At 43.5% G+C, this 72,089-nt stretch overlaps 1 protein-coding gene across 3 annotated transcripts; it reads left to right on the top strand.

Annotated features, from left to right (window-relative positions):
- Positions 1-19,661: 19,661 nt before the first annotated feature.
- On the top strand, positions 19,662-48,053 carry LOC106610328 (CXXC finger 4). Of its 3 annotated transcripts, none has more exons than XM_014209621.3 (4): positions 19,662-20,519; positions 22,560-23,555; positions 25,920-25,997; positions 46,423-48,053. In XM_014209621.3, exons 2-4 carry the CDS (start codon positions 22,692-22,694, stop codon positions 46,465-46,467), a joined length of 987 nt encoding a protein of 328 aa, XP_014065096.1. In that variant the 5' UTR covers positions 19,662-20,519; positions 22,560-22,691; the 3' UTR covers positions 46,468-48,053. The 3 variants fall into 3 exon arrangements, with proteins under 3 accessions (XP_014065096.1, XP_014065095.1, XP_014065098.1); XM_014209620.3 differs by having other exon boundaries at positions 19,662-20,523; XM_014209623.3 differs by lacking the exon at positions 25,920-25,997 and having other exon boundaries at positions 19,664-20,523.
- Positions 48,054-72,089: the final 24,036 nt, after the last annotated feature.

Raw genomic sequence — 72,089 nt, 5'->3', positions numbered from 1 at the left:
CTAGTAACAACATGCGGTATGTAGTAACACTGGTATTACACTAGTAACAACATGCTGTATGTAATAACACTGGTATTACACTAGTAACAACATGCTGTATGTAGTAACACTGGTATTACACTAGTAACAACATGCTGTATGTAATAACACTGGTATTACACTAACAACATGCTGTATGTAATAACACTGGTATTACACTAGTAACAACATGCTGTATGTAGTAACACTGATTTTACACTAGTAACAACATGCTGTATGTAATAACACTGGTATTACACTAGTAACAACATGCTGTATATACTAACACTGGTATTACACTAGTAACAACATGCTGTATGTAGTAACACTGGTAGTACACTAGTAACAACATGCTGTATGTAATAACACTGGTTTTACACTAGTAACAACATGCTGTATGTAGTAACACTGGTATTACACTAGTAACAACATGCTGTATGTAGTAACACTGGTATTACACTAGTAACAACATGCTGTATGTAATAACACTGGTATTACACTAGTAACAACATGCTGTATGTAATAACACTGGTATTACACTAGTAACAACATGCTGTATATACTAACACTGGTATTACACTAGTAACAACATGCTGTATGTAGTAACACTGGTATTACACTAGTAACAACATGCTGTATGTAGTAACACTGGTTTTACACTAGTAACAACATGCTGTATGTAGTAACACTGGTATTACACTAGTAACAACATGCTGTATGTAATAACACTGGTTTTACACTAGTAACAACATGCTGTATGTAGTAACACTGGTATTACACTAGTAACAACATGCTGTATAAAGTAACACTGGTATTACACTAGTAACAACATGCTGTATATACTAACACTGGTATTGCACTAGTAAGAACATGCGGTATGTAGTAACACTGGTAGTACACTAGTAACAACATGCTGTATGTAGTAACACTGGTATTACACTAGTAACAACATGCTGTATATACTAACACTGGTATTGCACTGGTAAGAACATGCGGTATGTAGTAACACTGGTAGTACACTAGTAACAACATGCTGTATGTAGTAACACTGGTATTACACTAGTAACAACATGCTGTATGTAGTAACACTGGTATTACACTAGTAACAACATGCTGTATGTAATAACACTGGTATTACACTAGTAACAACATGCTGTATGTAGTAACACTGGTATTACACTAGTAACAACATGCTGTATGTAGTAACACTGGTATTACACTAGTAACAACATGCTGTATGTAGTAACACTGGTATTACACTAGTAACAACATGCTGTATGTAGTAACACTGGTATTACACTAGTAACAACATGCTGTATGTAGTAACACTGGTATTACACTAGTAACAACATGCTGTATGTAATAACACTGGTATTACACTAGTAACAACATGCTGTATGTAGTAACACTGGTATTACACTAGTAACAACATGCTGTATGTAATAACACTGGTATTACACTAAACAACATGCTGTATGTAATAACACTGGTATTACACTAGTAACAACATGCTGTATGTAGTAACACTGATTTTACACTAGTAACAACATGCTGTATGTAATAACACTGGTATTACACTAGTAACAACATGCTGTATATACTAACACTGGTATTACACTAGTAACAACATGCTGTATGTAGTAACACTGGTAGTACACTAGTAACAACATGCTGTATGTAGTAACACTGGTTTTACACTAGTAATAACATGCTGTATGTAATAACACTGGTATTACACTAGTAACAACATGCTGTATGTAGTAACACTGGTATTACACTAGTAACAACATGCTGTATATACTAACACTGGTATTACACTAGTAACAACATGCTGTACTTAGTAACACTGGTATTACACTAGTAACAACATGCTGTACGTAGTAACACTGGTAGTACACTAGTAACAACATGCTGTATGTAATAACACTGGTATTACACTAGTAACAACATGCTGTATATAATAACACTGGTTTTACACTAGTAACAACATGCTGTATGTAGTAACACTGGTATTACACTAGTAACAACATGCTGTATGTAATAACACTGGTTTTACACTAGTAACAACATGCTGTATGTAGTAACACTGGTATTACACTAGTAACAACATGCTGTATAAAGTAACACTGGTATTACACTAGTAACAACATGCTGTATATACTAACACTGGTATTGCACTAGTAAGAACATGCGGTATGTAGTAACACTGGTAGTACACTAGTAACAACATGCGGTATGTAGTAACACTGGTATTACACTAGTAACAACATGCTGTATGTAATAACACTGGTATTACACTAGTAACAACATGCTGTATGTAGTAACACTGGTATTACACTAGTAACAACATGCTGTATGTAGTAACACTGGTATTACACTAGTAAGAACATGCGGTATGTAGTAACACTGTTATTACACTAGTAACAACATGCTGTATGTAGTAACACTGGTATTACACTAGTAACAACATGCGGTATGTAGTAACACTGGTATTACACTAGTAACAACATGCTGTATGTAGTAACACTGGTATTACACTAGTAACAACATGCTGTATGTAGTAACACTGGTATTACACTAGTAACAACATGCTGTATGTACTAACACTGGTATTACACTAGACAACATGCTGTATGTAATAACACTGGTATTACACTAGTAACAACATGCTGTATGTAGTAACACTGGTATTACACTAGTAACAACATGCTGTATGTAGTAACACTGGTATTACACTAGTAACAACATGCTGTATGTAGTAACACTGGTATTACACTAGTAACAACATGCTGTATGTAGTAACACTGGTATTACACTAGTAACAACATGCTGTATGTAATAACACTGGTATTACACTAGTAACAACATGCTGTATGTAATAACACTGGTATTACACTAGTAACAACATGCTGTATGTAGTAACACTGATTTTACACTAGTAACAACATGCTGTATGTAATAACACTGGTATTACACTAGTAACAACATGCTGTATATACTAACACTGGTATTACACTAGTAACAACATGCTGTATGTAGTAACACTGGTAGTACACTAGTAACAACATGCTGTATGTAGTAACACTAGTTTTACACTAGTAATAACATGCTGTATGTAATAACACTGGTATTACACTAGTAACAACATGCTGTTTGTAATAACACTGGTATTACACTAGTAACAACATGCTGTATATACTAACACTGGTATTACACTAGTAACAACATGCTGTACGTAGTAACACTGGTAGTACACTAGTAACAACATGCTGTATATACTAACACTGGTTTTACACTAGTAACAACATGCTGTATGTAGTAACACTGGTATTACACTAGTAACAACATGCTGTATGTAATAACACTGGTAGTACACTAGTAACAACATGCTGTATGTAATAACACTGGTATTACACTAGTAACAACATGCTGTATGTAATAACACTGGTATTACACTAGTAACAACATGCTGTACGTAGTAACACTGGTAGTACACTAGTAACAACATGCTGTATATACTAACACTGGTTTTACACTAGTAACAACATGCTGTATGTAGTAACACTGGTATTACACTAGTAACAACATGCTGTATGTAATAACACTGGTTTTACACTAGTAACAACATGCTGTATGTAGTAACACTGGTATTACACTAGTAACAACATGCTGTATAAAGTAACACTGGTATTACACTAGTAACAACATGCTGTATATACTAACACTGGTATTGCACTAGTAAGAACATGCGGTATGTAGTAACACTGGTAGTACACTAGTAACAACATGCTGTATGTAGTAACACTGGTATTACACTAGTAACAACATGCTGTACGTAGTAACACTGGTAGTACACTAGTAACAACATGCTGTATATACTAACACTGGTTTTACACTAGTAACAACATGCTGTATGTAGTAACACTGGTATTACACTAGTAACAACATGCTGTATGTAATAACACTGGTATTACACTAGTAACAACATGCTGTATGTAGTAACACTGGTATTACACTAGTAACAACATGCTGTATATAGTAACACTGGTATTACACTAGTAACAACATGCTGTATATACTAACACTGGTATTACACTAGTAACAACATGCTGTATGTAGTAACACTGGTAGTACACTAGTAACAACATGCTGTATGTAGTAACACTGGTATTACACTAGTAACAACATGCTGTATGTAGTAACACTGGTATTACACTAGTAACAACATGCTGTATGTAATAACACTGGTATTACACTAGTAACAACATGCTGTATGTAGTAACACTGGTATTACACTAGTAACAACATGCTGTATGTAATAACACTGGTATTACACTAGTAACAACATGCTGTATGTAGTAACACTGGTATTACACTAGTAACAACATGCTGTATGTAGTAACACTGGTATTACACTAGTAAGAACATGCGGTATGTAGTAACACTGGTATTACACTAGTAACAACATGCTGTATGTAGTAACACTGGTATTACACTAGTAACAACATGCGGTATGTAGTAACACTGGTATTACACTAGTAACAACATGCTGTATGTAATAACACTAGTATTACACTAGTAACAACATGCTGTATGTAGTAACACTGGTATTACACTAGTAACAACATGCTGTATGTAGTAACACTGGTATTACACTAGTAACAACATGCTGTATGTAATAACACTGGTATTACACTAGTAACAACATGCTGTATGTAGTAACACTGGTATTACACTAGTAACAACATGCTGTATGTAATAACACTGGTATTACACTAGTAACAACATGCTGTATGTAGTAACACTGGTATTACACTAGTAACAACATGCTGTATGTAATAACACTGGTATTACACTAGTAACAACATGCTGTATGTAGGTAACACTGGTATTACACTAGTAACAACATGCTGTATGTAGTAACACTGATTTTACACTAGTAACAACATGCTGTATGTAATAACACTGGTATTACACTAGTAACAACATGCTGTATATACTAACACTGGTATTACACTAGTAACAACATGCTGTATGTAATAACACTGGTATTACACTAGTAACAACATGCTGTATGTAGTAGCACTGGTATTACACTAGTAACAACATGCTGTATGTAGTAACACTGGTATTACATTAGTAACAACATGCTGTATGTAGTAACACTGGTATTACACTAGTAACAACATGCTGTATGTAGTAACACTGGTATTACACTAACATGCTGTATGTAATAACACTGGTATTACACTAGTAACAACATGCTGTATGTAATAACACTGGTATTACACTAGTAACAACATGCTGTATGTAATAACACTGGTAGTACACTAGTAACAACATGCTGTATGTAATAACACTGGTATTACACTAGTAACAACATGCTGTATATACTAACACTGGTATTACACTAGTAACAACATGCTGTATGTAGTAACACTGGTAGTACACTAGTAACAACATGCTGTATGTAGTAACACTGGTTTTACACTAGTAATAACATGCTGTATGTAATAACACTGGTATTACACTAGTAACAACATGCTGTATGTAGTAACCCTGGTATTACACTAGTAACAACATGCTGTATATACTAACACTGGTATTACACTAGTAACAACATGATGTACTTAGTAACACTGGTATTACACTAGTAACAACATGCTGTACGTAGTAACACTGGTAGTACACTAGTAACAACATGCTGTATGTAATAACACTGGTATTACACTAGTAACAACATGCTGTATATACTAACACTGGTATTGCACTAGTAAGAACATGCGGTATGTAGTAACACTGGTAGTACACTAGTAACAACATGCGGTATGTAGTAACACTGGTATTACACTAGTAACAACATGCTGTATGTAATAACACTGGTATTACACTAGTAACAACATGCTGTATGTAGTAACACTGGTATTACACTAGTAACAACATGCTGTATGTAGTAACACTGGTATTACACTAGTAAGAACATGCGGTATGTAGTAACACTGGTATTACACTAGTAACAACATGCTGTATGTAGTAACACTGGTATTACACTAGTAACAACATGCGGTATGTAGTAACACTGGTATTACACTAGTAACAACATGCTGTATGTAATAACACTGGTATTACACTAGTAACAACATGCTGTATGTAGTAACACTGGTATTACACTAGTAACAACATGCTGTATGTAATAACACTGGTATTACACTAGACAACATGCTGTATGTAATAACACTGGTATTACACTAGTAACAACATGCTGTATGTAGTAACACTGATTTTACACTAGTAACAACATGCTGTATGTAATAACACTGGTATTACACTAGTAACAACATGCTGTATATACTAACACTGGTATTACACTAGTAACAACATGCTGTATGTAGTAACACTGGTATTACACTAGTAACAACATGCTGTATATACTAACACTGGTATTACACTAGTAACAACATGCTGTATGTAGTAACACTGGTATTACACTAGTAACAACATGCTGTATGTAATAACACTGGTAGTACACTAGTAACAACATGCTGTATGTAATAACACTGGTATTACACTAGTAACAACATGCTGTATGTAATAACACTGGTATTACACTAGTAACAACATGCTGTATATACTAACACTGGTATTACACTAGTAACAACATGCTGTACGTAGTAACACTGGTAGTACACTAGTAACAACATGCTGTATATACTAACACTGGTTTTACACTAGTAACAACATGCTGTATGTAGTAACACTGGTATTACACTAGTAACAACATGCTGTATGTAATAACACTGGTTTTACACTAGTAACAACATGCTGTATGTAGTAACACTGGTATTACACTAGTAACAACATGCTGTATAAAGTAACACTGGTATTACGCTAGTAACAACATGCTGTATATACTAACACTGGTATTGCACTAGTAAGAACATGCGGTATGTAGTAACACTGGTAGTACACTAGTAACAACATGCTGTATGTAGTAACACTGGTATTACACTAGTAACAACATGCTGTATGTAGTAACACTGGTATTACACTAGTAACAACATGCTGTATGTAATAACGCTGGTATTACACTAGTAACAACATGCTGTATGTAGTAACACTGGTATTACACTAGTAACAACATGCTGTATGTAGTAACACTGGTATTACACTAGTAAGAACATGCGGTATGTAGTAACACTGGTATTACACTAGTAACAACATGCTGTATGTAATAACACTGGTATTACACTAGTAACAACATGCTGTATGTAGTAACACTGGTAGTACACTAGTAACAACATGCTGTATGTAGTAACACTGGTATTACACTAGTAACAGCATGCTGTATGTAATAACACTGGTAGTACACTAGTAACAACATGCTGTATGTAATAACACTGGTATTACACTAACAACATGCTGTATGTAATAACACTGGTATTACACTAGTAACAACATGCTGTATGTAATAACACTGGTATTACACTAGTAACAACATGCTGTATGTAATAACACTGGTATTACACTAGTAACAACATGCTGTATGTAATAACACTGGTATTACACTAGTAACAACATGCTGTATGTAATAACACTGGTATTACACTAGTAACAACATGCTGTATGTAGTAGCACTGGTATTACACTAGTAACAACATGCTGTATGTAGTAACACTGGTATTACATTAGTAACAACATGCTGTATGTAGTAACACTGGTATTACACTAACAACATGCTGTATGTAATATCACTGGTATTACACTAACATGCTGTATGTAATAACACTGGTATTACACTAGTAACAACATGCTGTATGTAATAACACTGGTGTTACACTAGTAACAACATGCTGTATGTAATAACACTGGTAGTACACTAGTAACAACATGCTGTATGTAATAACACTGGTATTACACTAACAACATGCTGTATGTAATAACACTGGTATTACACTAGTAACAACATGCTGTATGTAGTAACACTGGTATTACACTAGTAACAGCATGCTGTATGTAATAACACTGGTAGTACACTAGTAACAACATGCTGTATGTAATAACACTGGTATTACACTAACAACATGCTGTATGTAATAACACTGGTATTACACTAGTAACAACATGCTGTATGTAATAACACTGGTATTACACTAGTAACAACATGCTGTATGTAATAACACTGGTATTACACTAGTAACAACATGCTGTATTGTACATTAGTCAATTGCATTTCCCTTGCATGGGAATCGAGCTGAGTGTTTTTTGCAATTAAAGGAATAGGAACTGCTCCCTAATCCTGTTGTGTAGGTATTAGTAATGTGTCAAAACGCCACCAGAGGGCAATGTGTCCAATGTATTCAACCTGATGTCACGTACCGATAGGTTTTTTAAGGGTCGTCCATGAAACTCAACCACGCAGGAAAAATGTGTGCGTGTGTGTTCCTTAATAGCGTATTACATCTCCATTACAGTGTTCAAATCCAATATCCAGCCTCATATCCACCGTCATCTAATAGTCTGTTCCTGTAGTTTCATAAGCAGCCCAGAACCACTAATACACGACCACCAGGACCTTCTCTCCATGTCCAAAGGAGGGTATAATGACAGGGTGTCCTCATCTCTAATACTGTAGCTCTAGGACCTTCTCTCCATGTCCAAAGGAGGGTATAATGACAGGGTGTCCTCATGTCTAATACTGTAGCTCTAGGACCTTCTCTCCATGTCCAAAGGAGGGTATAATGACAGGGTGTCCTCATGTCTAATACTGTAGCTCTAGGACCTTCTCTCCATGTCCAAAGGAGGGTATAATGACAGGGTGTCCTCATGTCTAATACTGTAGCTCTAGGACCTTCTCTCCATGTCCAAAGGAGGGTATAATGACAGGGTGTCCTCATGTCTAATACTGTAGCTCTAGGACCTTCTCTCCATGTCCAAAGGAGGGTATAATGACAGGGTGTCCTCATGTCTTATACTGTAGCTCTAGGACCTTCTCTCCATGTCCAAAGGAGGGTATAATGACAGGGTGTCCTCATGTCTAATACTGTAGCTCTAGGACCTTCTCTCCATGTCCAAAGGAGGGTATAATGACAGGGTGTCCTCATGTCTAATACTGTAGCTCTAGGACCTTCTCTCCATGTCCAAAGGAGAGTATAATGACAGGGTGTCCTCATGTCTAATACTGTAGCTCTAGGACCTTCTCTCCATGTCCAAAGGAGGGTATAATGACAGGGTGTCCTCATGTCTAATACTGTAGCTCTAGGACCTTCTCTCCATGTCCAAAGGAGGGTATAATGACAGGGTGTCCTCATGTCTAATACTGTAGCTCTAGGACCTTCTCTCCATGTCCAAAGGAGGGTATAATGACAGGGTGTCCTCATGTCTTATACTGTAGCTCTAGGACCTTCTCTCCATGTCCAAAGGAGGGTATAATGACAGGGTGTCCTCATGTCTAATACTGTAGCTCTAGGACCTTCTCTCCTTGTCCAAAGGAGAGTATAATGACAGGGTGACCTCATGTCTAATACTGTAGCTCTAGGACCTTCTCTCCATGTCCAAAGGAGAGTATAATGACAGGGTGTCCTCATGTCTTATACTGTAGCTCTAGGACCTTCTCTCCATGTCCAAAGGAGAGTATAATGACAGGTTGTCCTCATGTCTAATACTGTAGCTCTAGGGGAAGGGGAGTGTGGTTTAACTACTATCTCCATTTCATCAGAAGAAGTATAGCATTAATTTCCCCTCACATAGAGGAGAGAGCTTACCTCCTCGTCTTGCTCGCTCTATCTACACTGAACAAAAATATAAATGCAACAGGTAAAGTGTTGGTCCCATGTTTCATGAGATTAAATAAAAGATCGCAGAAATGTTCCATATGCAACAAAAAAAGCGTATTTCTCTCAAGTGATGTACAAAAATATGTTTAAATCCCTGTTAGTGAACATTACTTCCTTGCCAAGATAACTCATCCACCTGACATGTGTCGTATATCAAGAAGCTGACTAAACAGCATGATCATTACAAAAGTGCACCTTGTGCTGGGGACAATACAATAAAAGGCCATTCTAAAATGTGCAGTTTTGTCCCACAACACAATGCCATAGATGTTTTGAGGGGGTGTGCAATTGGCATGCTGACTGAATGAATGTCCATGAGAGCTGTTGCCAGAGAATTACATTTTAATTTCTCTACCATAAGCCATTTTAGAGAATGTGTCAGTACGTCCAACCTGCCTCACAACCACAGACCAGGTGTAACCACACCAGCCCAGGACCTTCACATCCGGCTTCTTCACCTGTGGGATTGTCTGAGACCTGCCACTCGGACAGCTGATGAAACTGTGGGTTTGCACATCCAAATAATTTCTATACAAAACAAACTGTCAGAAACGTCTCAGGGAAGCTCATCTGCGTTTTTGTTGTCCTCACCAGGGTCTTGACCTGACTGCAGTTCGGCATTGTAACCGACTTCAGTGGGCAAATGCTCACCTTCGATGGCCACTGGCACGCTGGAGAAGTGTTCTCTTCACGGATGAATCCCGGTTTCAACTGTACCGGACAGATATCAGACAGCGTGTATGGTATCGTGTGGGCAAGCGGTTTGCTGATTGTCAACGTTGTGAACAGTGTGCCCCATGGTTGCGATGGGGTTATGGTATGGACAAGCTTAAGCTATGGACAACCAACATAATTGCATCTTATTGATGGAAATTTGAATGCACAGAGATACTGTGACGAGATCCTGAGGCCCATTGTCGTGTCATTCATCCGCTGCCATCCCCTCATGTTTCAGCATGATAATGCACGGCCCCATGTCGCAAGGATCTGTACACAAAGCTGAAAATGGCCTGCATGTCACCCATTGAGCATGTTTGGGATGCTCTTGATCGACATGTACGACAGCGTGTTCCAATTCCCGCCAAAATAACCAGCAACTTCACACAGCTGTTGAAGAGGAGTGGGACAACATTCCACGGGCTACAATCAACAGCCTGATCAACTCTATGTGAAGGAGATGTGTCGCGCTGCATGAGGCAAATGGTGGTCACACCGGATACTGACTGGTTTTCTGATCCACGCCCCTACCTTTTCTTAAAGGTATCTGTGACCAACAAACGCATATCTGTATTCCCAGTCATGTGAAATCCATAGATTAGGGCCTAATTTATTTATTTCAATTGACTGATTTCCTTATATGAATTGTAACTCAGAAAAATCTTTCAAATTGTTGCGTGTTGCTTTTATATTTTTGTTCAGTATATTTCTACATTACATTTACATTTTAGTAGTGAATGCATACATTTCTTTTTTCTTCCCGTACTGGTCCCCCGTGGGAATCAAACCCACAACCCTGGCGTTGCAAACACCATGCTCTACCAACTGAGCCACACGGGACCGTTTCTTTCTCTCTTTCCCTTCTCTCTCCCTCCCCCCCGTCTCTCCCCCTATCCTATCCCTCCTGTAGAATCATGGGAATTGTGCGCCCTGCCCGCGGCGCTCCGGTAGGAGGCGTGTGGTAATGATCTACTCCTCGCTTGCCAGCATCGCCCCTCACAATTAATTCCCGCTTCGCCTCGCACCTCACTTGGCGCTCTCTAAAGAGGGGAAAGGGAGGCCCTCTCATTAGAGAATTGTGACATGCGGCAGTGAGCGTGAGCAGCAAGCAAGTCTCTCCTCCATTTTGCCCATGTTTGTTATATGGGCTGGGCTGCCGACATGTCTGCCTCAGAGATGCTTCATCCATCCATGATTTTGAGGGGAGAAGTGTGTGTGCATGTACTATGACAGGGTGGTGTGTGTATGTGTGTGTGTATCATCAACGCTCACCAATGCAGATGGACTGACTGACACCTCAGAGCCAGAGGTGCAGTTCCCACCCAGCTGGCCTAGTTGAGATGTTTCTACTTAGCTTGTGTTTTTGAACTTTTTGATGCGTGGAGATTATTACTTATTCACTGTTGATAGCTACCTGTTTGATGTTGTTCTTTACTGCTAGCCCCGGGCCAAAACCCCCAATACACACACACACACACACACACTGGTGTTTTTACAATTAGACTAGGCTTCTACACTTTTGCTACAAACTCCATCCAACAATTAGTGCGAAAAAAACTGATAAGACATTGTTCTCGTTTAAATCATTTCAACACTGTCCTCTCTAGTTCTACATGGGATTCTCCAACAACCACAAACCATGAGGTAATGATGTCTGGCTGTGCTCTGGTGTGTAGGCCTACTTGCATTCACTTCCTAAGTAAAACATGGGACAATATCACAAAGTCTCCAACCTCAAGCTCCCAGATGCATCCGAATCCAAATAAAACGGAAGCTGACAACGTGCAGGGATAAACTGCATCTCAGAGAACACTGCTGCTCAGACATGCTATGCAGGTTACAGCGGTGGCAGTAAACTGCGTCTCTCGGAGCCCGCTCATTGTAGGAGCGGTGCTTTTAGACTGTTTTCCTCTATTACATCGATTTTCTTTTCTCTCACCATTGTGCTCGGTACCGATTTACACTGAGTCTGCCATTGTCGACTTTGTCTGTCCGAGACTTCAATGCAGGGATCGAGTCAGATAAATAGAAGCTTGTTATGGTTGGACGTTCTGACGGAGAGGAATCAAAAGTTGTGTTCACGTTGCTTGATGTTGATGTAAGATGATGATTCGTTGTATTTGTGCGTGTGTGTGTGTTTGGGCGTGCAGGTATGCACGTGTGTTCATGCTTGCAGGTGTGCACGTGTTTGTGAAAGTGTGTGTGTTCGTGTGCTACATTTTTCAGCTGATCCAGAATGTTTGTGGCTCGGCTTCTGCAGCCTGTAGAGCACTCATGACGTTTTGTGTGTACATTTCCAACCTTGTCTTTGAACCTCTTCCTGATCTAGCTGGCAGGCTTTTTATGATGATCTGTTTCCTCCATTTTATGGAAGACACCGTTGACCCGCCGTCTAGTGGGACAGCATGATGGAATATTGCCAGCCTGTCCGTCTCTATGACATAAAATGAGGGACAGACACAGATGTATGTCAAATGTGTTGACAGTACTGTCTTTTTACCTAAGTTCAGGTTCAAAACATTGCCAGTTTTGGGACAGAATGAGATGACCTGCTCTTTTCTCTTTTCACTGAACATTTATTTCCCTTTACAGATAGGCCAGTGTTCAGGTAGTGCCTTTCCTGTCTTAAACTACCTATAGCAGCCCTTCAGGTTAAATCAGACATTACACTACACCACAGCCTCTCTATCACTCCACAGCTCTGACAGAGCACAGAAAGACGGTTCTGTACGGATGTGAAACATAACATAATGGTGGATAGTAAGAAAATACCTTCTAAGAGCAAAATCACTGTGTGTAAAGACTTCCTGAGAGCAGAAGGTGTGTAAAATATACACATTTCAAGCTTTGTCCTCCTGAGCCACATTCTGAGTGTGACTGGTTGGCTTAGCATCGCGTCTCCTAAGTCTTTGTATTTGCCAAGGTTGCTTTCGCACCTGCTTCCTCAGATGAGCACGACGTGTTTGCTGATATTGGCACGGAGGCAAAGCGAGAGCACTTTCCCATTCTCCCGCAGTGTGTTCACTAGGAACCAAACAGAACCAAATGGAGCGAAACGGGGAGGGACCTAGAGGAATTTGTCAAATAGAAACTCTCATTTCCATTGCAAAATGTTTCGGACTAATGATTACGCCCCTGTTCTATTGCAAAGAGGGACACTTTGGCCGTTACATGTGGCAGTCACTTATTTAATGGTCCGTGCTAGCCGGGATCCTTGGGACGTCCCTACCCCATTGAAGTTGAAATGTTAAATGGTAAGGTAAGGGTTATGTTTAGGGTAAGGGTTTAGGGTAGGGACGTCCCAAGGAACCCGGATAGCACTGACTCTTGTTTAATGAGGTCAGACGTTGTTGTTTGAGAGAGCGTCTTGGTTTGAGGTGGATGTCTATACAATTCCAAATGCCAACAGCTGGCACTTGTAAGAAAATGATTAGGTAAAATGATAGCTCAACTCCAAGAATGATGACATTGTAATACACTGACGTTAGTAAAGGAGACAGGTAAACTGGTGCGTAATACTAGTTTAGTGATATTTGGATCAGATCAGATGACAGTAAGCACGCAACAGATATTGTCCAAAAATCTAATCTACACAGAGGAAGCACCTACTCAACGGGTAAAACTGGAATTACGACATCTCTTGTGAATGTTAAATCATGGTCAGGTTGTATACTGGTTGTAAAAGGACGTTTTTAGATTCATATTTCACTGATTGTATGACCAGGTAACAACTAAAATATGACTTTCAACAGTGTCTTTATGACATCATCAAGAAATAGGAAGTCTTCACCTGGTTGTAATGTGGTTTACGTCTTTACAATCCCAAAACCAGCTTTGAACCCGATGATGACGTCATTATGACGTCTCATGCCAAATTCTGCCCGCTGTGTAATGTGCCGTGTAGTTTCCAAACCTGGCATTGGTCTGGACTCTCTCACCCTTCTTCATACAAACACATCCAACCCTTTCTACCTCAATAAGCTTCCTGTTTGTTATCTTTGGTCAGGTTAATCACCTTCTGGCGTCTAAGGAAGCTCATCATTGTTGCATTGTCCTATTGTTTACATCTGTGTGGCTGGTAATGTTTTGTTCTTGTTCACACACTAGCCCTCCAACAATGTACTTTCCAACCACTGGCTGCCTTGAGGTTAGATGGAGTCATCGTTTCCATGCAGACTACAGCTGTGTCTCAATACACAAGGATGTTGTCTTTTGAGGCAGTTAAAATAGCCCTTCTAAAGTCCCATTTCCAAGGTATCTTAACATGCTACTTATGGATTGAGACACAGCCTACGTGCCAGGAGTCATAGTTGGTCAGGTCACGGTGTCACTGTCAGCAAAGCTGCATTTAAGATAATTAAGGGTGCTCTACACACTCCAATTAAGCCGGGAAATGGTAGACCGGTGTGTGTGTGTGCACGCACTCGTGCTTGTGCGCCCCAGTATATCAGAGAGAGATAGCCAGGGTGAATACAGGTGATCTGCATCATGTTGCCACAGATGGAGGGATAATGTGCGTGAGGTGAGACAGCGCCATACATTACCTCAGAGGGGAGGGGGAAATGAGGCAGGTTTCTAAATAAACACCAGCCAAGGTCGCTGGCGTGCTGAGGAGGCGCATCACTGCCGACGCTACTGCCGTGCAGTAATCTCCTCACACTGTTTATTCCCTTCCCTGCCTGCAGTCAATCACTCTCTCTCTCTCTCACACACATTCTCTCTTTCTCTCTCACATTCTCTCTATCACTCTCTGTTTTTACTCTACACTTTCTCTGTCTCATCCCTCTTTCTCTCTCACCCCTCTTGCTTTCTTTTTCCCCTTTCTATCTCTCTCCCCCTTTCTCTCTCGCTCTACCTCTGTCTCTCTCTCGCTCTACCTCTCTCTCTCCTCATGCTCTAGGGGGCTCAGGGGGATGCTAGTCTCCATAACAGGCAAACTGGATGAGCTCATCAGATGCACCTCCAGGATGAATAGCACTATAACGTTGCTCCTCCTCCTCTTCCCCCTTTCCATCTCTTTTTTTCATCATTCCATTGAGAAACAGCTCCAATGATAAGACTGTGCCATCCTATTTTTATAGAATTCATTAACCAATATTAGGAATAATTTCACATGTATTGTTTAACCTGGAGTGTAATTTATGTCCATAGTTTCATGATTTTGTTGAATTGCCATTTATATACTCACTAATTTCATTCATTTAAAGAGGCTCTTACAACAGATATGAGGACTTGGAGAACAAGAAAGATGATGCTCTGTCACTCACACATACACACACACACACTCCCAGCCCGCATGGTCAAACCGACCATGTCCCACCTCCACACGCCCAGGCTGCCTGGCCCAGCCGCCCGTGTCCCACCTCCACACGCCCAGCCACCTGGCCCAGCCGCCCGTGTCCCACCTCCACACGCCCAGCCACCTGGCCCAGCCGCCTGTGTCCCACCTCCACACGCCCAGCCACCTGGCCCAGCCGCCCGTGTCCCACCTCCACACGCCCAGGCCGCCTAGCCCAGCCGCCCGTGTCCCACCTCCACACGCCCAGCTACCTGGCCCAGCCGCCCGTGTCCCACCTCCACACGCCCAGCCGCCCGTGTCCCACCTCCACACGCCCAGCCGCCCGTGTCCCACCTCCACACGCCCAGGCCGCCTGGCCCAGCCGCCCGTGTCTCACATACCATGACCTTACTCTTCCTGGATCCCATTTCCATCGACTAAACGCTGGCTACACTTAAATCTGGCATCGGCATTATTAATTACTCCTTAGAGTTCACTTAAAATCCAGAGGAGGACGAGGGTCTGTGTGTGTGTGTGTGTGTGGGGGGGGGGGGGTTCTGGGGCACACGGCCAGGAACAAAGGCCTGCCACGTGAGGCCCATTCCTCCCACAACTAGCCTAGAGACCCAGCCGCCCCAGTCGAGACCCTGCTTCCTAATGCCCTGTGTGGCTTAGCTCAACAGAGGTTAGGACCACCTAGGCAGATTTCCCCAGGGAGGTGTGGACGCTGGTAAGATTAAATGGTTTTCAGTCGTTGATGGTTAGGCTACGTAGACACAGATGTGATGTGTAAATGTGCAGCGGGCTGATACTGATGGTTTACATGTAATAGAAGGGTTAACCAAGAAACACTCCCAAAGGACTAAGGGCTCTATTCAATCCGTAGCACTGAAGATCCGCTTTATAGCGCGATTGACAATTAAATGGCAACGTTCCCGCGGTCGCGGAGACTCAATTCGCTCACGGTAAACGCTGCATATGTCGGCTCAATCGGAAATAACCTTTTAATTTCACCTCTTATCTTCCGCGATACTTCGGCAATATGGATTGAATCCAGCCCTAATTCGAGGCAGAAATAAGAGCATACGAGTAATGTTGAGGAGTTATAGCTAACCACCACATGCTTTCACTGTGTCCAATGACAAGGACTGCTGTTGTTTCTATTAGTAATAGTCCAGGGGGGGGGGGGGAATCTCTGCAAAATGTAAGCTCATAGTAGGATGCATGACTTGGCAATATTAATGTATGTATCATCTAAAGATTCTTTTGAGTATAGGTCGCATGGTTTTCTGTATAGGCTAAAGGCAACGGCTACACTGCCATCAATACAATGTTGTCGATTTGGCTTGTCCCTTACACTGGCGAGTGCCAACACTATAAATTAAAATGATGGCAAACCATTAGTATGCGTCACCTTTTATAGAAGAAGCCACACTGGCATCCCACTGGCTCAGGCAGACAACTTATTCAGGAGTGCGGATCTAGGATCAGATCCACCCTGTCCATACAATCGTATTCATTATGATCTAAAAGGGAAAACTGATCTTAGATCAGCGCACCTCCTCTGATACATTTCATTAATATGGGCCAATGTATTTGACCATTTTAGGTACACTACTTGACCAAAAGTATATATATTTTTATTTATTTTAACCTTTATTTAACTAGGCAGGTCAGTTAAGAACAAATTCATATTTACAAGGACGGCCTACAGCGGACAAACCCGGATGATGCTGGGACGATTGTGCGTCACCGTATGGGACTCCCAATCACAGCCGGTTGTGATACAGCCTGGAATCGAACCAGGGTGTCTGTAGTGACGCCTCAAGCACTGAAATGCAGTGCCTTAGACCGCTGCGCCACTCGGGAGCCCCAATATGGACACCTGCTCATTGAACATCTCATTCCAAAATCATGTCCATTTATATGGAGTTGGTCTCCCTTTGCTTATAACAGCCTCCACTCTTCTGGGAAGGCTTTCTAGATGTTCCAACATTGCTGCGGCAACTTGCTTCCATTCAGCCACAAGATCATTAGTGAGGTCAGGCACTTATGTTGGGCAATTAGGCTTGGCTCGCAGTCAGCATTCCAATTCATCCCAAAGGTGTTTGATGGTATTTGAGGTCAGGGCTCTGCAGGCCAGTCAAGTTCTTCCACACCAATCTTGACAAACCATTTCTGTATGGACCTCGCTTTGTGCATGGGGGCACTATCATGCCGAAACAGGAAAGGGCCTTCCCCAAACTCTTGCCACAAAGTTGGAAGCACATAGTCATCTAGAATGTCATTGTATGTTTTGGCGTTAAGATTTCCCTTCACTGGAACTAAGGGGCCTTAGCCGAACCATGAAAAACAGCCCGAGGCCATTATTCCTCCTCCACCAAACTTTACAGTTGGCACTATGCATTGGGGCAGGTAGCATTCTCCTGGCATCCGCCAAACCCAGATCCATGGCGGCGAGCTTTACACCACTCCAGCTTATGCTTGGGATTGTGCATGGTGATCTTAGGCTTGCGTGTGGCAGCTCAGACATGGAAACCCATTTCATGAAGCTCCCGATGAACAGTTCTTGTGATGATGTTGCTTCCAAAGGCAGTTTGGAACTCGGTGTTGAGTGTTGCAACCGAGGACAGACGATATTTACGAGCTATGAACTTCAGCACTTGGCGGTCCCGTTCTCGGAGCTTGTGTGGCCTACCACTTCACGGCTGAGCCGTTGACGCGCTTAGAAGATTCCACTTCACAATAATAGCACTTACAGTTGATCGGGCAGCTCTAGCAGGGCAGAAATGTGAAGAACTGGTGTGGCTGAAATAGCAGAATCCACTCATTTGAAGGGGTGTCCACAAACATTTGTATATATAGTGTATAACTGTGAAGGGGAGTACTTCACAATGGAATAAATTAATATTTTAATGTATTTAAACGTGTTTTACTTTTTAAACTATAGATTTATGAAGCATATGTGTATACAATTATGTACGTAATTTACCCATTCAATCATTCTCCATAATCAGTTATCTCTGGGAACTCCGGAAAAAAAATTGCTCAGACTGGGGAAAATCGATTTGAATGGTCATCCAACTCGGAATTCCAACACCGGAACTCGAGCCTCTTTCTAGAGCTCCGACTTTCCAACCTGAAGATCACGGACGTTATGATTTGACCTCGTATTTTTCGAGTTCCCAGTTGTTGTGAATGTGGCAGATAGCGCCAGACGTTCTGTTAGTTGCTCCGCTCATTGTCTTGGCTGATTTGTGGCTGTGGCTCATTGCCACACAGGTGCCTGTCATTTGTAATCAGGGGTGTGTGTTGCTGTCTGTTTGGGAGAGCCATCGTTTTAGCCGCATGCAATTTTTACTTTAAAGTTTGCCGTTTTAAAATAGGCTACTTATTTAAGTTTATTTTCAAGACATTTTAAGTTGGCAAGTGATCTGACAGCTTTGTCACAAATTATATTTAAAAAGGTACATTTCGGTCAGATTGGGATCAACTTCTATTTGGACAAATAGCCCAGATCTATTGAAATCGTATTGTGTTGGCACTTTTCACGTAGTCTATTCATGAAATTAATTATCTTGAGTTTGAGGGATGTTTAATAATTTCAGGCTAGCCTACACCACCAATTGCACATCTATAGGCCTAATTTGTGTTGGTGAATGATTGGCTCGGTAATTGATTGGCGCCATAATTTCATTATTCATTGCATTACCATATTTCACGTGCATTAGCGAGAAATTATATTCCATAATATTGTGAATGGAGTGCATCTCACATGGGCACATAGAATAAATGTGCCGTGCATGCATGTGTTTCTACGCGGGAGCCATGCATTTGTGGCCATCGGGAGGGATTTACAGCCTAATCGTGATGAATCCCCGTGGTGGCACGCGCAGGTCTTCGTAATTATGGAAGTCGTTCTAACCCAGAGGGGAGAAAAAAACCACCCTGATAGGAGGCATTTTATCTTCATCACTGGACCGCTCAATTCCAATTAATTTGACAAGATTTCCCTCACGCGAAGCGCAAATCCCTATTAAAAGACGCATACTGTAAATGACAACCCTCTAAACGCTTCGCGTGTCCGAATGAAATAGAAGAGGAGAGAAAGGGAACGACAAAAGGTTAAGACGCAGCTTCCCAGTTATTTCCCGGCAGAGCGCCCTAAGCCACAGTCATTGGCCCTAAGCCAGCCCCCTCCCGAGTGCTCCTAGTGTTTCTATAGTCATTTCTAACCAATGATCAGTAGGTGTCCACATCCTAGCGTCCTCACCTCAGCACCAATCAGCCACACACAGCGACAGGAGACAGCACGGCGCTAACAGTAGGCAGCCACACACAATACACCTCGGACCAAGGAGAGGAAACACCTACAACGCACCGTTATTTCCCCCCCTACAGCGCCGTGGTTTTATAATAATAAACCGGTTTTTTTTATTATAAAAGCTCGATAGGCTATCGCTTTAAGTTTGCTATTTTTCTACTTTTTTCTCATGCCAGGAAAATAAGTCTGTAAAAATGCTCCTTTTGTTTTGAGCGCTCTTTTTCAGTGTGGCTGTGCTCTTCCCACATCCTCGCGTTATTTTTATCTCCATCGCGCCTTGCGGTAATGTGCCGCTCTGTGTTGGCAGCAGACTGCTAGGCGTCTGGAATCTCTTCTCGCCAGGAACCTGGTAGGTAGGTGAAGCTCTTCCATTTTACCCAGTACAGGCAGCGTCTTATGATATTTCTCATGCTTTTCTCAGACCCCCCGATTTATGTCGGCTAAAGCTGGCGGTAAAGTGATCCAGGCGCTGTCGGATTGATTGTAACGGTTTATTTGTACTGTCCAGAGCCCTCTGTGGATTGTTTCTGCATGACCTTTGGTCTCCGAGTGTCTCCGACAGACCAGACTAGCGATAATTAATGGAAGCCACAGCAGCCACACAAGGGCTCGTCAGTCGTCATCGGACGTACACTACTGTGGTCCTCTCTCTGCCTCCCTCTCTCGCCCTCCCTCTCTTTCTCGAAGTATCGAACATTTCTGCCTTTCTAAAGTTTGTTTACAGGCTGAGAATCGATAGCCCTGACTTGATTGCCTTTGGGCTGCGTATTTTGCTCCTGGGGTGAATTGATTAAGTAATAATGACTGCGAGCAGGACCGATCATTGAGGCATGGACGGTTTTGTTTACTGGTGGCGGTGGGGTGCTGTTGGGATGGCACACCATGGCATGTTTTTTGTTTCCACCTACTATCTATATCTATATAATGCATTTGTATGGATAATATTTGCTTCATATTATCAGGTAGGCTGTCATTGTATTCAAACAGTTACTATTACATTTGTTTAATATTGTGATTTTAGAAGAATGATCTATTTTAGCTTTGTCCTCAAGTTGAATATTGATTACAAAAACGGTTAATCCATTATTTGGCATGGATTTCATCATTCAGGAATTTCATCTTGTGGTAGAGGAGATGTAAGCAGAATTATTGCTTGCTGGGCAGTTGTATTGAGAGTGGGCATGTGCTTTACTATTCTGGCTGTGCTTTAAGGACACCCAATATGTTCTCTCTCTGGGGTTCCACTGTTCCTGTGTGGATATTTATCATTCGGTTTGGGAGCTAGCTGTTGGGTTGTACCATGGAAGTGACTCAAAATCCTTTAGTGTTTACCCGCAATGGATTGGCTTTGGCAATTAAACAAAGAATGAAAGAGCCTGCAAAAGTTAATGGAGGGGGGGGGGGGGGAGAGAAGTGTCTAATGGGGCTTTTATCAGTGGAAACCAATTCCAGACAGACTGGGGGAAAGGAGAGGGAGGGAAGATAGGAAATGGAGTCTCCCCCCTAAGGCACTTGACACTACGGTTGTCTGTGGAGGTCTGTCTGTGGAGGTCTGTCTGTGGAGGTCTGTCTGTGGAGGTCTGTCTGTGGCTTCGTGGGTTGGATTGAAATTCACCAGTGGTGGTCTCTCTCCGCTGTCATTGTAATAGAACCCGGGATCCATGAATGAATACCAGGTGCTATTAAGAGAGCGAACGGGAGTGGGTTTACATGGAAGAGACCTTATCGCTTTAGAAGAACATCAGTGATGGTGAAAATAATATACAATGTTGTCCCTCGTGAGGTGTTCAACGTGCATAGTGTTTTGGAGACTGTAGCGCACCGGGATAATGTCAGGTTGCTTTTGAAAACAGGTTGGTTTTATGTTGACGTTCCAGAGTAGTTAGTTTCAGTGAGCATGGATGATACTCTTTGGCTGAATATTGTGCTTATATTATTTAAGTGACTGGTGTCATTTATATCCCATCCGTATGTATTTGTTTGTCCTTTGCCAGAATATACCATCAAATACATAATTGATGAGACTTATTTAAATATATCCAGGAATCCTTTGACAACCGTGTTAAAAAAAAATCTCTTAAGTCTCTTCTGACACGAAGCTAGTGCTGTCTTCTCGAGCATGCTAATTCCTATATCCCGTTATGACATGTTGGTATGTCACAGCTATTATATTATTGTCACCAGATAACGATCTGCTCACTATAGTTTGAGATGCGTTTCATTATAAAATAGTCCGAAAGAAGAAAATGAACGACATGCCAGCTGATTGGTCAAACGTCTTTTATCAGCTTTTATCTCATGGAAAAACTTGGAGAGAGAATGGAAATTGATTAGGCTGAGGATGTTGTTTTCCTGTTGTATCTGTAATTGTTTGTTCTTTGTGTTCCAGTGCTGGAGGAGACAGAAGCAGGATGGTAACATATTGTTGGTGGTAACCAGCAGCTTCTAGTTTGACGAAGGCCACCGTTGACGGCGACCCCGGACTCTTCCCCAGTGAACCCTGCTCAACCGTCCTCCAGCCATGTCTAATATAAACAATGCTCTCTGCATTGAGAACGGACAGAACGCAGACGTTTCTCTCTTACAAAAGGATAACCTTCAGAACCTGCAGAACCTGCAGAACTTGCAGAACCTCCAGGATGGTGGATTAAGCCAGCTTTTGGATTATAACGCAGAGATGGAACGGTACCGCTCTTTCGCAAACTTTTACAAAACCAACGGCGCGTTCGGCCAGACGTCCAAGATCGCCCGCATCACGACACCCATTTTCCCCAGTGCCCGGATAGGCATGTCCCCGTGGAACTGCGATAACGCCATGCTCTGGGGGAGGAAATCGGCGACAATAAACCCTAATAGGACCAGCATGCACAGGAATGACTCCCAGAGGCCGGGGAAGCATGGCGTGCCGCCAGAAACGCTACAGCAAATGGCAAATAATAATTTCCTCTCTACCTTATCCCCCGAACACTGCAGACCTTTAGCGGGAGAATGCATGAACAAGCTGAAATGCGGCGCCGGCGAAGCAGAGATAATGAATCTCCAGGAACGTGTCGGAACTTTTTCCGCCATTCCGGCTTTAGGGGGCATCTCATTACCTCCCGGGGTCATCGTCATGACAGCCCTTCACTCCCCCGCAGCCTCGGCAGCCGTTACAGACAGTGCGTTTCAAATTGCCAATCTGGCAGACTGCCCACAGAATAATTCCTCAGCGTCCGGCGGGAACCCGGCGAAGAAGAAAAGGAAGCGGTGCGGGGTGTGCGCGCCCTGCCGGCGGCTAATCAACTGCGGCGTGTGCAGCAGTTGTCGGAACCGTAAGACGGGCCACCAGATCTGCAAGTTCAGGAAATGTGAGGAGCTGAAAAAGAAACCCGGCTCGTCGCTGGAGGTGAGAAAATAGAACCAGGAAACCGGGAGGGGCTTTCACTCCCTCCCCCTTTTCCTTTCTTTTGTTATTATCCTTCTCTCCCCTCCTTCACCGTCCTCCCTCCCTCCCCGCACTCCAAAGTATTAACCTTTTCATCCAGTCACGTTTTCTAAGCCCTTGAAAATAGTTTCCATGCCCACCCATGCCTGAACATCCCCCCGGCTTCTCCAATCTGCCTACCCGCCTAGCCTAATTGGCAGTAATTAGGGGTGTTTGTGTGGAGCGCAAGCTGAGCTTGGCTCAGACACCCCGTAATTGCTGCCAGTCAGGCTGGGGCTGGAACGCATCCGAACAACCCCGGGCTTGGCTCGGCTCCAAGCCGGAGCTGGGAAATGGTTTTCAGCAGAGAGAGCGAGAGAGGGGGTGAGAGAGTCATCCCTCTCTGCACCCCGGTCATTTTAACCAATTACGGAGACCGTCTCTGGACGGCGGAAATCGATTACCCACAAAGCACCAGGGCCGACCACCGTGAGAGTGATGGCAGGGCCCGCTGATGGCGTCCGTCTCATAACACTCCCCTAGTTTAATACGGAGGGTGGGGTGTAATGAAATAAAATCCCCCCCAGACACATTCTGTTTGCCTGATCCTATAGGGATTGATTGAGGAAAGCGGGTTTTTTAGGTGAAATCATTTTCTATTCTATTTGAGGCCATTATGACCGAATGTGGATCAATCTTTTAGGGGTTGATACTTTGCACATACTTGAATACAGTAATGGTGGGCCCTAGAAAGCAATTGTGATGCAAAGATGTCTGGAAGTTTTTTGGGTGATGCACTTACAGTAATGGGATAGTGCTGGAAAAACTAGTATGGGTGTTTTTTTGGGTTTTTAGACCAAGGAAGGAAGGAGAGAAAATGGACAAACATAATTGACAGCTAGCGAGAGCATTTAGTTTCAGTGCCCTCTACATTCAGAGGGCAGGGCTGTTATTTTTTTTTAATTGCTGTATTTGAATTGATTTATTTGACGCCTGACATTTTGTTTCTAAAGGACTGTGGTGGAATACAGATAGTTGTAAAATGTAAGATTGTGTTCATGGTTCGGACTTCCTCTGACACAACACAGGTTTCTATTGTGGTACACCACCACAACACACTATGGCGCAGTAGGCCAGCGTGGGCCAGGGATTGGTTCAATAGTTAAGTGGCAGGTAGAGCCGAGTTTTTAAAAGGGTCCTAATATAATATGACTTGGTCTAATGTTGAATAACTTACTGTAACAGTACGTCTCTCTTCAACGTTTAATAGTCATTGTTTACTTTTCCCCCCCGTACATTTTTCAGAACTTGGTCGTAGTTATGAATGTGTTGAAAGCTTGTTGTTCCTTTGGAGACACAGACGTACACTGAGTGTACAAAACATTAGGAACACCTGCTCTTTCCATGACGTTGGCTGAATCCAGGTGAAAAGCTATGATCCCTTATTGATGTCACTTGTTAAATCCACTTCAGTCAGTGTAGATGAAGGGGAGGAGACGGCTTAAAGAAAGCATGTTGCTCCTTGTTAGACTGTTTTCTTATTGCTGGATTGCTTCCCTTGATGTTTCTTGCCTACCTTATAGAAAACAATGGAAACATTGATTCATAACTCCTAGATAATGCACAGGATCTGCGTGAATATGCAGATATGGGATGTTGTGGATCTAGTGAAGTAATGGCCCAGGACATCTTTTTATTATTTACTCATCATACCACCTATTTGTTCAGGATTCTGTTTGGTTCCAACAGACTGTGTATAAGAAAGTGAGATTATTTGCTGGTTCCATGCTTCAGACTGAATGTTATCATGGAATTAGTAATGATACTGTCCTGAACTGTCTTCTAGGTCTGTCTAAAGGGTTGTGAGTTAATGGTTTCTGTGTTAAAGGTACACTATGGAAGTTTAGTTTATTGTTTACCTAAAATGTTGGATTCAGTTTTGACTGTATGGTCCACGCATATACTACCCTATGTATTTATTTGGACAGCGAAGATAAACATTTTAATTTGGCTCTACACTCCAGTATTTTGGATTTGAGATCAAATATTTTATGAGGGGATAGTGCAACATGTCACCTTTTATTTGCGGGTGTTTTCATGCACATCAGTTTTACCATTTAGAAATGAAAGCACTTTATGTATCTAGTCCCCCATTTGAAGGTGTCATATTTGGATGAATTTATAGTGCATTCACTTTAGTCAAGTGAATTATTTGGTCCCATATTTCTAGCGTGCAGTGACTACATCAGGCTTGCATTCAGTGTTGACTGTATGGTGCATGTGGTAAAATATTGATCACTTTGCAACCTCCATTAAACCACACAATCCTTGTTACCCGTGTTACAGGTAGGTCCGTGTTTTCCTAGACTGGTCCCTGATCTGTTGACAAAGACCTTAGGCGTTGGCTATACAGCCTGGGACCAGGTTAGTGTTATTGATACTTGGCTTGATTACCAGTACATCAACATCAGCTTTACGCCATATAACTCCTTTAACCACAAGAGACACAACCACCCTCTGAAACCTGTCTGTTGTGGGTTTTAAAGTCCTACTCCAGTCTCCTTTTCACCTCATTTAACACTCGGTTCACTTAACAAAAGGCAGATCTCAATAGGTGGTCCTCAAGCAAGGGGGAGGCTGATGACATCCCAGTCACTATCAGACCAACTCTTTGAATGCCCTACTCCTTGGAAGTTTGAAGTTGTCTAAAATGCATTATTTTGCGCAGCAATGTTTTTTGTATCCTTTAGCATGTGTGTTTACTTCGTTTTTCAACAGGAAAAGTAAAAAAAAAATCACTGCAGGATGTCGTTAAATGCTGGAGGTTACAGGTGTGCCATAGAGGCTCATCAGGTCCTAACAGGTGCCCGGGTGTCTCAAACGGGTGTTCAGGAAGACGCCCTTTCATGCCTGATGGATGGTTTGGCTGGGTTCGGGAAAAACATCCATTTGCCAACTAAGACCGTTGGAATTACCATGGAAGGAAGGGAGGGTGTGAAAAACAAAAACAAATCCAAACTTGCTTTTAAAAGAGAGTAGGTACTTGAATTGGGAGTTCTGTCATTCAGATTATGGGGTTCCTCTTGTACCGGTAATTATTATTTTTGTCCCGGTACCTGTAATTATAGAATCAGGTTGTGCCGAGGAGGCTGTGTGTGTGTTGGGGTTCAAAGGCATTGTAGAAGGTGTGAAGTTAGTTACATACCCACTTGGTTTGGATGTATTTTTGATATGCTCAGAATCAGTCATTTTTCACCACATCTCGGTGCTGTAAACAATCCTGCATGGTTCCATGTTGAGACATAAATGTGGTGAAAATAAACAGCACTCGAGCGAGTTTGTATAGACTTCAACGCACGCACGCACGGACGGGGTCGCACGCACTCGCACGCAGTCTCGTACGCAGGCACACTCAGTCTCATTCACACAGTCACACTCACAGTCCCCCATTCCACACACACGTAAACATTAGCAGCTTGTACCTCTCACCTAGGAAGGGAGGAAGAGACTATAAGCTAGCGGCAGAAGCCAGTTAGATTTGGTTGTCAGTGTTTTCCACATGGGAATCACCCTGAACTAATTATATCTTAAGTAGCGCTGGATAAATGCAAATCAGAATTTTACTCACACCCCTGAAATCGGAGAGCCAATTTAATCTAATACCCCCTTTAATTTAGCGCACTAATGCAGGACCCTGGAGGATTGCCCCGTGTCACCACTGTGCTGTTCTGTTCTGCAGCAGTCTGTCTGCTTCTCTTGCTCTCTCAATCTGTCATTCCCTCATTCTCTCCTCTCTTTGTCTCTTTCCCTCTCTCTTACTCCATCAATCAATCAATCAATCAATCAATCAAATGTATTTATAAAGCCCTTTTTACACCAGCCGATGTTAAAGTGCTGTACAGACACCCAGCCTAAAACAGCAAGCAATGCAATCTCTCTTCCTTCTCTCTCTCTCCATCTCTTCCTTCTCTCTCTCTCCATCTCTTCCTTCTCTCTCTCTCCATCTCTTCCTTCTCTCTCTCTCCATCTCTTCCTTCTCTCTCTCTCTCCATCTCTTCCATCTGTTTCTCTCGCTCTCCATCTCTTCAATCTCTCTCTCTCCATCTCTCTCACTCTCCATCTCTCCATCTCTCTCTCTCTCTCTCTCTGTCTGACCCCATAATGGATTAGTGTGGCGTAGAGGAGGCATCTCATCCAACCTAACATTTCCCCAGCAGCTAACTCTGCCTGGTGTGGTTCTAGGGTTCTAGGTGTAGTCGGTGTTGGTGTGTCTGAGAGAACCTATACACCTCTTTATTTCAACAGGGAGTCCCATTGAGACCAAAGTCTCCTCCACAAGGGAGCCCTGCGTCCTACAGTTACACACAATGTTATTGTAGCACTGGCACTGCAGACCAGGTCTCACCAGGGCTGTGACTCAGACCGTTTCTGAGTATACCCCAAATGCTTATGTCCTGCTTCTGAACACATACAGTACTGGGTATGAATCTGTTGTAGCGTCTTTAGGATGCCACCTTCCTACTGAAGTGTTTCCTGAACCCATATGTTATTTTTCATTTCTTCCCTTCTTTTACTTCAGTTTTACTGCTTAGTTTGTAGAGCGCTAGCACACTGTTCCACTATAGTTGATTTTAGGGAAGGACTCAGAGTCCAGGACTAATGTGTATCCATTTCTCTACCAGCCCGATTCAGAGGTTGTATTCATAAACAGTTTAAAAGTGTGAGAGAGATGCAGCTTAAATGCACCATGAATTATTGAAAGATCGCTAGGGGCTGTCAGAGGGAAGGAGATACTCTATTTCCCCCACGTGCTAAAGCTACTATTGCTCATTGAGCGATCTTCACAAATTCATACGAGTACAATACGTGAGTTAGGACGACGACAAACTGTGATTATGGATGGTTGGCTTGATCGTTTTAAAGATGGCTGCTGTGTTGTGCACTGAGAAGTAAAGGCATTGTGCGTGACTCTCTTCCCCCTGAGTGAGTTGGTGTATCGTGGTGCTTTGCGATGTCGCAGACCAGAGAAATGTTCAACAGCATCTTTTTCTATTCAGTACAGGGTGAGGCCCTAAGACTCCCCATTCAGATTGTAGTACATGGTACAGATCTATAGCGTATCCTTTTCAGTCAAACAAATTCGGAGGTCGACGGTCTGCTACGTTTTCCTTTATTCCAAGTTTATCTGCTAGTTCTTCACTTTACTTGGGTGCTCTGTCGTGCAATCTAACCTCTTGCCAATAAATCAATATTATCCCATTTAAAATGATTCAATACATCTGAGATTTGTACACAGATGTTATAAGGCTCACGTTTACTGCAAGATGTCAACAGCAAGAGCATGTCTTCCTAGCCTGCTTGAGAGACAAGGGGACAATTCCTCAGACATTTCAAGTAATATCTTATTGATTGAGTTTGAGACTTCCAATGTATCCTTGTATCTTGTAAACAGGTCACTCTTCACCGCGACACTATATACTGAAAAGAGATGATTAGCTAGCCTTGGAAAGGTGTTTACAGGCCATCTCTGATACCGTGGGTTGTCTTAACATGCAGGAGAGAGAGAGAAATGGAGCACAATCCCATTGAATAGAAAACCGCTTCTCAATTAGCGAATCTGAAAGGCCACCGCCATGGCATTGGCCCCAGGAAAAACAGAGTGCCACGGAAAATGGCGTGCATGCAGCGCTCTCTCTCGTCCTCCTCTCTCTTTGTGGCGTGTTGTGATATACATGAAATGGCGAGATGAAACGGCGGCGGTTAGCAGCGGCACAACATCCTCTGGCATAAAAAAAACAACCTTTTTATTGTGATAAGACACCCTAAAATGGTGGGAGGCAGGACCTTGAAGAAAATAGAGCCAGGGATCCATCTCAAGCTTCTTAATGAGAGAGAGGCCGCGCCAAATAATCGCCGGACGCGTCGGCGGGACTGCGCCCCGGGTCTAATTTGTTTTAGGTGTGCTCAGAATAGATAAGGACCAATCTGTGGCCTTTTCTTCCCTCTCCCTCTCCCCCAACCTTTGCCTCCCTGGAGATAACGAAGAGTCGCCCCCCCCTCAGCCAATCTCTTCAGGCAGAGAGTAGCGAGGTGGAGTGGAGGGTGGCGAGAATAAAATAACCCTGAGGGACAGACGGCCTTTTAGATCGGCGGATCTTCTATCTTGTGGGATTTATTTGAGTTTTTCAAACCACCGATTTAATTTGACGGAGGTCTGAGCGAGGGGATAAAAGACGGGGGATGAGGCTCTCACGCCTCCTCACAAGCGTGTGGTCTCAACCTGAAGGGCAACCTTAAGCTTCTGTCAAGACAATAGGATTTTGCCAACCGAGCTGCCACGCAGACCGCTTAATTATACATATCTAGCCTCTCTTCTCCTTCCTGCAGCATTCCTGCATGCTACCCTGGGCTACTCATGAGAAGCCAGGGTCTCTCTGTCTTTGTTCCCGTCTTGTCTTTAAAAAAAAAAAATGTTTTTTATCAAGATTTGTCTTGCAGCAGCGGTGGCTCTGTCAGCTTTCATTTGCAACATGGCTAGGCTGCTAGGCTATACTCCCAGTCCTGCCAGCAGCTAGCACAAAAGCTCTTAAAGAATTGATAGTTTTGCCACTGCCACCAATTAAGTCTGGGGTGTAATCGGAGGTGCCCTTACAGCCCGCGGCAAGTCCCCTCCCTCTGCCTCCGTTTGATTTAACATCCCACGGCTCGGTGGAGAAGGGGAACTCGTTGTCATTGGCCTGAATAATAGGAGAGGAGGGATGAGGGAGCGGGGAAGAAGGTGGGGGAGGGAGCGCAACGGAGCGTGGCGGGTGGACAGCGTGAAAGTGCAGGTGCTGAGGACGTTAATGTGTGGCACCTTTAAATTTTAAACAGATGGTAAATTATGGATGGTCGGCTCTGGCAGAGAACTTAAAGGTATCTCGTCATTACTGGGAACCTGTGTGAGGGGGGAAAAAGCGAAGAAGAGCGGATGTTAGTAAGTGCAACGAGGCCACTGCGTCAACCATGGCAGTTTAGATCTTAGCACATGGCTTGACAGAAGGGTATTCATCTAACTGTAATATAGTGTTCCTCAGCTATCATTGCAGATAGTTAATCGTTTATAATACGGTAGGTGCTATGATGAGGTGTCTATTGTTTTCGGGAAGAATCAGGAGAAAACCTGTTTGTCTGAAATGGCTTCCTATTCTCAATGTAGTGCACTATAATTGACCCCTATTCCTTATTTACCAGTAGGGCACAATATACTGTAGAGGATAGGGGAACATTTCAAACACAGCCATTGACAAAACACTTTCCAATATCCCTCTGCCTCTCTCTCTCTCATCCAAGGGAATTGACAAGGAAGTGAGCTTCTGACATCTATTTGTGGTGGATATAGAAATCGGTCAGTGCGGTTAAAGCGTCTCAATTTCTGCAAGTCAGATCCACGCCTATCACCACCACCTCCCTTTACTCCGGGTCTGCTTTCAAATATGAATATTTCATGCCAAGCATCTGATACCGTGTGCAGCGAGACATTTTAAGGCTTTTTCTTTTGTGATAGAACCCCTCGGGGTTAGAGAATGTCACTAGAGGAGTGAAGTCAATCTCTGCCCCCCGAGCAAAGAGGGTAGAATGTATGGTGCCTCTGACATCAGGTGGCGTATTTTCCATTCACAAACCAGGAAGAACCTTGTCCGTTGAAATATAGAGCCGTTGTCACTTTTTGCTGTTTCCATTCAATGAAAAACGTATTATATATCTATGGTTGTAGAACTAGAATCCACCATAGAACTGTAGAATGTTGTTCATATTCTAAAAGGAAGTTGTTTTTGGCACCATAGAACTAGAATCCAACTATATAATTAATTCTTCTATGGTTGTCACACTTTGAGAGAGCTGGTTGGAGTAGTTCCACTGTGAAGAGCAGTGGGACGATCTGGATAGTAGCTGGTTTATTTTGACGTGGTGTGACCACTTTCTGTGTCTGATCGGTGTGGAGCTGGATGACCGAGCAGGGGGGTTCGTCTGCTCAGATTCTGTTTTAAACGCTTTGCCTTCAGCGTATCACGTTGCACCGTTGGCTGGCTGTTTTCTGGCTACGCTGCGACTGTGTCTGTTTTAGTAGTTTGCCTGTCTTGGTGTCAATCGAAATGTGTCCGTTTTGAACCGCTTCTCCTATATCATGACGTTAGTGTATCACCGTGTCTTGTTGGCTGGCAACACTGTGAATGTGTATAGTTCAATGTTTTAAGTATTTTTAGTCTCTACACCCCTCAAACTCAACTCTGGACCTTGAAGCCAGTTCCACTGCATTTTTTTCATTGTTCCCCTCTAATCAGGGGCTGATTTAGACCTGGGACGCCAGGTGGGTACAATTGAATTATCAGGTAGGACGGAGAACCTGCAGGTTCAGGATCTCGTAGGGTGAGAGTTGAGTAACCCTGGTCTATACTGTAGTCTACGGTCTAAATGTCTTCTGGTTTCAGTCTTGAATTTGATAATGTATCTATATATTAATACTATTAAATAATTAAGCATACTGAATGATTCTGCGTTTAATTAGCCATGGGCTATACTAATAGTGGCTTAGCGTGTGTTAGCCACGTGTTGGGTTACACAAACATGTGAAAGGGAAAGGGGGACACCTAGTCAGATGTCCAACTGAATGTATTCAACTGAAATGTGTCTTCCGCATTTAACCCAAACCATCTGAATCAGAGAGGTGCAGGGGGCTGCCATAATCGACATCCATGTCTTTGGCGCCCGGGAATGTGTTAATGCTTGTTAGGTCAAATGCTGTTGTAGCTTTTGTATGGTCATAGTGTCTGCTAACTAGTGGTAATAGTTGAACACATAATTGAGAGGTAATGGATATCACATTTTGGGCTTATTTTAATTGGTTAATTTTCCCAGAATATTCCTCCTCTCTAATGTGTGGTGTTACAGTACCCGGTTTCTGCAGTATAATTCACATCTCAACTACCGGGAAGCGGCTATTCAGCAGTCCTTTATTGATGAAACTGTCTGCCCATAGCCTTCATCAGGGTTTTCACAACTAAAACTGTACCTTTTACGCTTTATAATATGTAGATTTTTCCATAAATATCCCTGCTTCCTAATTTAGCCCCCCCCCCCAGTACAGACCTGTATGTTGGAGCCAGTCCTCCTCTTCTGGATGCTGTGGAGAATCTGCTCAGAGCTGCTCTCACTCAACACGCACACACGCAGCTCTCCTACTTTGCATTTTGATTTAACATTTCAGAGGAGCTGGCAATATGTTGCCTCCCTTAGGCCCTCTTTCCACCAGCTACATATGGCTTCTTCTGGCCGCCACGCCAACAGGCGCTCACTGACATCGCTCGTTCAAAGGGCTGGAAGTTTCCTATACTCCAGATCCCTCAGGTGCCCTGCGCCTGCACACTTGACGTGTGTCCCAGAGTTTAGTTTTCGGTTTACTTCCCATCTAACCTCTCCCTGTTTGCTTTCTGTCTCTCTGTGTCTCTCTGTGTCTCTCATCTGTCTGTTTTTTTCATTTTAGAACGCCAATGACCTCACCCTCTCGCTCTGTCTTCGTTTTGTTTTCTGGAAACCTCTGTCAACCCAAAGTACCCCAGATAGGGTTTTCTCCCAGTGGAGTGTTGGATAGCTCTCTTCAGAAAGGCTGGGCCGGACTGCTAGTTTCACAAGGGGAATTAGGTGAGGCTAATGTAAATGGAGTCCTGTGCTGCTGTGGCTCTATGACGGGGTCGTGGTCAGTAGTAGGGTACAAAGTATTAGAAATGTTTTGGTCTGTGAAACAAACATATTGAGTTTCTTATTGGAGAATTCCAGACTAGCACTTCCCTGTTTCCAAATGTTTTCTCCATACTGAACACAGCCAATGTGATCTTATCTTCTGTAGGGCTGCAGACGTAAAGGTCTGACTGACCCAGGGGCCTAACCCCCCCACCCCCTCTGTAGTAGGGTCAGCCCCCTCTGACTGTATGTGTTGGGTTTTACCATCCGTGATAAATGGGGGTGGTTGTCTGAGCAGCGTTCGAGAGCAACAAGGACTTTTTTTAATTTGAACCTAAATATCTTTCTAATGTATCACAGACGGTGAGTGCCTTTTTAAACAGTGGGAGCAGTTTGATTCCGTGTGATTCGTTCGTTCTTTGGCAGGGAGGCTGAATAGCGAGTACTTCTTATATTGAATTAGTTTCTTTACAGTGCTCAAAATAATACATTCTTCAGACTAAGAAGGAATAAAATATGTACAAATCCTGCTTTCAAAGGTTTCTGTCCCTTCATTGTATTGGATTTTGATGACGAGTGGTGTTTCTAGGTTGATACAGGCCAGTACATTGGTAATCAATGTTGGACTGTGAGTGTTTGATTTTTATTTTACACTAGGCTATTTTCATTTGAAATAATACCCATTTTGATATTACGGACGTTAAAACACATTATGGCAGTGAAGTGTGACTGACTATAGCATTGACAGTAGAGCTATACTGTGAAATATATATATATAGCATAAAGAATAGGACTACCTTTCCATGTTTAGACCAGGTTTTACTCTTACTGGGTCACTTGATAGAAATAGAATCCCTAGAATGGTAAAAACAACCTTTTATACCTTGGCAATTTGACTGGTACACTCATGGGAATGTCTGTTATTGTCATTCTAACGCGATGGTTCCACCTCCATTCCATCGCCAGCCCAATGCTAAACTGGATAAAACTGTACATTTCCACTCCACTCGTCCCCCAAGACGACATTAGTCCCAATGGCTATCTCAATGTAAATCTGCTGCTATGGTGACGCCGTAAAGTAGAGCTCCTATAGGAATACTGTAGTGTAATTACGTTCCCCCACATTAGCATACGGTGGCCCAGGAGAGTCAAACTGAGCAGGGCCTCCGGCGGCACTTTGCCATATGGTTGTCTGGGTCTCTCAGGGCGATATTTGGCAAGGCTCTCGCAGAAGGTCAAATATCAAGTCGGAGGACCGCGCCAGTATTACATCTATGCTAATTGCCCTCCTTCTCTCGCTCGCTCTCTCTCCCCTTCTGTTTCTCATACTCTCTTCCTTCTCACAATCTCTTTTTATCTGTTCTCTCGCTCTCAATCCCTCTCCTGTGACCACTCTCTCCCCCCCCCCCCCCCCCCCAGCTCTCTTAAGCACGCCAACATACACCCCTCCGCTCCGTATCGAGCGGTCAGCAAAAATCACCCAAATTCCTCATTACTCACGAAACATCCGCAATACACTTAGCTTGATTTGCTCCGAGGATGCATGATCAGTTGGAGCGTGGGACGTGCGCGCTCGCCCGGTGCGCGCCGGGGCACCTTTAACCCACTGTTATACTGTTAGAGGAGTGACTTGGGTAACTCGGGTTCTCTGTCTGCTCGTATTAGTGCAGTGTTGCAGATTGAGATGGGGATTGGTTGGTTGATGTCTTTTTGAGGTGGTGTCTGTCGTGCGTTCTCATTGGAAGACAGATGGTGTGGAAGAAAGATCTGGCTCAGGTGAAAATAACACGCTTGATTTCGACGTTTTGCTTCCTGTACATGCTGCTTTGGGAAAGGCCTATTCAAGGGCCAATGGAATAGTTTGACACTTGCATACCTGTCATTTATTAATATGCTATTTCATGTGTCTCGCTTTGCAGTTTGTTTTATTGTAATAATCTTTATCACCTGTTTTAATAAGAGGCTAAAGTCATTTCAAGGACATTTATGAGACACTTCTCTCAAAAGGCTTGTTAAAGGTGTCCTATAGGGGTTTGACTATAGCACTTACAGGATCATTATAGAAGTACAACGTTACATAACAGTGTGTGTGTTCACCACCTGTACGGTCTGCAGCCATTTTAAGACCTGCCTGGAGGCTTTAAATCTCGACTGCTTCAATTTCAAGAGCTCTTAATTGTTTAAATATTCATGACCTGTTAATATTTATTTACCATTTTATGAGTCTTTTTATTTGATTTGAAATAAAGATCTTAAAAGGCTTTTGTTACTTGGGTGATATGTCTATCTGACTGATCTTTACAGTTGTGTTGCTACACTTAGTCATCATGGGTGTTGAGGACATCTGTTGAAGAAATATGGGGGTTGATGTCCTGATGGCTATCTGTACTGATAGGCCTAGGACTCATGGATACTGAACAGAGAAGAGTTTATCTATAGGATTGGCCTGACTTTTTCATTCCCATAGCTGAGCTGCACTCGACAAGGATTTTACTGCCCTTATGCCCTGACTAGCAGATGGGTTAGCAGAAACATGCACCTCTTAGAATTTAAGAATGTTATTTAAGCAATAAGGCCCGAGGGGGTGTGGTATATGGCCAATTTACCACAGCTAAGGACTGTTCTTAAGCACGACGCAACGCTGAGTGCCTGGATACAGCCCTTAGCCTTGGTATGTTGTCCATATAGCACAAACCCCCAAGGTGACTTATTGCTATTATAAACTGGTCACCAATGTAATAAGAGCAGGAAAAATAAATGTTTTGTCATACCCGTGATATACCATGACTGTCAGCCAATCAGCATTCAGGGCTCCAACCACCCAGTTTATAATATAGGATAAGTCATTGTGGTTAAATTACATGTTAGAGCATTATTTTGGTATGATTCATAGATTTATAAGTAAAAGCCTAACTGTCTTTGATTAACATGCCAGAATATTGCTGCTGCACTGTGACTATTGCTGCTGCACAGCCGTTCTGGCTAACACTAGTTCATCTGTTGCACTGTGAACGTGTGTATCTAGTGCAGTGGAGAAAACGGGCTCGGCCACAAACCATACTGCTAATCCACGAGGAAGAGCGATGCATCTGATACTGGAGAGGAAGAGGAGGATTTCATCTCAGCGCAAATGGTTTATTCCCTTTGCTACGTCTCAGCTCCCAGCCCCCCCCCCCCCCCCCCTCCCCCTTTACCTTATCTCCAGCAGTACCAACAGACCAACCCAACACTTTTTGATGGTTATCGTTGCATAGGTAATATTCTCTCTGGCTAAAGATAGATGTAGAAGGGGGGTGTTTGCGTTATGGCTGATGTTTGATGCAGGGAAGGCGGCCGAGGTTGGGTGTGTGTGTGTGTGTGTGTGTGTGTGTGTGTGTGTTGGGAGGGGAGCAATGGCGTGTGGGTGAATAGGTGAGTGGTCTGTCCGTGATGGCGGCCTTGGATGGATGGATGGATGGATGGAGGAGGGTTATAAGCAGGCTTTGGGTGGCTGGAATATTGGCTAGAAGCGTCGATGAGATCTCAAGCACGAACGTAAACACACACACGTCTCACTCACACACCCACACCCCTCAGAGTGCAGGTGGTGATGGATTGCCGTACCGTCCAGGTGTGAGCCTCTGCAACGCCCCAATATTCCCTCAGAATGACGTGACAGGCAATATATAACCCATCAGTTAAGGCTGACTGCACCGCTGCTGAAACTTTCTTTTTCCAGGCAGGGAAAACTGGGCTGTGTCCCAAATGCACCTTATTCCCTACTTGGTGCGCTACTTTTGACTAGAGGCCAATTGGCCCTGTTCAAAAGCGATGTACTATATAGAGAATAGGTTGCCATTTGGGACACAGCCGTGGAGAGTGGCCCAGAATCCGTGACTGGCTCTCCTACCTAGGCTACACTTTGGTTGGTTCTGACAGCTTGAGTTTCATTCCTTTTTTTTGTTCTTCATATCCTTTATCTTTGTCTGCCTCCACTTAAGAGTGTGAAGAAATTCATCAAGGTAATTTTTTTTCTCCCGTTTTAACCGTTTAATTTCAAGATGTTACGACATGATGAAGGGGCCTATCTAGACAGTAGCAGCCTGCTTTGCCTTGATGTGGCGTTGCCGTGTTTTGTGGCAGCAGGAACTTTGGAGAGGAAAAAAAGCAAAACAAATTGTTTGACCTTAGCTTGTACTTGAGTTTCAGTTTGGGTTGCAGTTGTTACGGTGTGTGTGAAAAGTGTTTTTAATTACATTTGAGAGGCAGCGCGTTGGGAGAGACTGCTAGCCTAGTGTCAACGAGCGGGTGCGTGTGTGTGTGTCCCCACGTGTGTATCCATAGCTTTGTGTGTGTTGTATTTTATTAGCAGAACACCAGGGCTGTCAGGATTGACTCCTCCAAAGGATTGCAGCAGTTGTTGGAAGGTGGCCTGGTTCCCAGTCAGTCTAGCCGTTAATAAATAATGGCTGTGTCAGGGTAACGTATGGATGGGGCTGTGTGTTTATAATGAGGCGTTCTGGAGCAGAGCACATCAGGCAGCCTAGCAGAACACCACTCTCCCCAGACTGCTATTCACTTCAGTTCAGCCTCCCCTGGTGAGAGTGTGGAGGGGAAGGAGGTCTGCCCAGTGACAATGAACTATGTGTATCTCCTGAGAAGCTTCTGTCTGTCTCTCTCTCTCTCTCTCTCTCTCTCCTCTGTGTGTCTGTCTCTCTCTCTCTGTGTCTGTCTCGCTGGGTCTCTGTCTCTCTGTGTCTCTCTGTCTCGCTGTGTCTCTGTGTCTCTCTGTGTCTCTCTGTCTCGCTGTGTCTCTGTGTCTCTCTCTCTCTCTCTCTCTCTCTCTGTGTCTGTCTGTCTCTCTCCCTCTGCTCTGGTTTTTCAGACACTTCACACATTTTTCCCAGCCTCTTTTTTTTTCCATCCCTAGCGCAGTTTCTTTTTCTTTGAGCGAGAGGGAGGGAGAGAAAGTAGTAAAGTTCCTTGAATATTCTGTTCAGTCAGAAGCATAAAGAGAGAGTGTATGGCCGAGCAGGGAGTTAGTACTGCTCAGAAATTGTCTGGCGTAATTACGGCTGAATTAAGTTTCATGACTGTAGCGGTGGGGAAAAGTGTGTGTGTGTGTGTGTGTGTGTGTGTTTGGGGAAGAGAAGGGGAGATTGTAAGAGAAGGTTAGTACCAGACATGTCTCAAGGGAACCAGGGCACATTTGCAATCACCCCAAGTTCAAAAGGGTAATTTATTCACCGTCTGTGGTTAAAGTAGGGCTGTTCTGAATGCCAGTGGGATTCTTCCTCCTGGAAGCAGCCGCCGCTGCTGAGCCGTGTAGAGAGAGCTGGAGGGCGGGAGAGACGGAACAGACAGTATTTTCATTTTCTCTCTCCTTTTTTTCCCCCTTTTCTCTTTCCCCCTCTGTTCGGCTCTCCTAGATGTTGTTGTTTCAAGCCCGGCCCTGGGTGGCGTCTTTTACCGCATGCCGGCGAGCATATTTCACTTTTACGCTCATTCGCATTGACGTGCGGGCGTTGATTGAATTTGAGGTGCTGCGGCGTGGCCCATTATCGTCCTCATCGCCTTGAGTGGTTTATCTCTGGGCCCTACCAATGCTACGCTCTGCTCTGTGTGACGCCAGCCTGCCTGCCTGCCCGGGGGGGGGGGGGGGGGGGGGGGGCACATTAGAATGTGAGAAAGAGAAATGAGAAAGGGAGGAGGGATGTGTTTGGGTGCTATCTGGTGTGTGTTATCACAACAGCCCTGACAGACTATCAGATCAGGGGGGTTGATTATGAGTCAGCAGCCCTCTCCTCCTCATCCCACCTTTCTCACCCCCCTCCTCCCCTCCCCCTCTTCCTCTCCTTCTCAACTCTCTTCCTCCCCCTCATCCCCCCTCATCCCCTTTTCAACCATCCTCCTCTCGCCCTCACTCTTCCTCCTCAATCAGGACACGCCAGACCCCCACCATTAACTACACTGCCATGGCCAAACAGCTTCAGCTGTCGTCAGGACCTCACTGTGTCCTTCCAGGAGAGGAAGGCCAGACTAGTGCAAATCTGATTTTATTGGTCGCATACATATATTTAGCACATTTTATTGCAGGTCTAGCGAAGTGCTTGTGTTCCTAGCTCCAACAGTGCAATAATATCTAACAATACACATATCTATAAAGTAAAATAATGGAAATTAGAAATAAAGAAATATTAGGAAGAGTCTGGAGTATACATATATTTTTACCACAGCATTGTTGAATACTTGTTTCTGATTGGCTAGAAGGGTATTCTAGTATGGACATTAAAACCAGATAACGGACACCTTTAAATCATGATGCAATATGCACTTACACATTCAGACCATACTTGCTACAAAGTCACAGAACGATAAACCAACAACTACATAAAACTACATTGTAAATGCAGGTCCAACGAGGAAAAAAATTTGCTAGCTAGCATTGATTTGTTTTTAGAGACACATTTTTTTGGAGCATCTGATGAACATGAATTAATTTCTCCGGTCCTCTCCGCCATTAAAGCTGTCAAATCCTCCCACATGTTTCTAGTTTCACCAGCTGTTTTCAGCAACTGATATTTTTGAATTCGATTGTCATATTGGCAAGTTTGCCACCAACAAACTATTTAGCTAGCTTTTAGCGTAGTCTTTGATATCCAATACGGTCTCCTCATAATTAACATCAGTGTTGACGAGTGTCCTGACGAAGGCAAACTTTTCTAGCTCAGCCAGGAAAAATCTGGCATTATCAGCTTATTGTTATGGATGTATCCAAATGAATGTCAATAGAAAACAGCTACTTTGCTGTTATTCTGGCTGCAGAAGTCGTGACTGTGTAGCTAGTTAGCAGCAAGCAAGGGATAAGAATGTTGCCACTGAGCATGACAACGGAACATAAAGAAAGAACGACTTGGTCGCTCATGTAAATGACGAACGAACGACTGCGTCGCGTTTCTAGCAACCAAAAGATGAGAAAGTATACATTTGTATTTCTACCGGTAAATGTGTGCTTTCATATTGTTTTCTTGGGCAACTGTGGTATAAATGGGATAAACTCCTCTGTTCTGTACATTACCTTGGAAAAATGAACTCTGTAAAGGGACGAGGCCCTGCGTCATCCAATATTTCCACTTCAGCTTTTATCCCTTACATGTATGTCATGGCATGTATAGACATTATGGATAGAATACGTAGTAAATCTGTAGAATACATAGGATTGAATGGTATATGTACAGCAATAGTTGAATAGGATGAGCCTTCACTAGAATACAGTATATACATATGAAATGAGTAAAACAGTACGTAAACATTATTAAAATGACCAGTGTTCCATGTCTATGTACATAGGGCAGCAGTCTCTGTTTTTCCGGTCACTTTGTCCCAGCTTTAATGCACCTGTATTGACCTTGCCTTCTGGATGGTAGCGGGGTAAACAGGTCGTGACTCGGGTGGCGGAGTCCCTTGATGATCTTCTTGGCCTTCCTGTGACACACCGGGTGCTGTAGATGTCCTGGAGGGCCGGCAGTGTGCCCCCGGTGATGCGTTGGGCTGACCACACTGCCCTCTGTAGAGCCCTGTGGTTGCGGACGGTGCAGTTGCTCTAACACATGGTGATACAGCCCGACAGAGTGCTCTCAGTGGTGCATCTGTAAAAGTTTGAGGGTCTTAGGGGCCAAGCCAAATTTCTTCAGCCTCGTGAAGTCCATGATCAGCTCCTTCGTTTTGTTGAGGGGGAGGCCCTCACCTCCTCCCTGTAGGCTGTCTCGTTGTTGTTAGTAGTCAGGCCTACCAATGTTGTATCCTCTGCAAACTTGATGATTGAGTTGGAGACATGCATGGCCACGCAGTCATGTGTAAACAAGGCGTACAGGAGGGGGCTGAGCGTGCACCCTTGTGGGGGTCCCCTGTGTTGAGGATCAGTGGAATTGTTGTTTACCTTCACCAACTGGGGACTGCCTGTCAGGAAGTCCAGGACCCATTTGCACAGGGCGGGGTTCAGACCCAGGACCCAAAACTTAATAATGAGCTTGGAGGGTACTATGGTGTTGAATGCTGAGCTGTAGTCAATGAACAGCATTCTTCCATAGGTATTCCTCTTGTCCAGATGGATAGGGCAGTGTGCAGTGCGATGGTGATTGCGTCATCTATGGATCTATTGGTGCGGTATGCAAATTGCAGTGGGTCTAGGGTGTCAGGTAAGGTCGAGGTGATATGATCCTTAACTAGTCTCTCAAAGCACTTCATGATGACAGAAGTGAGTGCTACCGGGCGATAGACATTTAGTTCAGTTACCTTTGCTTTCTTGGGTACAGGAACAATGGTGGACATCTTGAAGCAAGTGGGGACAACCGACTGGGATAGGGAGAGATTGAATATGTCCGTAAACACGCCAGCCGGTCTGCGCATGCTCTGAGGACGCGGCTAGGGATGCCGTTTGGGACGGCAGCCTTGCGAGGGTTAACACGCTTAAATGTCTTACTCACATCAGCCATTGAGTTGGAGAGCTGACAATCCTCGGGAGTGGTGGTGACCCACGCAAGCGGCACTGTGTTTTCCTTGAAGCGGGTGACTGTGTTTAGCTTGTCTCGGAGCAAGACGTCAGTGTCTGCGACGTGGCTGGTTTTCCCTTTATAATCCGTGATTGTCTGGAGTCCCTGCCACATACGTCTTGTTTCTGTGCCATTGAATTGCGACTTCTCTTTGTCTCACTTTGACTTCACTTTTTCTGACGTTTTGCTTGTTTGATTGCCTTATGGAGGGCATAACTGGACTGTTTGTACTCAACCATCTTCCCAGTCACCTTGCCATGGTAAATGCAGTGGTTCACGCTTTCAGCTTTGCGCGAATCTATCCACAGTTTCTGGTTAGGGTAGGTTTTAATAGTCACAATGGGAACAACATCCCCCAGACACTTCCTCATGAACTCAGTGTTATTCTGAGGCTACCCGGAACATATCCCAGTCCGTGTGATCTCTGACTTCCTGTCTCCCCCATGTCCCTTTTTAAAGATATTTACCTGAACTCTGTGGCTCTGCTTTAAATGTCAGGGCCTTTCTGGTTGGTGGGGTTGGAGTCATTGGATTTTTCAGGGGAGTTGTGAATCTCTTCACTCGGTTAAACTCTAACCCAGTAGTGGCTCGCATTGTGTTCCTTACCTGTGTGTCTCTGTAGCTAGGTAGTTATGCATGCTCCGCTGGCGGCGTCAGAGTGCCAGTGGTGTTGACGTGAGGCTGAGCAGCTGCGTTACCCTGACTTGATATGAGGTGAAACCTCAGTGTTACGACAGGGGAGCAACACTATCAGACGTCCTCACCCTCCTTTTCCCTCTCTCTCTACTCTGCGCTCCTCTCTCTCTCTCTGCTCTCCTCTCTCTCTCTCTGCTCTCTCACACACTGTGTCATTCTGTTTCGTTTCTCTTTCTCTCCCTCCCCCATCTTATTTCTCTTATCTTTCTCCATTTATCTACTCTCCCCCCTCTCGCTCTCTGCCTCCTTTCTCTCTGGCGGTGGGTTGATGGAGTGATTTCGATGGGATGCTGCGGAGGCAGGCGGGGGAGCGAGGAGACGTGGAGCTGTGCTAATTGAGCTGCCTTTGTGCCTGGTCACTGCAGTGAGCCAAGGCAAGGGACCTGGGAGAACGAGGGAATCTGAGAACACACACATACTCAGTCTCAGACACACAATGCAAGCAGCACTCAAGAGTCCCCACCGCCAAATAGATCGATAGCGCAGGACTTAACAAAACGGAGACATGGCGAGCGCCCACATCAGGGTCATTATTGTGGAGAGTGGAGCATCAAACTTCCATCCAGGGACTGATCAATGACCAAATATATGGATCAACATAAACATCCTCCCCTTACCCTCCTTTCTCTCACCGCCTCAGCCTTCTACCTAACAAACTGTCATGTTTCTGGACTAGGGAAGCTTCTACCTTTTGCACACTATCGTGCCGACCCAAAGCAAACAGTGTTGGCTCGATCATTTATTTTAGCAGTGTCCTTTTTTTAGCATGGTTTCAAGCGACTTTGGTGGATGTGTAACCCCGGCTAGCTCAGTACAGCATGGTTTGGCATGGCTCGTTGGGCTCTGTCATGTGAAATTCCCTCTGTTAAAGTATCATGTTTTAGGAGTGTGGTGTTGGAGTGAGCTTCAGCACAGGGTTCCATGTTGCGTATTGTTTTTTTTCTGGCTCTTAGAATGTAGATCCTGGTTATTGGGCTAATACAGTGCGGCACTCCCATCTATTTCTTTCACATTCTTATTTTGGGGTTTAATTTCAAGGATCTGCTCCTGGTGGAGGTTCTTTCCCATGGCTGGGCCGCTTCTTAATTACGTGTGAACATGGAAATGCGTCTCGTACTGCAGATTAGTTTTAGGCTCCTCTCCCACTCTTTTCTCTCTCTCTCTCTCTCTCTCTCTCTCTCTCTCGACACTCTAGCTGTCTGCTTCAGCTCTGTAGCTCTTTCTGTTGCCAAGAATCTCTGTCTCCCTTTCTCCATGTTTCACTCCAAATTTCACACACATTTTCACTCTTTCAGTTTGTATTAGCCGACATTATTCTGACACTCGCCTTCATTCATAGATAGTTTGAGACGTTTGTGGAACCGTGTGTGTGTGTGTGTGTAACCTTCACAACCTTGCTATATTCTCTTTTCAATATGTTGCTATAACAAATATTGAAGTGCGACACATGATGTCGGCTAACTCTCTGCTACCTGCCTCTGGACCTGGTCCATTCTCCTGGATTCTGCTGTGTCACGTCCTGACTTCCATTCCCACCTAGATTCCTCAAAGCTTCTCTTCTGGATAGACATTCAGTCAATACCGTGTTGTGATGTCCAGTATTTCATTGAGCTTTTTTTGTATAGCCAACAGGTGACAGTAGTGTTAGCTTGCTAGTACAGAGATAGTGGGAAGTAGATGTGGGGGAATAGGTTCCTGTAAGTGTGGGGTTATCCTGCGTTTTAGCCCACTTGAAATAATGGTAAACAGAGCACTCAACCAAAGAGCAGAGAAAAAAAACATCTAAAAAGTGTGTTAATTGAATAAATAAATACCTGGTTGTGTTGAACCTTACTAATTGAATAATGTTGCCATAAGTTGTACTTTAAATGCTTTCCTGGTTGGCTGACGGTTACACTGAGGGGGTGGTAGTCTGTAAATTCCATTAACTGGGCCTGTAAATTAACCTACATTACTAAAGTGGTAAAGTGGCATTTTTTTCAATTAGCCAGCTTAAATACTGCAGGAATTTGTAGGAATGAAATATGTATTTTCTAATTGTACAACTGCTTACTTTCTCTATGTACTATAGGAATTCATACTGTAGGAAAGTAGTGTCTTGCGATTTAATGTATGAATGCTTTCCGTCTAATTAGTTGAGACATTACTGTGTTTGTGTGGGTTTGGTAGAGTGGAAAGGGGCGGGTGACATAACGGACCAGAGAGGTTATGATGAAACCATTGTGCAGTTGTAACCCATTTTGATTGCCTCGGTTGGTCTAGTATTAGCGTTTACAGGACGTCAATCCTCCTGTTATTGTGGCCTCTAAGACAACGTACTGTATTAGTGAGCTTCTCTCAGAATATATTACAAGCTGTTCTACTATGTAGGCGATGGGGGGGGGGGTATTGTAATTCCATATTTGGATGAGTAGGCCTGTATTTAGTGATGTTAGTGTTTGGCCGTATTGATAGAATTGTAGCCTCCCTCCCTCTGCGTCATTGGTTCACTGACTGACTCGCTGGTACATCAATTAGTTGGTTGTTGTTACACAAGTGCGTAGCGGTATGCTTGGCCGCTAACCCATCACCTGGTTCACTAACACAGTGCTGGATCTCTACCCATATTCCCTCTTGAGGTCAGATCTGTGTGACTTTCTAGTGAAACACCTGTTTTGCGGTGGGAAAATGTACATTTGCATCCTTGTTTAATTTTGCAATATATTGTTGCAATATGTTGTATTGTTTCACTATAATGTTGTATTGTTTCACTATATTGTTTCAATATGATGTATTGTTGTAATGTTGCAATATAATGTTGTATTGTTTCACTATAATGTTGCAATATAATGTTGTATCCTTGCAATATAATGTTGTGTACCTGGTATATCTCACATGGCAGTTTTGCTGATTAAAATAGAGAAGGAAAGTTGAATAAATTGTATGTTGCTGGATCTTTTGTTATATACATGAACGGGTGATTGAATGAATACATAATTTGCGTACCAATATTTAAGCTCATCCCACGTAGGATTATATGACATACTGTATCATAGCACCAGAATTGGCTAGCTACTTGTTTTTAATGCAGCCCACATCTTGGTTATTTCAGAGTACCTAGCCCTAAGACACTCATCCACCTCCTCTGTGAAGAGTCAGTGATTATACTCATATTGAAATATCACATTTCCCCTCCTCTCTCTTCCACTCCTCTCTGCTCAGAGTAAAGTGATTTTTGGTTTCAATCAGACACCACCGTTTCTGTCGAGCTGAAAAAAAACCACAAAAAAAAACAGCTAATTGGTTATGGGGATTTCCGTGGACTATTTTTTTATGTTGTGAATTATAAATGATAGTTGGTTTCCAAAAAGGAAGTGGCTGTCACTCCAGTGTAGTGGGGCTGGCGCGGCCCCAAATTGAAATGACGCGCTGGTTCCCCCTCACTGCGGCTGGAGCTTCCCGTAATTATGCGCCTCATTGTTGCATCATGGGAATTTTGTGGTGAATATTTCATCATGGTGTAGTGGTTATTTGGATGTAGGTGGGTATTTGGTAGGGAGGTGGGTGGTAGGTACTGGAGGTGTCTTTAACCTTGGGACGCTCTTAGAGGAAATTAGACGCGGGGATATCTAAGGTATGTTTGGGTTGAAGAAGTGAGTGGTTTGACTGCTCAGCTGTTGTGGTCTTTTTACAAACAAAGTGTTCATTGTGAGAGAAAATTAAGATTCTAAGGTGAAACCCGGGCCACCTTAGACAACATACAGTAGGTCTCCTGGTGCCCTAGTGGCCATGTATACTGTACTCACATTTTTTCCTTGGTTTTAAAATGCTCAAAAGAAGAAAAAGAGAAATGTAGCACTTTTGCTTTTGCCTTGGTAACTGTTGCTAACCGTTTGCCTTTGCTCTTTTCGTTTCTCCTACAGAGGACACCAGTCAACAATGGCGAGGCATTCCGGTGGTTCTTTTAGAGTGCCCGACCTTAGTGACATCAACATGCGGTCAGAGGTCCAGTTTGAACTCTGATGACATCACTGCAGGAAGCACTGGGGGTTCAGAGAACCCAAACAACCTCCCAGTTTTTAAACCAAGAGGAAGAAACTCTAAAAAGATGAAACGATAAACATTATGGTGTTGGTTTAACTCTGTAATTTCCTTTCCTGTGTAATTATTGTACCTTTTGACAGTATCATAATGTCTATTTTCGGTGTATATGAATGTGTTTCAGTGTCATTTGGCTGTAAAGTTTACAGTCAATCTTATGTAAAGGACTCAATAGACAATCATCACCAATAAGTCAACAACAAAGATGGCCGCTGCTGGGATTGATCATGTGATCGTCACACACAACCTTGGAGCAATAATCTTTAATGTTGATTATTCTGCTTGTGTTTTCCCGTTATTTCCGTTTTCAAATTATTATATCAAAGCTGAATAATTTTTTATTAAATATGTCATTTTTGTTTAATGCTTGCATTTCCTGTTTGTGTGTGTGCCTCTGACTGAGGGAAACTATAAGGTCCTCTTTGGTAAATGTGATGTATCATATAAGTGACACACAATGCCAGAGAGAACGGCATTATTATTTAGATGCTTTCATTTGGGGTTTCTTTCAGTTTTTGTCCAGCACGTTACGAAACAGGGCACATTGTCTTGTGTAGCGAGTTGTACTTTTTTGGAAAACAAAAAGGAGCATCGTTGTGTTACAGTTACTGCACAAAGTGGTGGTTGCGAGCCAGACTGCGTTTCTCTGTGGTTTCGATACGCTTCAAAGATGGTGTTATGATTAGCTTTTTCATGTAACTGTTTGGCCACCTCCTGGTTTTTATTTGAAATACAGAAGGTCATCTTATGGGTAACACTATACTTAAATCCTGCAGATATAATGCTTAATTACTTATATCCTGCAGGTATAATGCTTCATTGCTTGTTTATAAGCAGGTATAATGCTTTTGCTTGTTATTAGCAGGTATAATGCTTTATTACTTGTTATAAGCATGTAATATCCGTTACAATGTCTTGAGGTTTATGATATATACTTGCGGACTAAGTAAAGTGTTACCGTTATTACACCCAAGCTGTCTAAAAGGTCATTAATAATACTAGTAAAGTAATTCTGAGGTTAAATTAACATTAAAATTGAATATTAAGTCAACAGTACAGTTTACATATCTGACAACGGTTATATACAATATAACTGATATATGTTCACTGTGAGTATGTCTGACTACAGCTATTCTGGAAGTACGGGACTTTCCATACCTTTCTCCTGCAGAGACCACAATAACAAATGCAGTAGTCTGTTGAGCTGAAGCAAAAAGTGAACACATTCCAAAAACTACAAAAATTATTCAATAAATTACTCATTGTCTTCAAAACCCTATTGTTGCATGTGTAAATGTGTTTTGGTTTTAAAGATTAACAAGAATTTGTATATTGTTGTTGTGATGCTTTTATGTGTTCAAATAAAAAAAGGACTAAAAAAAAATATTTTGAATGTCGACGAATAACGCAACATTTTTATCCTCACATTGTACAATTAAATATTGGATTATGATTCACCTGCAATGTTTTTTCCCCTCTCATTTGCTGCTGCTGCGAAGCATCACTCAAACAACAACGAGGAGAGGATATATAAACGGCATTGGTTGCATCCCTAGTCACGTCTCCCCCGGAATACTAAAATGTCGCATGGTGGAAGAGAGTCATTCCCAGAGGCAGCAGGTTTTAAAGAACTAGTGAAATCCCATGTGGTTTGTCACACTGGTAGGAGGAGGGGGATAGGAGAAGGGGTGGGGGCGCCTGAGATGGCTTGTGCAGCCCGAATGATTTCCAGGTCTGGGGGGGGTTTGGCGAGAGTAGTGAGGGGGACAGTGGAGGAGGGGATAGAGGGTTGCATTTGGGTTTGCTGTGGATTACTGGGGTCGCTGAGGAGACGGAGGAAGATGAAATCATCCGGGACCGACTTTTTCCTCCTCGGTAACGAAACCCCACGCAGCCGTAACCTGCGTCTTGAGCTGCTGGCGGCAAAAGGCCTGAGAGAGGAGAGCTACATTGGAAATCGTTCTGCGTGCATTCCGCGGCAGATGCGTCTGTGTGGCAAATCCCCGCCACCGCCGGTGATGGGAAGGTGATAAATAACGTGCATCGGGAGCGCCGGCGATTGCTTGGCCGCTGAGATTAAACCATATCAGAGATTGGCTTCTTCTAATCCCCCCTCTTCTCCTCCCTCTCCTCTCCTGGATCAGTCTGGAAACTGGGATTTAAAATCCTCAGGCCCGGGTGGTAACGTTTTCCCCCTCCTGCACTGAGAGTGGGAGGGAGAGGGTAAAGGAGAAAAATGGTAAAGTAAACGGGGATGAAGATGTATGAGCTGAGTATTCTCCCATGAAATGTGTGCAGCGCTCATCTCATCTGGATGGAGATGGGAATGGAGCTGGGGATGGGGCTGGGGAGGGGGACTTGGTGGGACAGGCTGTGCCAGGAGTACTCTATACAGCAGGGGTGGGGAGTCATTTTGGCTCGAGGGCCACATGGGGATTAAAAAAAAAAATTCCGGACCTTTTTGTTTGTCAAAAGCAATTTGCGGGCCAGAAAAAGTGCAGGTGTTTAAAAATATGTAGGTTGATTATCATTTCTAAATACTTTTTATCTGGTTTTACAAAGTTCAAAATAATTTCCATCCCCCTTCATAGGATTTCATTAGGGTAGTTGGGTCATAGAATGGAAACTCTAACGTCCATTTTCCCGGACCAAAATTAAACCTAGACCAAGGGCCCAAAAACATACACAAAGGACATTCCATTCTCCAGTATGCAATTTAGTCCAGACTACAAACTTAATTTGTGTCTGGGAAACCAGCCCTAAACAACAAACCTACACCACCTAATTAGTGAGTTGCCTTACTGTGTGATGCCCATAGAAACAGAATATAGAACAGGCTTCTCCATTGAAATGATGGCACAATGAGTGGACGTTGCAAGCCCTTTCTATGGATTCTATTTCTATGGTGATGCCCTTTTATCTTCTAGGGGGAATACATCCAGGAGATTAGATGCTTACCCCCAACCATGCCCTTCACTGAGATTTGGAGTCCTTGTGGTCCTCCAGGTAATCCCTTTAGGGATTTCTGACTGCAGGGGAGGGAGGGATGCTCACACCGTTAAGGAGTTATCCCTGGCACACAGGACTAGCACAGGGAAAATGCACAGTCACTTTCTTGGAATGAATGAATACTGGAACGCTGCTCAGGGAATGGGAATGTTGTTGATGGGAAATATGGAGTTTCCAGTTGGGCGGGAGTGATGCGTCAGTATCCTGACGGTGCAGGTTTTTTCATCCTTTAAAGCTGAAATATGTCACTTTTTGGGCGACCTGACCAAATTCACATAGAAATGCGATTTATAGATCATTCATTCTCATTGAAAGCATGTATAAGAAGCAGTAGAGCTGTTCTATATGCATTATTTCTATGCTTCCCGTTCTTAAGTTATATTTTTGCATCTTTTACTTTCGGTTTTGTACACCAGCCACAAACAGCTGAAAATGCTATATTGTTGGTTATAGAAAATATATTTCACAGCGGTTAGATGGTACAATGATTCTCTACACTATACTTACTTTTTTCACATAAACTGAAATTAGGCGAACTATTACAATTTTAGCAAGCAGAAATTGGCGTAGTGCTTTCTGCATAGTGCATCTTTAACTGCCACCTCATCTAAAATAATGTTTTAGTTTAGGGCCTGGTGTTTTTCCTCATCACGTGATCTGACCAGACATTTGTTTATCACTACAGGCTGTGGTTTAGGGCCAAGAGTTTTTCCTGATCAGGTCATGTGGTCATTCTAATGTACTGTATGTACACGGATGGGCCTAGCTAGCTATTCATTTCAAAGTATGCAGCTGCTGTGTTTTCTACCCGTTTTATGTTAATCCTAATGTGTATTCTAAATGGGCTCTTTCTCCAAACAAAACCCATCAAACCTACACCCTCACATCCAAGTCCGTCTGTGAGGCGATCGTTCATGTATGCACAGTGCACACACACGTGCGCGCGCCTTCCCCAGTGCACGACATAACACTTGGCCACTCTGGGTGAGTCACACCACACAGGAGAGGAAAGCGAGACAGAGAGAAAAAGAGAGGGAAGCTCGATGTGTCACTCTCCCACCCTCCCTCCCTCTCTCTCTCTCCTCTTTCATTATTTATTTACTGTCTGCAGTTATTCCGTCGCACGCATATTGATGCAGAGAAAGCAGGGTGTGAGTGCGTGTCAGAATCATTCCCTGACGAGGGAGACAAGGTGGAAGTAATCAGCGGAGCGCTGATGCTATATGACAGGCCTAGAGCCGCCGGTACACATTTAAGAGCAGGTAGGAGGAGAGGAGGAGGGAGAGAGAGAGAGAGAGAAAACACATCTGCCCTCTGAAAGGAGTTTGTAGTTTAGTCTTCAGGGTGAGAAGTGTTTTTAAGGAACTTCAAAACGTTTTTTGGGGGGGAGGAAAATCACCTGGGCTCATATTGTCTGAGGTTATGAAGTATCCTCAAGACAAGATTCAGCTACCCGTATGCAGGTGTAACAGGAAGGACCTTAGAAGGTCAAGCCTTTATGTACCAGGTAGGACTTTCGAAGGCCAGTTAATTTCCTGCTTACCATAGTGGTTGAAATCAGGCACTTGGAGAGACTACTTACTTTGGGTCCTACCCATTTGCCTGAATGTTTCAGCATTTGATTGTAGGCCTCCAAATTCTTGAATGTTTTATAGCCCACACACATAAATGCATTAACATTTTCAATTATTTGTAGCTGTATTACTGTACAAGACATAGATGGAGAGAGTTTGGCCGAAAACTGACAAAGGGATTCTACAGTGTTGGGGACTACTATATTCAATCAGTACCGATTTCCAGATGTATGGAGACCATTCAGTTCTCTTTCCAAGCTGTGTGATTGATTGATTGAATTAATATTCAGTTCGCTATTTGCTGCTCACAATAAACATGATTTTATCAATTCAATTAATCTGATGTGTACTCATGCAGCGTCAGAAGAAATGTTGTTGTGTTTTAACCTCTGAAGGCTCCCGTTCTGTTTTGATTTAATAGACTCTTTAGATGCTGAGTGAATCTCAAAAGTCTTGCCTCAATTCCTTGCATTCTCTCTCCTCTCCTTCTAACACATTGGAGAAAATTAGGGAGGAAGCGCAGACCTTCTCCAATGTGTTTTGAGAAGGATGCAGGGAATCATATTTTCACCCCCTTTCTGAAGAATGTGCAGGCACCTCCTTGGCTTGCTCTCTGCTCATCGGCTCTCCCTGTTCCTCTCCTGCTCTCTGAGGCAGGTAGATTGATTAGTTATCCTGCAGCCTCCTGAGTGAGCGTACTGAACCCTGCTGTCTCTCTCTTGCTCCTGCGCGCACACACACACACACACACACACACACACACACACACACACACACACACACACACACACACACACACACACACACACACACACACACACACACACACACACACACACACACACACACCACCCCCCCCTCTGCTCATCCCTCTGACAGACTCCAGTTTCCAGGGTAATTGATGAATGGGGAAAGTTAATATGTTTAGGGTACGTCCCCCACCATCTCTCCACACACACACACACACACACACACACACACACACACACACACACACACACACACACACACACACACACACACACACACACACACACACACACACCACACCCCCCGGGGGATCAGGCCAGCCTGATTGATTGATCGGGGTGGTGAGCCTCCTGACGTCCACTGACATTTCTCCACATCATTTAAACCCTCCTTTCCCCCCGGTGGCAGGCCCCAGACTGACCACTGAGGAATCAGCCAATCAAAGTCACTCACTGGAGGTGTATTTCAGGGCGGCAGCACTGAGGCTCGCTATGCAGACGGAGGCTGTGTTCCAATGTCCGCGGTTTAGAATGCATCTCTGATACATGGTTTCATACTCATTTGTATGTTAGTGTGGCCTGTGGACGTTGGGATAGAGACCGGGACTGGACATCATGGAAGACAGGAAAGGAGCCTTGCAGGATGCAAAGAAATGTATTTATGTTTCTTCTGTATTACTGAATGTCCTGCAGTTAGTAAAGGAACTGCTCATATAGCATTCATATTGTATCTTGTAGACAAGACAAAGTGTTGCCTTGCTTGAGGTTGGACACAGTTTTGATTTTCTGTTTTTAACCACTCAAATCTAATCTTACGTAATAGGAAGGCAGGTGTTAAGTAGATCAATGGTCCATCTGTGTGTTCTAAAACAATATCATTTGAGACCATTGTGTTGTTTCCAATCTTTTTAAGCCTCCTAGGGTAATCAAATTGACTTGTGTCAAAAGGACACAGAATGATGTCATCGGGCAACGCTACCAAGGCTCAGAGCTAATGGAGTGATTGGCAGAGTGACAAGTCGCATATCTACACTCATCAAATTAGAAAAATTCCCCAAGAAACGTATTCAATTATTTACAGCAATCTTTTTAAAACGTGGCGATAAAGTCGTTGTGGATGTGGATCCGACTAATTTAAAATAATGAAATCGGCTACCGCATAACTCCCACACACCTCAAACCTCTATGTTTATATGAATGTGTTGACTTGTTGTGGCATGACACAGCTGTGCTTGTGGGGAGACCGTACGCTGGTTTGTGACAGCAGCCTAGACTGATAATCTCGCCAGCTGGATCAAATGTAAATTCCGAGTCATCATATTTTCATTTCCAGAAGCCCATATGCATCATTCTTCACAGAGCGTTGTCACTGTGACTGATCTACCAAGATATACGTCAATCCATCTATATCCACCTACCCATGCATCCATTCATCCACTCGTTTATCATCCATCCATCTATCTGTCCGTCTATATTAGACAACCCTTCTTGGATATTCAGAACATTATCAATGTCTGTTAAGGCATGGCCTAGCAGCCATTTTTGACTAGATAGAATAAGTTATTAGAATACAATAAATTGGATTCAATACATTGGAATTTGAATAACGAAATTATCCACATGTGAAAATGTGCCTTTGGCTTCACAACATGGTTGAGATAAAGACCTAGACCATTTAAAGAATGATCAGGGGCAGTATAGCCAAAACACTGGTCTCCCTCTTAGAAACATGGTGGTGGGATATAGTGGTGGTGGTGGGGGTTGATGTGTCACGTCCCATTGAGGTCACGGGATGGCAGATACATTTACCAAAGCAAACGGCCAGGAGGAGCGGAGTACTTCACCTGTCTCTGTAGATTAGGCCATCACATCGTCCGCCCAGCCCGTCATATTTAGAGCCACCACTAACGATTCAAAATTCATAAAATCACCAGAAACTAGGGTGGTATGAAATGTTAAAGTGCTGAAGATTGCATGTTTTAGTACACTTACAGTAAGCATGGGGTCGCTCCATGTGAAAACATTACATATGACAACTTTCAGAATTTTCAGAATGTCCATAAAAAAATTGTCACTGACATTAAATTAAACTGACATTTAAGTACTTCAATAGCTAGGTTTCCCTCTGATTGGCGACACATTTTCAGGTGAATATTCTAGAACCCGCAAAAAGAAAATATGCGCATTTTCTACACGAACATGTTGCGGATAAAAATCCGTGTGAGATGAGATGTAGTGCACACAAAATGTGTTTTTTTGCTTAAGTTTTCATGTATCGAGTAAAAATGTAAAGTTAAATATGTTTCCGTCACATTTTCAACTCTAGTTTAGTCACAGAAACTGTTGCGTTAAATAGCAGATGTGCCTACTCTGGTCTTGCCACGTGCGCTCTAGCCAACAGCTGGCAGATACAGTACAGGTAGGCTGTGCTGAAAGGCTAGTCTACATGATGACATTATTATGGATAAGTCATAGCATCTATCATCATGTGACCAGAATCAGACCCTCAATATTTATTGGAAAGGACCATCAAGATCATCCCTGTGCACTTTCACCCCCCTGGGAAGTTCATCATAAATGATTTCATATGTAGACTAATAAACTGCATGGTTTCCCTAGGAGAAAACCACACACCATATCATCGCGTGACTCCAACTTTACTTCCATACGATGGCTCTTATGTCAATATTTGGGCATAAAGGCATTTCCACCACCACTTCTCACGTAATTCATTTTACCGACACTAAAAGATCCCACCATGTCGAACAAACAAATGATCTGTCGGCGTTTATACAATTGTACCGAAACTTCCTGTTTCCATCATAGCTGTCGTGATTTTCTTTTAATACGGTATGACTTTACTGGCATAAAACTCTGGATAGAAACGTTGTTAATGGTGAAGGAAACAGGGCATTTCTAGGCCTTATATCAAACACAGTGGTTAGGCACATAGACCCAGGCTCAGGAGTTACAGTAGAGACTATACCCTAGGTAGAGATCCCCCCCCTATAGAGGAGCACAGTGGGCCTCTCACTCTCCCCACCAGCATGATTAATAACCCTGGTGCCCTGTAATCGCTCCATCATCTATCTATGTAAATGCCCCCAGACCCACCGTGCCGCTTTGACTGATGGCAGCTCCACTGGGCTGTGTGTGTGTGTGTGTGTGTGTGTGTGTGTGTGTGTGTGTGTGCATGCGTGTGTCTCTGTATGTGTGTGTGGGAAAGACTCATCTTGACCCAGATACCCTCTTCTGGAAAAGGATATCGGCATCCCATTAAAATGTGATTGGAGGTGGAAGGCTGCTGAATTCCTGATATGTGGGAAGAAGAGGGGGAGAAGCGGGGAGGAAGAGAAGTGGAGGGGGAGAAGAGGGGGTGGATGAGAGGGGGAGGGGGAGAAGAGGGGAGAGGAGGAGAGGGGAGGAAGAGTAGGGGAGAAGAGGAGGGGGAGGGAAGGAAGGAAGGAAGAGAAGAAGGGGGAGAGAAGGAGAGGGGGAGGATAATAAGGAGGTGGGGGGAACAGAAGTAAAGACTGATGATCCAGAAGAGAGGGATGCTTTACGCCGGTGAACCGTAGGCTCCCCAGGGGCATGAGGGCAAGAAAAAGAGTGAGAAAGAAAAGGGGGAATAAAAAGAGGGGGGGGGAAAGGTCACAGAGTCTCATTGTCTTAACGCGATAATTGGCTGGATGACAGCATATTAAAAGAAGCAAAATAACACGGAGAAGGAACATCCCAACGTCGGGTAAAATATAACGGCAATAATATTTAGTAGATGTCCTTATTTATAGTGACTCAGTTAATACATTTAGGCCGGTATTTAATCCGATATCCCCCTTTTTCGGCTACGCACCTTTTACAGGCTATGTTCCCGCGTTCGTGGAGACCACATTCATGGTAAACACTGCATATGTCGGCTCAATCTGAAATTACCTGTAAATGTCAAGCGCACTAATTCCCGGATCAAATAGAATTGTCCTTATTCATCATTCAGTTGTGGCATCTTGAGGGGTCGTGTGGATAGGGAAGTGCCTCTCACACCCTCCTTAACCACTATTTGGGAGAATTGGGACGTAGCCAGGGGTGTGGTTTTCTGGTGAATTAATCATCTTATTGACTGCAGCTGTGGAGCCCTGACACCTGGCTGCAATCAAGGGTTGCCAACACAAGAGTGGAACTGCTAGTAAAAGCCCTAGTGGGTGCTACTGCTGTGAGCTACATTTAGAAGACTCCTGTCCCAGCAGCCACAAACAGCTTTACAGGGATTAGGTGTTAGTATAACGGATGTCATGGTGCTTAGCGAGTACCACTTCCTCCTGATTGGGCTCACACTGAGGCTCGGACCCAGGACCTCTGCTTTACTAGCACATGTGACCTCCCTCCCGAAGCGTCTTGCCAGTTGCCACATGCGAAAAGCTAGCTATTCGGCGGCGCAATTAGGGACACTTCAGGCTGGGGCTTCACACATCCCCATGTGCTACATCAGCTCCCCTGCATAGGAGAAGACTGTGTGGGGTAAGAGGGAGCCCCCCTGCATAGGAGAAGACTGTGTGGGGTAAGAGGGAGCTCCCCCTGCATAGGAGAAGACTGTGTGGGGTAAGAGGGAGCTCCCCCTGCATAGGAGAAGACTGTGTGGGGGTAAGAGGGAGCTCCCCCTGCATAGGAGAAGACTGTGTGTGGTAAGAGGGAGCTCCCCCTGCATAGGAGAAGACTGTGTGTGGTAAGAGGGAGCTCCCCCTGCATAGGAGAAGACTGTGTGGGGTAAGAGGGAGCTCCCCCTGCATAGGAGAAGACTGTGTGGGGTAAGAGGGAGCTCCCCCTGCATAGGAGAAGACTGTGTGGGGTAAGAGGGAGCTCCCCCTGCATAGGAGAAGACTGTGTGGGGTAAGAGGGAGCTCCCCCTGCATAGGAGAAGACTGTGTGGGGTAAGAGGGAGCTCCCCCTGCATAGGAGAAGACTGTGTGTGGTAAGAGGGAGCTCCCCCTGCATAGGAGAAGACTGTGTGTGGTAAGAGGGAGCTCCCCCTGCATAGGAGAAGACTGTGTGGGGTAAGAGGGAGCTCCCCCTGCATAGGAGAAGACTGTGTGGGGTAAGAGGGAGCTCCCCCTGCATAGGAGAAGACTGCGTGGGGTAAGAGGGAGCTCCCCTGCATAGGATAAGACTGCGTGGGGTAAGAGGGAGCTCCCCCTGCATAGAAGACTGCGTGGGGTAAGAGGGAGCTCCCCCTGCATAGAAGACTGCGTGGGGTAAGAGGGAGCTCCCCTGCATAGAAGACTGCGTGGGGTAAGAGGGAGCTCCCCTGCATAGAAGACTGCGTGGGGTAAGAGGGAGCTCCCCTGCATAGAAGACTGCGTGGGGTAAGAGGGAGCTCCCCTGCATAGAAGACTGCGTGGGGTAAGAGGGAGCTCCCCTGCATAGAAGACTGCGTGGGGTAAGAGGGAGCTCCCCTGCATAGAAGACTGCATGGGGTAAGAGGCAGCTCCTCTAGTTTCCCCCAAAGTTGTCGTTCCGAGATGCATTTTCCCGTTTGAGTTACTCCTTGTTTCAAAAAACAAATAAAGCACAATGCTTCTCCTCCATGTGACCTACTTGTTGTGTGTAATGTACTGACATGTATGTGGAACTGATAGATGCATACACACACTACATGTTTTTAAATGTATGTAAAGTATTTTGTCTGTAATGCCTTTTTTAATATGACTAGCTGTCGTCATTGGTGTCGGCTAATGGGGATCCTAATAAATCAAATTTAAATTGTTATTAAAGTAAAATGTTTATTGCTTAAACCCCTGTCTCTCATGCTGTTGGACTACCACACACATGTGACAAGCCCCTCCACCTGTGGGCATGCCACACAGTAAGCCTTGTGCTGTCACAGGAGGTGTCTACCCTAAGATCAGTGGTGGAAAAAGTACCCAGTTTTCATACTAGTGTAAAAGAAAATTACTCCCAGTAAAAGTGAAAGTCACCCAGTAAAATACTACTTAAGTAAAAGTATTTTGTTTCAAATGTACTTAAGTATAAATAATAAAAAATGTCTTATATTAAGCAAACCAGATGACATGATTTTCTTGTTTATTTAATTTATGGATAGCCAGGGGCACAGTTCAATACTCAGACATAATTTACAAATGAAGCATTTGTGTTTAGTGATTTTGCCAGATCAGAGGCAGTAGGGATGACAAGGGATGTTCTCTTGATAAGTGCATGTATTAGACAATTTTCCTCTCCTGCTAAGCATTCAAAATGTAACGAGTACTTTTGGGTGTCAGGGTAAATGTAAGGAGTGTAAATAGTAAAGTACAGATACCCAAAAAAAACAAGTAGTACTTAAAAGTATTTTTAGTTAAGTACTTTACACCACTGCCTAAGATGGCTGCCATGGTAAAGACTACATGGCCCATAACCACCTGCTCTACAGGTCACCTGGCCTGAGTGGCCTCATTATGGTTTAAATTAACAGCACATGGGCTGCATTGGTGGTTTTCCACATGGAGAGCAGCTGAACACTATCCAAGTTCCATGGAACTTTGTTTAAACAAAGGACTTTGGTTCACTTTGATGTCCTGTGTGGCTCAGTTGGTAGATCATTGTGCTCGCAACACCACAGTTCCCATGGGAGACCAGTACGAAAATGTATGCACTCACTACTATAAGTTGCTCTGGTTAAGAGCGTCTGGTAAATGACAAATGTAAATGTAGTAATGCTGGGTATACACCACACAAAAAGTCTAAGATCTTAACTTGCTAACATTTCCTGATTTCCTCGTCCCAAATCTATCATTCTGTCAATCTCGAACCCCAGGACGTGGGTGCTTACATTACACCGTGACTCCCTAGTTGATCCTACCCTGCGTTTTAATTGGTTGTCTTCTGAAAAAAAATGCAAACAGCAAGCTGCTTTATTAGTGTGCACATTATTATGTGCAGAAATATGGACCCAGAGGTGCAAAAATATGGACCCACAAATGGCTGACAGATGTGGACAATATGCAGTTTCTATTCTACAAAGGAAGTTGGAGGTAATATGAAACTTGTATTATTGAAAATGCAGCCACGTTCACGCCACAGATCCACCAATCTGTCTCGCATCACGTCGGTCCACACGGTGCGTGTTGCTTTTTCTTCGCCAAAATGTTTTGGTCTCACACCTGAGTGCTTATTGGCTATTGGTAGTAGTCCTTGCCCAATCGCGTCGTAACACTGCTCATACTACAAGATGTACGACCAACATTTCTGATGTCAGAAAATGACCAGGACATCCGCCAGGGGTCTGGAGAACGGAACAGCCATCATCGGTGCGTCCTTAACCCGCACAAACTATGCCAGTCATGACATAGTGATCCTAGCCCAAGTTCATAGGATTTCACCCGATCATGAACATTTGTCTGGGATGGCAAAAACGTGGTGAATTCTTGGTGAAATCGTGTAGCCAAAAAGATCATCAAGGACATCAACCACCCGAGCCACTGCCTGTTCACCCCACTATCATCCAGAAGGCGAGGTCAGTACAGGTGCATCAAAGCTGGGACCGAGAGACTGAAAAACAGCTTCTATCTCAAGGCCATCAGACTGTTAAACACCCATCACTAGCACATTAGAGGCTGCTGCCTATAGGCATAGACTAGAAATCACTGGCCACTTTAAGGAATGGAGCACTAGTCACTTTAATAATGTTTACATGTCTGGCATTACTCATCTCATATGTATAAACTGTATTCTATCCTAATCTACGGTATCTTAGTCTGTTCCGCTCTGACATCGCTCGTCCATATGTATATAGTCTTAATTCATTCCTACTTAGATTTGTGTGTATTGGGTATATGTTGTGTAATTTGTTAGATATTACTGCAGTGTCGGAGCTAGAAGCACCCGCAATAACAATTGCTAATCACGTGTATGTGACCAATAACATTTGATTTGATTTAAAAATATATGCTCTGACAGAGTTAGGCCTTTTGTTTTACAGTTTGATTATGTATTTGTAAGTTTGTCATTATAAGCCTTTATTTTGCATTGTTATTCTCTGTTTATCTACGAATAGTTTGTTTTATTATTATCTACGAATAGTCACTTTAACTCTACCTACGATTGGAACCATTTCCCTGTTTGACCGCTAGGTTTTATGGGTATTATGTCTCATACTGTTGTACTCTAAAATTATACACACTACCACTGATGAATAACTACACCCGCTTCCACTGATGAATAACTACACCTGCTTCCACTGATGAATAACTACACACTCTTCCACTGATGAATAACTACACCTACTACCACTGATGAATAACTACACCTACTACCACTGATGAATAACTACACCTACTACCACTGACAAATAACTACACACACTACCACTGATGAATAACTACACACGCTTCCACTGACAAATAACTACACACGCTTCCACTGACAAATAACTACACACACTACCACTGATGAATAACTACACCTACTACCACTGATGAATAACTACACCTACTACCACTGATGAATAACTACACACACTACCACTGATGAATAACTACACACACTACCACTGATGAATAACTACACACACTACCACTGACAAATAACTACACCTACTACCACTGACGAATAACTACACACGCTACCACACTACCACTGGACTATTCTATTTATTTACCACTCTCCTTTTACAGCAACTACATTTAGGCCATTCTCTGGTGTTGACACATCACTGCTGTATCTACTTCAACATACAACCACTCTATGTGAACCTGCAGATGGAATCTACATGGAATATGCTGCTACAGTATGAAAGTTGCACAACATTTAGTGGTTTTAGATGTTTTAAACGTGGTAGTGATAAAACAGTTACGGCCATCACAAAGAGCATACAGATTGCTGAAGCAAATCTTACTTTTATCTAAACACCATTATTAGCAGCATAATAAAAATGTCTTCCCAAATGTACGGTTGCCCCTAAATCTATATAAGCTAGTGTGAAAAAAGGAAGAGGGGCCGCATGGACCATGAACACAGAGAGAGACAAGGATGGAAAGCTTGATCAAGCAGCATATAAAGCAGAGGTACAAAGTTACCATCTCTATCTTGGCTGTAGTTTCCATCTGGCTCCCACACCTTTATTGAGTGGGTTCAATTAAAGGCTTCACTGCTAATAAATCAGGAACATCACCTTTCAAATAAAATTTTATTAGTCACATGCTTTGAATTACAGTGAAATGCTTACTTATGAGCCCCTAACCAACAATGCAGTTTCAAACAATACAGATAAGAATAAGAGATAAAAGTAACAAGTAACTAAAAAGCAGCAGTGAAATAACAGCGAGACTATATACAGGGGGTACCGATACAGAGTCAATGTGCGGGGGCACCGGTTATTTGAGTTATTAAGGTGACTATGCATAGATGACAACAGAGAGTAGCAGTGGCGTAAAGAGGGGGTGGGGGGGGCACTGCAAATAGTCTGGGTATCCATTTGACTAGATGTTTAGGAGTCTTATGGATTGGGGGTAGAAGCTGCTTAGAAACCTCTTGAACCTACACTTGGCGCTCCGGTACTGCTTGCCGTGCGGTAGCAGAGAGAACAGTCTATGACTAGGGTGGCTGGAGTGATGTACTGGGCCGTTCGCACTACCCTCTGTAGTGCCTTGCGGTCGGAGGTTGAGCAGTTGCCATACCAGGCAGTGATGCAACCAGTGAGGACGCTCTCGATGGTGCAGCTGTAGAACCTTTTGAGGATCTGAGGACCCATACCAAATGTTTTCAGTCTCCTGAGGGGGAATAGGTTTTGTCATGCCCTCTTCACGACTGTCTTGGTGTGCTTGGACCATGTTAGTTTGTTGGTGATGTGGTCACCAAGGAACTTGAAGCTCTCAACCTGCTCCACTGCAGCCCCGTCGATGAGAATGGGGACGTGCTCGGTCCTCTTTTTCCTGTAGTCCACAATCAACTCCTTTGTCTTGATCACGTTGAGGGAGAGGTTGTTGTCCTGGCACCACACGGCCAGGTCTCTGACCTCCTCCCTATAGGCTGTCTCCTCATTGTCGGTGATCAGGCCTACCACTGTTGTGTCATCTGCAAATGTAATGATGGTGTTGGAGTCGTGCCTGGCCATGCAGTCATGAGTGAACAGGAAGTACAGCAGGGGACAGAGGACACACCCCTGAGGGGCCCCTGTGTTCAGGATCAGCATGGCGGATGTGTTGTTACCTGCCCTTACCACCTGGGGGCGGCCCGTCAGGAAGTCCAGGATCCATTTGCAGAGGGAGGTGTTTAGTCCCAGGTTCCTTAGCTTATTGATGAGCTTTGAGGGTACTATGGTGATGAACGCTGAGCTGTAGTCAATGAATAGCATTCTCACATAGGTGTTCCTTTTGTCCAGGTTGGAAAGGGCAGTGTGGAGTGCAATGGAGATTGCATCATCTGTGGATCTGTTAGGGCAGTATGCAAATTGGAGTGGGTCTAGGGTTTCTGGGATGATGGTGTTGATCTGAGCCATGACCAGCCTTTCAAAAGCTTCATGGCTACAGACGTGAGTGCTACGGGTCGGTAGTCATTTAGGCAGGTTACCTTAGTGTTCTTGGGCACAGGGACTATGGTGGTCTGATTTAAACATGTTGATATTACAGACTCGGACAGGGAGAGGTTGAAAATGTCAGTGAAGACACTTGCCAGTTGGTCAGCAAATGCTTGCAGTACACGTCCTGGTAATCCATCTGGCCCTGCGGCCTTGTGAATGTTGACCTGTTTAAAGGTCTTACTCAAATCAAATCAAAGTTTATTTGTCACGTGCGCTGAATACAACAGGTGTAGACATTACAGTGAAATGCTTACTTACCAATAGTGCGAAAAAAAAGGTATGTGTGTATGTAAAGAAATAAAACAACAGTAAAAATACATTTGAAAATAAGAGTAGCAAGGCTATATACAGACACCGGTTAGTCAGGCTTATTGAGGTAGTATGTACATGTAGGTATGGTTAAAGTGACTATGCATATATGATGAACAGAGAGTAGCAGTAGTGTAAAACAGGGGTTGGCGGGTGGTGGGACACAATGCAGATAGCCCAGTTAGCCAATGTGCGGGAGCACTTGTTGGTCGGGCCAATTGAGGTAGTATGTACATGAACGTATAGTTAAAGTGACTATGCATAGATGATAAACAGAGAGTAGCAGCAGCGTAAAAGAGGGGTTGGGGGGGGGGGGGCACACAATGCAAATAGTCCAGGTAACCATTTGGTTACCTGTTCAGGAGTCTTATGGCTTGGGAGTGAAACTGTTGAGAAGCCTTTTTGTCCTAGTGCTTCCTGCACTCTGGTACCGCTTGCCATGCAGTAGTAGAGAGAACAGTCTATGACTGGGGTGGCTGGGGTCTTGAACAATTTTAGGGCCTTCCTCTGGCACCGCCTGGTGTAGAGGTCCTGGATGGCAGGCAGCTTTGCCCCAGTGATGTACTGGGCCGTACGCACTACCCTCTGAAGTGCCTTGCGGTTGGAGGCCGAGCAATTGCAATTGCCGTACCAGGCAGTGATGCAACCGGTCAGGATGCTCTCGACTCACATCGGCTTCGGAGAGTGTGTTCACACAGTCTTCCGGAACAGCTGGTGCTCTCATGCATGTTTCAGTGTTATTTGCCTCAAAGCGAGCATAGAAGTAGTTTAGCTCGTCTGGTAGGCTCGTGTCACTGGGCAGCTCTTGGCTATGCTTCCCCTTGTAGTCTGTAATGGTTTGCAAGCCCTGCCACATCCGATGAGCATCAGAGCCGGTGTAGTACGATCTTAGTCCTGTATTGACGCATTGCCAGTTTGATGGTTCGTCGGAGGGCATAGCGGGATTTCTTATAAGCTTCCGGGTTAGAGTCCCCCTCCTTGAAAGTGGCAGCTCTAGCCTTTAGCTCAGTGCGGATGCTGCCTGTAATCCATGGCTTCTGATTGGGGTATGTACGTACAGTCACTGTGAGGACGACATCGTCAATGCACTTATTGATGAAGCCAATGACTGATGTGGTGTACTCCTCAATGCAATCGGAAGAATCCTGGAACATATTCCAGTCTGTGCTAGCAAAACATTCCTGTATCTTAGCATCTGTTTCATCTGACCACTTTTTTATTGATCTAGTCACTGGTGCTTCCTGCTTTAATTTTTGCTTGTAAGCAGGAATCAGGAGGACAGAATTATGGTCAGATGTGCCAAATGGAGGGCGAGTGAGAGCTTTGTATGCATCTCTGTGTGTGGAGTATAGGTGGTCCAGAGGTCTTTTTCCTCTGGTTGCAAATTCAACATACTGATAGAAATTTGGTAAAACGGATTTAAGTTTCCCTGCATTAAAGTTCCCAGTTACTAATAGCGCCACCTCTGGGTGAGCGTTTTCCTGTTTGCTTAGGGCGGAATACAGCTCATTCAATGCTGTCTTAGTGCCAGCCTCTGACTGTGGTGGTATGTAAACAGCTACAAAGAATACAGATGAAAACTCTCTCGGTTGGTTGTGTGGTCTACAGCTTATCATGAGAAACTCTACCTCATGTAGATATCGTGCACCAGCTGTTGTTTACAAAAATACTTAGACCGCCGCCCCTTGGCTTACCAGACGCCGCTGTTCTATCCTGCCGGTACATCGTATAACCAGCCAGCTGTATGTTGATGTTGTCGTCGTTCAGCCACGACTCCGTGAAGCATAAGATGTTAGTTTTTAATGTCCCGTTGGTAGTTTAATCTTCCGCGTAACTCGTCGATTTTATTGTCCAAAGATTGCTAGCAGAATGGAGTGAAGTGGGGGTTTATTCGATCGCCTGCGAATTCTCAGAAGGCAGCCGGACCTTCGACCCCTCTTTCTCCGCCTCCTCTTCATGCAGATCAGGGGGATCGGTATCTGTTCCTGAGAAAGCAGCGCATTTTTCGCGTCGAGCTCGTCAGAGTCGTGAAAGGAAAAAGAGGATTCTGCTAGTCCGTGTTGAGTAATCACAGTCCTGATGTCTAGAAGTTATTTTTGATCATAAGAGACAGTAGCGGCAACATTATGAACAAAATAAGTTTAAAAAAAAGAAGTTACAAACAACACAAATAAGCGAACAAAAAAGCACAATCGGCTGTGGGCGCGTAAAACGTCTGGCATTTTCTCCGGCGCCATTTGCAGCTTGGTCTCAGCAGCAAGGCACTATTGGAACTGGAGTCTTTAGGTAGCGGACATTTTTTGCCTTCAACTTTACTATTTTTCAAAAACTGAATCTAGGGCATTATTTAGGATGCTTAATAAGACAGAAGCTTATACCATACTAAATAAAACAGTGCAGAAAGTGTGGTTTCAGATAAACAATTTTCAACAGGATTTGACCTCATACCTTCACATTCCTGAATGTTACATAGCTCCCTACTCTACTTGACAAGTTACCAGTCAGGTGAAACGTTTAGTACAAAATTATAACTATCTTTGTACGTATGGTGTCCAGTAGAGGTTGGTGTTTGAACGCAGCTTGGAATCGAAGAACGCACTGGAACCCCCGCAAAATCAGTGTGATCTCGCACTTTGCAGCACACAGTTTGAAAAAGCATGTGAACAAAGCGTCGGACATCATCGATGACGTACTTCTGATAAAGTGATACACGCATTGGCACACTACTTCGAAGTTAGCTGCTTAGCGATTTCGACACAAGCCTTGGAGGTCCGGTATCAAACGTAACATCACCAATTAACAGGAAGGAACTCAGGGCACAACCACTTAGAGAGACAAAGGGAGAAGACACCAACTAAAGAGTTAAATAACTGAAATAAAAGGGGTATTGGTAAGATAGCAATACACATAAGTAGTGATGGGACGATTGATACCGGAGCTCCGATACTTCGATGCAGTTTTCAAAGCACTACTGATCTGACACAATGTCTGCATTCCAAACAGTTAAAAGACACACCCTATCTCCTCAGCCCTCAAATTAAGTGGACACTTCTAATGATATATCATTCATATCATGACGTTTGACGAGTATACACTTGCAGGGTAAGAGGCGAGGGAGGAAGGAATGATTTTTAAATGGACAACCCTTGCCCGGAAATGATTGCGTTTTCAGCAACCGGTAGCTTGTGGGTGCTTTATATGCGCTACAGTCAATTATGATTGCATGTCTACTTGTATTAACTATATAATTATTCTTTTATTTATTTATTTTTTATTTATTGAATATTCGAAACATACAATATACTTGCAGTGAAGTTTCTCAACAACTACATCATACCAGTCATCCAACAGATTCCCATTCAGAGCGACACACAGAAGCATCCAGGGTCAAAGCCATGCTCAAGGGCACGTTGACCGATCTACCACCAGGCCAAAAAACGTGAACCCGAACCTTCCAAGATCACCCCACAGTTCCCCAATAGCTGTCCCTCAACCATTCGAGACCCCTCCCACAGTCCCCCCAGGAAGAAAAATAAAAAATACAATTAATTTTATTCCCCACCCCCAAGAACCCCCCAATGCACCAACAACCAAGAGAATGAACAAAAGAGAAAAAAGGAAAAGACAGAAGAAAACAGCAAACAAGAATGCAAAAAAATAATATAACAAAACTTAAAACAAAGGATATCAAGGACAACTGAAATCATAACAGCAATGCCTACTTTATATGTTTGTGTGCATGTCTGGCACTATTACATGTACGTGTGTGTGTTCTTGTATGTGTTTATTTGAACGAGAGTGTGTGGATATGCATGTGTACAAACACCTGCACGACATCAGTCTCAGGCAAACCAACATTAGTTGTAAAAACACTGCCACTTAGTGTCATTCAAATGTACTTTTTATTATGTTTTATTTAGCCTTTTTTTTTGTACTTTTATCTTTGACCATCATTCTAACTCCACTCCAACTATATAATTATTAATATACACCTACTGTATGATAGCTAGCAAATTAATTAGCTAACTAACGTTAACCTGCCTAGCTGGAACTTCTGAAGAAGGACACATTTTTATTTAACGAATTTCCAAAAGTTAACCAAACAAAAACATCATTACTTTTACGAGATGTGTTTGTGCCGTCATGTGCATTAGTAGCACAATTTCTAACCTTTTTACATTCATTTTTACTTACACTTGTATGTTGACTTATCCATATTGACGTTGAGGTTTTATGTTTTGGCAGACTTTTCTTAGCGGATGTACAATCATCGCAAATTTAATTTTGGGGCGTTTCAGGCCCCGAAGTGAACATAATTGTATACTCGCAAACTGGGCTTACATGGCTAACTTCCCTTGTTTGTCTAATCGTTTGGACCGACATCCAAGATGGTGACGCGGATTCCCCCAAGGGCATAAGTGGACGAGGGTGTGTCTTTTATGAGTTTGAAACGCAGCCAAAGTACCGATGCTCATTTCAAAGTAACATTATCACATGATCAATGATGTAAAGCTTCATCTGATTACTTGGTTTTTCAAACAGTGGGTTGAAAAATGCGAGATCCCACTGCTTTTGCTGTGCTTCTGGAGCTTTCTTGGATTCCATGTTGCTTCAAGTTGCTTCAAACACTGACGAATGTACTTAGGTTTTTTCATGTAGCAATATTTATGAATATTGTGGAAAACAAATATTCAAACGTTGCTTTTTATTGTTAACCATCAGATATCACTAATGTGCATTGTGCTGACTTCTTTATCTTGGCTGCATGTCCATGGGACGATCTCAATTGCATACTCCTCAGGTCCTCGTCTCCTTTTCAAAACCCATTGGAGGAGAAGGTCAGAGGGGCGGGACCTCTGGCTTTCTCATCAAATAGGTTTTGAGAAGAAGACGAGGAGAGAGGACACGAGAAGTATGCAATTGAGATCTTCCCCATCTCTGGTTGCGTGGATATTACACCTGTATCGAATCTTCCTGATTGTAGAGCCACGCACCCAATCAGCAATGCCTTGTGGGGATTGGAGTTATTTGGGTTAGTATTTAGGAGGTGACAGCTATAGACACACCAAACTAAAGTCCTTGATGATGAAAGAGAAGTCTATTAACAATGACTCAATACATTATGCCAAAATAAAAGTAAACATAAAACTAAGGCCTCAATAATCAGATTATTTCTAAACTGTAGTAGTTTTATTGGTTTCTTGCAGTCATAGACTGAATTATACACAAATGTACAATCATAACAACAATCATAAATCATTATCAAATAGTAAAATCCTAAAACAGCAAAACGCTTTAAATATTATACGATGTTAAAAACTTCTTATGGCTTGAATCCCGTTAGCGGGATCGATATGACAACAGCCAGTGAAAGTGCAGGGCGCCAAATTCAAAACAACAAAAATCTCATAATTAAAATTCCCCAAACATACAAGTATTATACACCATTTTAAAGCTTTACTTCTTGTTAATCCAGCCACAGTGTCTGATTTCAAAAAGGCTTTACGGCGAAAGCAAACCATATGATTATGTTAGGTCAGCGCCTATACACAAAAAAACACAGCCATTTTCCAGCCAAAGAGAGGAGTCACAAAATGCAGAAATAGAGATAAAATGAATCACTAACCTTTGATGATCTTCATCAGATGACACTCATAGGACTTCATGTTACACAATACATGTATGTTTTGTTCGATAAAGTTCATATTTATATCCAAAAATCTCAGTTTACATTGGCGCGTTATGTTCAGTAATGTTTTGCCTCCAAAACAGCCGGTGATTTTGCAGAGAGCCACATCAATTTACAGAAATACTCATCATAAATGTTGATGAAAATACAAGTGTTATGCATGGAACTTTAGATAAACTTCTCCTTAATGCAACTGCTGTGTCAGATTTCAAAAAAGCTTTACCGAAAAAGCACACCATGCAATAATCTGAGTACGGCTCTCAGACACAAAAACATGCCATACAATATATCCGCCATGTTGGAGTCAACAATAGTCAGAAATAGCATTATAAATATTCACTTACCTTTGACGATCTTCATCAGAATGCACTCTCAGGAATCCCAGTTCCACAATAAATGTTTGTTTTGTTCGATAAAGTCCATCGTTTATGTCCAAATACCTCCTTTTTGTTCGCGCGTTCAGTTCACAAATCCAAATTCACGACGCGCAGGTCAGATGAATACTCAAAAAATTCCATTACAGTTCATAGAAACATGTCAAACGATGTATAGAATCAATCTTTAGGATGTTTTTATCATAAATCCGCAATAAAGTTTCAACCGGAGAAATCCTTTGTCTTCAGAAATGCAATGGAACTGAGCTATCTCTCACATGAATGCGCATGGCTGAGGCTCATGCCCTGCTGGCAGTCCTCTCACTCAATGAGCTCTTATTCATCCCCACTTCACAGTAGAAGCCTCAAACAAGGTTCTAAAGACTGTTGACATCTAGTGGAAGCCTTAGGAAGTACAAAATGACCCCACAGACACTGTAGTTTGGATAGGGAATCACTTGAAAAACTACAAACCACTTCCTGTTTGGATTTTTTCTCAGGTTTTTGCCTGCCATATGAGTTCTGTTATACTCACAGACATCATTCAAACAGTTTTAGAAACATCAGAGTGTTTTCTATCCAAATCTACTAATAATATGCATATCTTAGTTTCTGGGCGTGAGTAGCAGGCAATCTACTCTGGGCACGTCAGTCATCCAAGCTACTCAATACTGCCACCATCCATAAGAAGTTTTAAAATATGCAATATATACAAAACAACAATACAAGGTTTGGAGTGGCAGCTTTAAAAAATACATATTTAGAGTTGAGAGAAAGGTATTTCTACAGCCTCTGGGCTATATAGCGTGTGCATTGATCCGTTTGGGAAGTATGGAATGGGGGGGTTCTGATAGTGGCCTGTGCGTGTCAAGGGAGTGTTCATTTTTTACATTTACATTTTAGTCATTTAGCAGACGCTCTTATCCAGAGCAACTTACAGTAGTGAATGCATACAATTTCATACTTTTTTTTTTCTGTGCTGGCCCCCCGTGGGAATCAAACCCACAACCCTGGCGTTGCAAACACCATGCTCTACCAACTGAGCTTCAGTTTGTAGCTGTTGTTGTTGCCCGTCCAGTAATTTGCTGTCTGCTTGGGGGGAGCCAGTCTGCAAACTGGGAGTTCTGCAGGGATTTAGCTGTTTCACCTTTTGTTCCAGTTCAACATGTATCTCTAATCATTGTACGTTAATTACTTCTGTGAAAAGCTTAAAGATAGCAATTTCTCCACTAATTCTTTGAAAAACATTTGAACAACAAGCACTTGCTCATGTTTCACGTCCTTGAATAAAAGGTACGTCCTTGATGAACTCTATTTGATGCGAATGAGAAGACTCTCCATTTGGAATTCTCTTTAAAAGGGCAGCTGTCTGCTTTGAATCACAATCAATTACTCCCCAAAGGACCCTTGTGAGTTTTCCATTGTAGTATATGTACGATAATGATCAAAATATACTGCTCAAAAAAATAAAGGGAACACTTATACAACACATCCTACATCTGAATGAAAGAAATAATCTTATTAAATACTTTTTTCTTTACATAGTTGAATGTGCTGACAACAAAATCACACAAAAATAATCAATGGAAATCCAATTTATCAACCCATGGAGGTCTGGATTTGGAGTCACACTCAAAATTAAAGTGGAAAACCACACTACAGGCTGATCCAACTTTGATGTAATGTCCTTAAAACAAGTCAAAATGAGGCTCAGTAGTGTGTGTGGCCTCCACGTGCCTGTATGACCTCCCTACAACGCCTGGGCATGCTCCTGATGAGGTGGCGGATGGTCTCCTGAGGGATCTCCTCCCAGACCTGGACTAAAGCATCCGCCAACTCCTGGACAGTCTGTGGTGCAACGCCACGTTGCACCACAGACTGTCCAGGAGTTGGCGGATGGAGCCACGTTGGTGGATGGAGCGAGACATGATGTCCCAGATGTGCTCAATTGGATTCAGGTCTGGGGAACGGGCGGGCCAGTCCATAGCATCAATGCCTTCCTCTTGCAGGAACTGCTGACACACTCCAGCCACATGAGGTCTAGCATTGTCTTGCATTAGGAGGAACCCAGGGCCAACCGCACCAGCATATGGTCTCACAAGGGGTCTGAGGATCTCATCTCGGTACCTAATGGCAGTCAGGCTAGCTCTGGCGAGCACATGGAGGGCTGTGCAGCCCCCCAAAGAAATGCCACCCCACACCATGACTGACCCACTACCAAACCGGTCATGCTGGAGGATGTTGCAGGCAGCAGAATGTTCTCCACGGCGTCTCCAGGCTCTGTCACGTCTGTCACGTGCTCAGTGTGAACCTGCTTTCATCTGTGAAGAGCACAGGGCGCCAGTGGCGAATTTGCCAATCTTGGTGTTCTCTGGCAAATGCCAAACGTCCTGCACGGTGTTGGGCTGTAAGCACAACCCCCACCTGTGGACGTCGGGCCCTCATACCACCCTCATGGAGTCTGTTTCTGACCGTTTGAGCAGACACATGCACATTTGTGGCCTGCTGGAGGTCATTTTGCAGGGCTCTGGCAGTGCTCCTCCTGCTCCTCCTTGCACAAAGGCGGAGGTAGCGGTCCTGCTGCTGGGTTGTTGCCCTCCTACGGCCTCCTCCACATCTCCTGATGTACTGGCCTGTCTCCTGGTAGCGCCTCCATGCTCTGGACACTACGCTGACAGACACAGCAAAACTTCTTGCCACAGCTCGCATTGATGTGCCATCTTGGATGAGCTGCACTACCTGAGCCACTTGTGTGGGTTGTAGACTCCGTCTCATGCTACCACTAGAGTGAAAGCACCGCCAGCATTCAAAAGTGACCAAAACATCAGCCAGGAAGCATAGGAACTGAGAAGTGGTCTGTGGTCCCCACCTGCAGAACCACTCCTTTATTGGGGGTGTCTTGCTAATTGCCTATAATTTCCACCTGTTGTCTATTCCATTTGCACAACAGCATGTGAAATGTATTGTCAATCAGTGTTGCTTCCTAAGTGGACAGTTTGATTTCACAGAAGTGTGATTGACTTGGAGTTACATTGTGTTGTTTAAGTGTTCCCTTTATTTTTTTGAGCAGTGTAGATTCTGCTATGTTAGTGTCGAGGACCTAAGAAACCTTGACCCAAATCTCGCTTTAAAGCCACAATCCTGAGTCTGTTTAGTAAGCAGTCCAACGGCAGCCCAGACACTTGGTTCATATCATTAATTAATTGAGATAATCTTCA

This window comes from Salmo salar, chromosome 04, assembly GCF_965601325.2.
Source record: "Salmo salar chromosome 04, fSalSal1, whole genome shotgun sequence".
Classification (NCBI taxonomy): domain Eukaryota; kingdom Metazoa; phylum Chordata; class Actinopteri; order Salmoniformes; family Salmonidae; genus Salmo; species Salmo salar.
This window is presented reverse-complemented; position numbering and strand designations above follow the sequence as displayed.

Coding starts and splice junctions, on each gene's coding strand:
- LOC106610328 (XM_014209621.3), top strand. CDS start 22,692: ATGTCTAATATAAACAATGCTCTCTGCATTGAGAACGGACAGAACGCA. Junction 23,556..25,919: donor AACCCGGCTCGTCGCTGGAG/GTGAGAAAATAG, acceptor CCCGTGTTACAG/GTAGGTCCGTGTTTTCCTAG. Junction 25,998..46,422: donor GCTATACAGCCTGGGACCAG/GTTAGTGTTATT, acceptor TTTCTCCTACAG/AGGACACCAGTCAACAATGG.